We start from the raw sequence: 70,790 nt of genomic DNA, 5'->3' as shown, positions 1-70,790 counted from the left end.
CAAACTCGCTCATCAAGTCGAGAGCCAAATGGGAGGGTAGAAGTGCCCCTGTGAGTTTCAGAGACTGTCACTGACACAGGGAATCATAGACAAAGAAATGCGCAGGTAGGTTTCCACAAAATTACCAGGCAACTCCTTCGAGCCGGAGTCGAACCAGCGACCTAAGGATGTCTACCAGCAGTTTGTCTACAGTCCTCCGCTCTACCAGCTGAGCTATCGAAGGGCCCATAACATGAATACATGGGGATAATTCTTTCAATACAGTCACCCATCCGCTTTAGTTCCCACATGCTTTTCGCGTGTTTAGAATACACCTTTGAAGAAATTCCTGCATTTACCGTGAGTGTAGAATTTCACGAAAATACTCTATAAGTGGTCTTCTGTACGTTATATTTTATATATCCTGTCAGGAGGCACACCAGAGTCTAGTCTTCAATTTTACTATTAATCAATGTGTTCATATGGGGTACTTTGATCTCTACATGGTAAAATCCCTAACATTACATGACTATTGTTTTATCCACTATATGACCACTGGAATAAACTTGTAGGACTTGCTAAATTGTCTCTAATTTTATATTTCACTCATGGCTTCAGAGAGGGTTTACTCACCAACTGATGTTGTCTGATTATCCTAAAATAGAATTTATACATGACAGTTAGGGAGAATGTTTGCTTCTTAGGCATTAAATGTAGTTGTTGTCCGGGTTCTGACCTATTATAAATGTTTCTTTCTCCATTAAAAAGTGATTACTTACAATGATATTCGACATTTCTATCAGTTGCTGTCTTTCATTTCATTATATTGATAATCCCCTTATTCCATTTCTGAGCAATGGAAACATTTGTTCATTTGTTTGTTTAATCATTTTATTAGGGGCTCATACAACTCTTATCACAATCCATACATACATCAATTGTGTAAAGCAAATTTGTACATTCATTGCCCCCTTCATTCTCAAAACATTTGCTCTCCACCTAAGCCCCTGGCATCAGCTGCTCATTTTGCTCCCTAGCTCCCTGCTTCCCGCTCCCTGCTACCTCAGAAACCCTTGATAATTTATAATTATTTTGGCATAACTTGTACTGTCTCATGTCTCCCTTCACCCACTTTTCTTTTGTCCACCCCCCAGGGTGGAGGTTATATGTAGATCCTTATAATTGGTTCCCTCTTACCAACCCACCATCCCTTCGCCCTCCCAATACTGCCACTCACAACACTGGTCCTGAAGGGATCATCTTCCTAGGATTCCCTGTATTTCCAGTTCCTATCTGTACCAATGTACATCCTCTGGTCTAGCCAGATTTGTAAGGTACAATTGGGAACAAGCTCATGGGTAGGGAGGAAGCATTTAGTAACTAGAAGAAAGTTGTATGTTTCATCATTGCTACATTGCACACTGACTGGCTCTTCTCCTCCATGAGACCCTTCTGTAAGGGGATGTCCAGTGACCTACAAAATGAGCTTTGGGTTTCCACTCTGCCTACAAAATGAGCTTTGGGTTTCCACTCTGCCTTCCCCCCCTTTTTCACAATGATATGATTTTTTGGTTCTGATAATGCCTGACACCTGATCCCTTCGACATCTCGTGATCGCACAGTCTGGTGTGCTTGTTCCATGTGGGCTTTGTTGTTTCTCAGCTAGTTGGCTGTTTATTTACCTTGAAGCCCCAGATGCTATATTTTTTGATAGCCGGGCACCATCAGCTTTCTTCACCACATTTGCTTATGCACCCATTTGTCTTCAGCAATCCTATCGGGGAGGTGAGCACACACTGATAAGATATTTTGTTGTGGGTATGTGATGCCTGATAACTGATCCCTTCGGCACCGTGTAATCACACAGGCTGGTGTGCTTCTTCCATGTGGGTGTTGTTGCTTCTGTGCAAGATGGCCGCTTGTTTACCTTGAAGTATTTAAGACCCCAGACGCTGTATCTTTTGATAACCGGCCTCCATCAGCTTTCTTCACCACTTTTGCTTGTGCATCTGCTTGGTCTTCAGTGACCGTGTTTGGAAGGTGAGCATCCTGGAATGCCAGTTTAATAGAAGAAAGTATTCTTACACTGAGGGAGTCTTGAGTGGAGGCCCAATGTCTATCTGCTACCTTAATACTAAACCTATAAATATATGCACATAGATCTATTTCCCCATACTCATATATAAATAGATTTACATATGTACATGCTTTTATTTAGACCTCTATAATAGTCCTTTGCCTCCTAGCTCTTTATTTCCTTTTACTTTCCTCTTGCCCCACCATCATGCTCAGCCTTCATTTAGTTACAGTGATTCCTGTCGGTTACATTACCCTTCATCACACCCTACCAGGTCTCCTCACCACAGATTTGGATCACTTTTTGTTCCCTTGTCCCTGGGTTTGTTAACATCACTTCCTTTCCCCCCACTTTCCCCTCTCCCATGTCCCCCTGGAACTGTTGGTCCCATTGTTTCTATTAGGGATTGTTCATTCAGCCTATCTTATGTAGACAGACCTGCGGAGATAATAACATGTACAATAACAAGACAGAGAAAAACCAAGCAACAAACAAAAAGAAAAACGTCAACACCAAAAAGCCAATGACCAAAAAACCCAACTACAACAACAACAACAAAAAAGAAAAGCATGTAGTTATTTCAAGGACTGTTTACTAGCCTTTAGGAGTGTTTTCCTGTCGAGTCTGATGGGGTGCCAAGCCCTGGCCACCAAACCTATTTTTGCTATTCCCTGGGGACTGCGTTGCTCTGCTCCCCTTGCTTTTCTGTTGCATGCCCTAAGTGTTTTACCTCTGTGTGGTGGGATCAGATCGGGCACAATTCACACAGTGTGTCTCCAGAGTTGTCCCCTGTATGGCTATGGGTAAATGAAGGATTTCCTGTCTCAAATGGGGCGGCCATATGGTCTTCTCTGTGGATTGGCTTCTCTGTGCAGAATCTCATCATCAAGGCTTGGTGGGCCAGGATGTGCTCCACTCTGTCTTCCTCCCCCTTCATGTGCTCCTGGGTGCTCCGATCAGACAAGTCCTTCTCCCTGAGCTGCAGTTTCAGTGCTGTCCTCTGAAATAAATTTTCTAGGGGGAGGCCGTGTACTACCTCCTGAAAGGGTTGATTTGACTACTTTATGGTATAGTGACTGTATTCTTTCCATCTTCTTTTATTAAAAATTTTATTTTATTGGGGTTCTTATGGCTCTTATGCCAATCTATACATGTATTCATGGTGTCAATCACATTCATACTTGTGTTGTCATCATCTATTTCAAAACATTTTATTTCTGCTTGAGTCCTTGGTATTCTCCTAATTTTTTCCTTCCTCTCCCAACCTCCTTCCCCCATGTCCTTTTGATAAGTTAGAATTTTTTTCCTGTCTTACACTGACCGCTGTCTCCTTTCATCCACTTTTCTGCTGTCTGTCCCTCTGGGAGGGGGTCCATATGTCAATTATTGTGCTTGCTTCCCTCTTACTCCCCCTACCTTTCCTTACCCTCCTTGTGACCTGTTCCTTTTATTGGTTCTGAGGGTTTATGTGTTCTGGATCCCTGTGTTTAGAGCTCTTGTCTATACCAATACACATGTTCTGGTTTAGCCAGATTTGTAAGATAGAATTGGGGCCATGATATTGTGGTGGGGAGGGAGAGGAAACATTCAAGAACTAGAGGAGGTTTGTGTGTTTTCTCAATGCTATACTGCACCCTGATTCATCTTTTTCCTGTGGCCCTTCTGAGAGGCGGTGTTCAATAGACTACTGGTGGGTTTTCGGTCTCCACTCTGCCTCCCCCCTCCCTCCCACTGATATGATATTGTTTGTTTGTCTGTTGTGGGTCTTTGTTTCCATCTTCTTTTGGTGTTTCCTGCGTCGTTCCATACTGTCCCTATAGAATCTTTCAAGATTGCAATTCTGCCACTTGGGATTGAATTTTTTCTTGAGTGCTTTCCGTTTAAGGTATGCTCAGCATGTTTTTCCATTTAGTTTTTTAATTCTAGGTCTTTGACTTTTTCCTTATACTACTTTACTTTGTCTTTTCTAGCAGTCCTTTGAAATTTTCTGTTAATCTCTTTGACTTCATTTCTTCCATGTGTCTTAGCTACTCTACAATTAGGAGCAAGTTTCAGAGTCTCTTCTGACATCCACTTGGATATTTTCTTTCTTTCCTGCCTTTTCAATGGCCTCTTACTTTCTTCATGAATGATGTTCTTTATGGCATCCCACAACTGATCAAGTCTTCTGCCATTTGTGTTCAATACAGCAAATCTGTTTGTGAGATGTTCCCAATCTTCAGGCGGTATATATGCAAGATCATATTTTGGCTTACAGGGACTAGTTTTGATTTTCTTTCACTTAAACTTAAACTGATATATGAACATTAATGATCTGTTCCATAGTCGGCCCCTCACCTGTTTGGAGATGTTGATATTGAGTTTCTCCATCAATTCTTCCCACAGAGGTAGTCAATTTGATTTCTGTGTGTTCTATCTGAAGAAGTCCAAAGTGTTGTTCAAAAAAAGGCATTTGCGATGACAGTCCTTGGTCCTGCAAAATTCTATCACGAATTTTGATAGAATCCAAATTTTGACAGAATTGTTATCGATCTCCAGCTCTGTGTCTGTCACCAAGTTGTAGTTTCTAACTTTGTACCTCTTTTTTTCCCACCTTTATGTCCAATTGCCAATAATCATCAATGCATTTTCAGTGCATGTACGATTGCTACCACAATCCATTTCCAAACATTCTTTTTGTACATGGACTCCTTGGCATCATCTCCTCTTTATTCCACCTCCCCACCAAAACCCCTTATTCTACTTGCTGCCTCTATAAGTTTATCAATCCTTGGTTTCATATACCGAGAAACAGAAGGGCATACAGCTGAACTTAGAGAGGGTGACCCCAATGACATAATACCGCTGAGATACTCCCTCATATGAACAAAAAAATACAAACAGCATGATCTAGTTTCTTATAACATAATCTTGTGTGCCTCTTTTATTGTTCTTATTTATGTATTAACTATGAAGTAATAAAGTAACTTTCAGTATATCTTTTTCCTACACTTAAAACGGTCATTGAATATTGAACCCCTTGCTAAGTTATTTGAATCGCACCACTGGGCATAAGGTAATTCTATTGATTGTGTCATTAATTTAGCCAGTGGTATAAAATTTTAAACACATGGGAAAATGAAATTATGCAAACTACAAACCACAATACATTAACTGTTGACTTGTATCGATTAAACTCTGAAGTGACTGGACACTATTTACACAAGTAATGGGAGTTGATGATAGGACAAATTTTCAATAGTATTCACTCAGAACATCAGAGCCACGTTTGTCAGATTAATTCTTGTCATAATAAAACAAGGAGTGCATTAAAATAAGCAAGTATATCAGACCTGCCTGTTACCTCCGAACTTACAGATGGAAATCGTTCTCTAAGGCCACCCATTGCTGGCTTCCAACTGCAGGAGAAGGTGGAAGGGCACAGGCAGTTGGTAGGTGGGTGTGTTCTGTGAGGGTGAGGCACAGAGGGGAAACCATTAGTAGTGAACTGAACGTTTGGAAGGTGATAAATAAGGTACTACAAAAACGTCCACCCCTTTATATGTGATTCCTTGTTTTCCCTACCTGTTCCCATGATTTTCTCCTTTTCCTCAAAGTTGGATACTTTATTATGTGCCTTGAGGACTTCTTCTTGGGATTTAGTCTTGCTGTTATTCTTTCAGCCTCCTCAATGGTTGCCTGGTTTTCAGTCACTAAGCTGGGGAAGTTTTCCTCCAAGAATTTTCTCACAATAGTTGCAGATGACTTCTTTGTTGTGTATTCCTCCAGTAAGCCAATAATTCTAATGTTGTTCCACTTCATAGCATCAGACATAGCTCTTAAGTTTTCATCAGTTTCTCTGATGCTCTTATTAGATTTTGTTTGCATTTGTTATTCTGCTTGGCTGTCCTCCAAGTCACTGATAAGATTCTCTGTTTCCTCCGGTCGCTTCTCGAGGTTCGTGAGTCTGCTACTGGTTTTTGTTATCTCCTCCCTAAGCTCCTGTATTTCCCTTTGGTTTATGCCTTTTACCTGTTCTATCATTTCATCCTTTTTATGTATTGTTTCCCTCATATCCTCTATGACGCCAAGTAGCATTCTGAAAATGTCTTTCTGTGGCAGCTCAATGTCTGCTTTCTCTGTGCATGTCATTATGTTCAGGACATCTTCTGGCATTGCATTTTGTTTCTCCCATTTTTTCGTTCAGATCATTGGGGCTAATGGCTGTTTGTGTTGAGTTGTTTTAGATGAGCCAGGTGCCATTTTCCAGGGACTCAAAGAGCACCGGCTCTCTCTGGGAGACTTGTAGGAGTGCTTCTTTGAACTGTCTATAGTTTATTTCACTATTGAATTAACCTACCACTTTCTCCTCCTGTGGCTTCCCTCTCAGGGGAGTGACCCAGAAGGGTTGCCTGCTTTGGTGTTGCGGAGGTTGGGCAGAGGTTCCTGCCGCAGCATTGAGGAGTGTTGGCCCAACTGCCTTATGCCCCCAGGAACACAGGCAGGAATTACCCAGTAAGAAGTTGAGCAGACCGGGAGATGGACATATCTGATCAGAGCACACGGGAGCAGATGAAGGGGCAGGAGGAGACAGTGGAACACAGCCTGGCACATGAGGCCGTGAGGATGATGTTCCTGAGTAGAGCAGCCAGTCCACAGAGAGAACAACATGGCTGGCCCCACTATGAGACATGATGCCCCTCAGTGACTAAGGGCGATACAGGGGACAGCACCGGAGACACAGAGTGGGAATTGCACCTGACCTGATCCCACCACACCGAGGCAAAGCACTGGGGGAGTGCAGTGGAACAGCAAGGGAATGGAGTGGCAAGGTCCCCAGGGAATGCTGAAAGTGGACTTTGGGGCCAGGGCGTGGTGCCCCAACAGACTGGACTGGAAAACGCTCCTAAGGGCCAGCAAACGATCCTTGAACGAACTACAAGCCTTTCTTTTGTGAAGTGTTTTGTTTTGTTCTTTGTCAGTGGTTTGTTTTTGTTGTTTATTGTCTGGTTGTATACTGTTGCTTTGTTTTCCTCTGTCTTGTTTTCGTGCATGTTAGTGTCTCCACAGGTCTGTCTGAATAGGACAGGCTGGATGAACTATCTGGAGGAAAAACAATAGGACAGACAGTTCCGGGGGGACAGACAGATCCGGGTGGGGGGGGGGGGAGGAGGGTAAGGAAGTGGTGTTAATAAACACAGGGACAAGGGAACAACATGGGACCCAAAATGGTAATGAGGGGGGAGTGACAGGCCTGATGGGGAATGATCAAGGGTAAGGTTGCGTAGAGAAGAGGTATAGCTGTAGCCCAGGTGGGGACGAAGCATGGTGGTGGGGCAGGAGGAAAGTCAAGGGACAGGGAGGAAGGAGCTGGGAGTCAAGGGACATTTATGGAGGTCTAGACAAAGATGTGTACATGCAAACATATATATGAGGATGGGGAAATAGATCTAATTGTCTACATTTATAGGTTTAATATTAAGGTGGCGGAAGGACCTTGGGCCTCTACTCAAGCACTCCCTCAATGCATGAATACTTTGGTTTATTAAATTGGTACTCTATGATGCTCACTCTCCCGACACAACTGCTGAAGCCAAAGTGGGTGAACAAGTAAATGTGGTGAAGAAAGCTGATGGTGCCCGGCTATCAAAAGAGATAGTGACTGGGGTCTTAAAGGCTTGAAGATAAACAAGCGGCCATCTAGCTCAGAAGCAACAAAGCCCACATGGAAGAACACACCAGCCTGAGTGAGCGAGTGATACCAAAGGGATCAGTTATCAGGCATCAAAGAACAAAAAATCATCATATCATTGGCTGCACACCTCCATGATAGGATCGCTGAAGACAAATGGGTGCATAAGAAAATGTGGCGAAGAAAGCTGATGGTGCCCGGCTATCAAAAGAGATAGTGTCTGGGGTCTTAAAGGCTTGAAGATAAACAAGCGGCCATCTAGCTCAGAAGCAAAAAATCCACATGGAAGAAGCACACCAGCCAGTGCGATCACGAGGTGCCCAAGGGACCAGGTATAAGGCATCATGCAAAAAAAAAAAAAAGAATATGTGTGTGTGTGTATATATATATATTTATATATATACCACATTGAATGAAGGGGGAAGTGCAGAGTGGAGACCCAAGGCCCAAGTGTCGGCCACTGGAGATCCCCTCATAGAGGGGTTTAGGAGAGGAGATGGGTTAATTAGGGTGTGAGGTAGTATCGACGAAGAGCACAGCTTTCCCCCAGATCCTGGATGCTTCCTCCCCCCAACTACCATGATCCGAATTCTACCTTGCAGGGCTGGATAGGGCAGAGGTTGTACACTGGTACATATGAGGGCTGGAGGCACAGGGAATCCAGGGTGGATGATACATTCAGGACCAAGGGTGTGAAGGGCGATGCTGGGAGAGTGTAGGGTGAGTGGGTTGGAAAGGGGGAACTGATTACAGGGATCCACATGCAACCTCCTCCCTGGGAGAGGGACGGCAGAGAAGGGGGGGAAGGGAGACTCCGGATAGAGCAAGTTATGACAAAATAACGATGTATAAATTACAAAGGGCACATGAGGGAGGGGGGATCGGGGAGGGAGGGGAAAAAAAGAGGACCTGATGCAAAGGGCTTAAGTGGAGAGCAAATGCTTTGAGAATGATTGGGGCGGGGAATGTATGGGTGTGCTTTATACAATTGATGTATGTATATGTATGGATTGTGATAAGAGTTGTATGACTCCCTAATAAAATATAAAAAAAGAAAAGGGAAAAGAAAGAAAGAAAAGAAAATGATTAGGGCAAAGAATGTACAGATGTGCTTTATACAATTGATGTATGTATATGTATGGACTGTGATAAGAGTTGTATGAGCCCCTAATAAAACGTTTAAAAAAAAAAAAAAGAAGTTGAGCAGAGTATCCCCTGGTGGGGGTCAACAGGGCTTTCCCCAGCCTCACTAGCTGTACAGTGTGGAGCTCACCTGGCTGGGTGTGGCACAGGCATAAATGTCCTAGGCTAAGGGGAGTGGTCTGGAGGTTAGCAGTAGAGTGTGAGAGACCAAGAAAGAGGCAAAGAGGAGGGAAAAAAATTTAAAAGCCTTTGGGGGTGGGGGAAGGGGGATATAGTGAAAAGATGGAAACAAAGCAAGAATGTAGCTGAGTCACATCACTGCCAGTGGAGCTGCAAGGGTTTAGTCCGTGCTCCGAGGCGGCAGCAACAAGCTGTGGCTATGTTGAGAAAAGGCCCCTGTATAACCCTCTAAGACTGAAGCGGGGCACAGAGAGAAGCAAGTGTCTAGTCTCTGCCCCGAGGTGGGTGGTGGCAAACTGTGGCTGTGTTTAGACCAAGCCACCCTACAGGTTCCAAATGGTCCTGGGTCAGGCAGAGGCAGTGGCGGGACCAAGGTCAAGCCCCAGCCGGCCTCCACTGAGGTAAGCCAAAAGCCCCCAGCCCCTCAACAACCCGTGGGTCTGTGCCTACTTATCTTTATGATGCTCCTCCTGCATTCCAGCAGTGTGGAATTTCCCTCTAAGCAACACTCCTGTGCTGAATTCTGTGAAGTCCCTCTGGTAAGTATTACTCCATTGCCATGTTGCCGGAAGGCTCCCAAATAAGAATATGCTCAGACGTATCAGCAGAAACTATGAAGAAGAGGAGAGAGTGGAGTAACATATTCAAAAAAATTGAAGGAAAACAATGCAAACCCGAGAATACTCTACCCAGCCAAATTATTGATCAAGATAGATAGAGAAGTAAGAGTCTTCCCAGACAAGGAAAAACTCAAAGACTACGTTAGAAGAAACCCAGCCCTACAAAAGATCCTTGCCGACCCAGTATGGGCAGAAGAACACCACTCACCAAGCATAAATAAGAGACCACCACATAGAACAACCTCACCCACAGGACAAAAAAGAGAAAACAGACCTCAAGATAGCATTGACTTAAATATAGAAAGACTTGAAAGGGTGATGAGGTAAGCTTTAAAAAAAAAAAGGCAAATGGGCCATAGGGAAAAAGCTACAATATACAAATATTCCTGGGGTGAGGACCAGGTAATATGGCAGGGACCAGACCAAATACAGGGATACACATGGTAGACAACTAAAAAGGAGGTGGAGAAGGAAAAAATAATAATAAAGAAAAGGGTAGCGGAGGCATAGGGCACTAACCCACCCAAGGGGAGGGAATTGTTTGTGTCTCCACAGGGTAAGAGGGACCAGACTTCAACCCAATGCTCCAAGATGTGAATGCAACATACCAGTGTGGAGTAGGTAACCAGTGGAGAGGTCTGGGGGGGCCGGACGCAACCCCAACTACTAAGGGGACATCTGCCCCTCCCCTCAGTAGAATTTATTTCAAAGGACGGCACTGGATCTACAGCTCCGGAAGAGGGACATATCTGATAGGAGCACAGGGAAGCAGATGAAGGGGGAGGAGGAGAGAGTAGAGCACATCATGGCCCACCAGGCCAGGAGGTTGATGTTCCCAATTAGAACAGCCAGCCAACAGAGAGGACCACATGGCCAGCCCCACTATGAGACATGACATCCCTCACTGACCCATAGCCCTACAGGCGACACCATCGGAGACACAGTGAGGGAACTGAACCCGATCAGATCTCGCCACACCGAGGCAAAACATTAAGGGGGTGCAACAGAACAGCAAGGGAATGGAGCAGTGAGGTCCCCAGGGAATGCTGAAGGTGAACTTTGGGGCCAGGGTGTGGTGCCCCAACAGACTGGACTAGAAAACACTCCTAAAGGCCAACAATCCTTGAACTAACTCCAAGCTTTTCTTTCTTGTTGTGTTTTGTTTTTTGTCATTGATTTGTTGTATATTGTTGCTTGGTTATGCTCTGTCTTGTTTTGTGCATGTTATTATCTCTGCAGGTCTGTCTAAATAAGATAGGCTGGATAAACAATTGGAGGAGAAAACAATGGGAAAGATAGTTCCATGGGGACATGGGAGACGGAGAGGTGGGAAGGGGAGGGAGTGATGTTAATAAACCCAGGGACAAGGGAACAACAAGTGATCCAAATCGGTGGTGAGGAGGGTGTGGGAGACCTGGTTGGGCATGATCAAGGGTAATATAACTAAGAGGAATGGCTGAAACCCTGGTGGGGACTGAGCATGAAGGTAGGACAGAAGGGAAGTCAAAGGAAATAGAGGAAAGATCTGGGAGGCAGAAGACATTTATAGAGGTCTAGATAAAGACATGTACATATGCAAATATATTTATACACAAGGGTGGGAAAATAGATCTATATGCATATATTTATAAAGTTAGTATTAAGGTAGCAGAGGGACATTGGACATCCACACAAGTACTCCCTCAATGCAAGAATACCTTCTTCTATTAAATTGGCATTCTATGATGCTCACCTTCCTGGCACAACCACTGAAGACAAAGTGGGTGAACAACTAAATGTGGTGAAGAAAGCTGATGGTGCCCGGCTATCAATAGAGATCGTGCCTGGGGTCTTAAAGGCTTGAAGGTAAACAAGCGGCCATCTGGCTCAGAAGCAATAAAGCCCACATGTAAGAAGCACACCAGCCTGTGTGACCACGAGGCGCTGAAGGGATCAGTTATCAGGCATCAAAGAACAGAAAGATCATATCATTTTGTGCTCACCTCCCTCATACAACCGCTGAAGACAAATGGGTGCATAAGCAAATGTGGCAGAGAAAGCTCATGGTGCCCGGCTATCAAAAGATATAGCATCTGGGGTCTTAAAAGCTTCAAGTTAAATAAGCAGCTATCTACCTCAGAAGCATCAAAGCCTACGTGGAGGAAGCACAGCAGCCTGTGCGATCACAAAGTGTCAAGGAATCAAGTATCAGACATCATCAGAACCAAAAACCTTACCACAGTGAATGAGCAGGGGAGTGCGGAGTTGAGACCCAAAGCCCATTTGTAGGCCACTGGACAACCCCTTACAGAAAGGCTTGGGGAGGAGATGAGACAGTCAGGGTGCGATGTAGCAATGATGAAAAATACAACTTTCCTCTAGTTCCTAAATGCTTCTTCTCCCCCATCCCCCATCCCACTGTCGTGATCCAAATTCTACCTTGCAAGTCTGACTAGACCAGAGGATGTACACTGATGCAGATGGGAACTGGAAACACAGGGAAGCCAGGGCAGATGATTCCCTCAGGACCAGTGGTGTGAGTGATGATACTGGGAGGGGACAGGGAGGGTGGGTTGGAAAGGGCAACCTATTTCAAGGATCAACAAGTGACCTCCTCTCTAGGGGACATACAACAGAAAAGTGGGGGAAGGAGATGTGGGACAGAGCAAGATATGACAAAATAATAATTTTTAAATTATCAAGGGTTCATGAGGGAGGAGGTAGCGGGAGGAAATGAGGACCTGATGCCAGGAGCTTGGGTGAAGAGCAAATGTTTTGAGAATGATGAGGGCAATGAGTGTACAAATGTTCTTTACACAACTGATGTATGTATAGATTGTGATAAGAGTTGTATGAGCCCCTAATAAAATGATTTTTAAAAAAGTCCACACAACAAAGCACCCATCCCCAGAATTTTAATGTTCTTCCCCGGGGCCTTTTAGATGTACCCCTAGAGAGGTGGGAGGGTGCGCAAGAGGGACTATGGGGAAAAGGAAAGATTGGCCACTAGATGAGCAGCTGCCAACCAAATCCGAGTGGTCCAGACAACTCTGATCACAGTGACCCTGTAGGAAAGAGTAGAACTGCCCCATAGGATTTCCAAGACGGTGGAATTTGCGGAAGCAAGTAATAGGCCGGTTAGTTCCAACATCACACCTTTCGGTTAGCAGCTGAGCCACTTAGCCCTGAAATAAAACAGCCACTCTATCAAGTCGACTTAAACCGAGTGGTCCCATGTAGAGTTCCTGAGGATGTAATCTTCATCAGATCAGAAAGCCTCACCTTTCCCCTGTAAGAGGATAGTGGGGAAGAACCATACATCTTGTGGTCAGCTGTCCAGCATGTATCAGATACCACAAGCAGGGGTTCTTCTAGGGACCTTTGCATTAAGAAACTCACTGCCATCAGTGTTGACTAATGGAGAACGCATCAGATACAGTAGAATTGCCCTTTGAGTTTCCAGGACTTAATTTTTTTAGGGGAGCAGACAGCTGGAATGATTAAGCAGGTAAAGAAAGACGCTGTGTGCCCTATGCCACATGGAAGCTGGCACATATGCCATACTTCAATGGCACCCAAACCTTGGACAACCCCCCACCTATTCATAACCCCTAACACTTGGAGCACCTCTGTCCACACATTTGCAATCCTCCATTCTCCTCCTCTCCCTCTCTGGTAGCACTCACCACCGGGAGTTAAGGGACAATCATTTCTGCTGCTTTGCCCCTGAGAAATCATTGTTCTTCCAACAAAAGACACAACTCCCCAGCACAGGCACCTCTGAGGGGAGTCTATACCTGCACCTTCACGCTGACAGGCAACTTGAGTGAGGCATTGGGTGTCCTTTGCAAGACCATCAAGGCCAGCTGATAACCCTCCTGACGAAAGTTGTAGTGCAGGTGTGGAATTGGCAGACAGCTGGAGGTTCTCAGTGTAGGTGATAGATCTGTGGCTGAGTAGGTGAACCCTAGGGATGATGGCAGTTTTCTGGGTGTTGATAGACATATATTAGCATGGGAGGGACAGAGGGTAAGAGGATGGGAGACAGAGAAAGAAAAACTAAACGAGTCTCCTATCATCAAGTCTATTCCAATGTCTAGTGACCCTAAATACAAGGTTTCCCAAATGGTAAAACTTTCCAGGTCGACAGCCTCATCTGTCTTCCACTATATGGTTGGTGGGTTTGAACCACCATACTTGCGGTTAGTAGGGCAATGGTTATTTGTCAGTGCCAGGTAGGCATACGAGATACTTACCAAAAAGAAAGAAAGCAAAAGACACATATGAAAGCATAGACATAAGAGACAGGGAGACAGATATAGAGGGTGGAAAGGAGAGGAGAGAAAGAGATTGGGAGGGCAGGAGAGGGGTAGAGATCCAGAAAGCTGTAGAGGGAGAAGGAGGAGAGAGAAATGGTTTGGCTAAGGGTGCCATACCGACCAGTATGCCTTCCAGGTGCCGGAATTATGCCTTAAGTAGCTAGTTTGCCCACGTGGCTGTACAAGAGTTTGTGGCTAAAGTGCAGGTGGCCAGTTTGGTGAGCTGCTCTGAGAATCACAGCAGAAAGTCATTGGTTGTTGGATGATAGGTTTGCAGAGCAAGAACAGGTGTTTCCTGAGGTCAACAACACAGCTCTCTTTTCCTGGAAGGCAGACAGCAGCATGACGGTGTGTGCAAAGGTGTAAAAGAGCACAACTCCTTCGAGCCGGAATCGAACCAGCGACCTAAGGATGTCCATCTTGTGTAGCCTACAGTCCTCCGCTCTACCAGCTGAGCTATCGAAGGACGCCTGTTTCTCCCTTAGTGGAGGTGTCTCTCAAGACAGGTGGTAGTGGAGGTCAAGTGAACATTTCGATCCCGTTGATGTCTCCGATTGGCTGCAGCCCACCTCTGGACAGACGGCTCGGTGGCCCTGGGGTTGGGTGCTCGCGGTTACTGGTGAAGCCATTTGCAACAGGGCTTAGGGCGCTTCCCTGTGGCCGCACCCACCTCACCCCCACCAGTACTTGTTGCATGGCAGCCCCAGGACGGTCAAAATGAGGCGGACGAGTGGCAAGATGAGTGTAGAAGGTGTGTTACAGGCAAGGGCAGAAGCAAACCAAACGAAACCGCCATCTGACAGACGCCAGCCAATTGCCGGGTCCTGTAGACAGACCCCTCCCTCGCCCCAAACACTACCTTCCCAACATTAGGCGACGTCGCTCCGTCAGGAAAAATCCCCACGTTGTAGGGCAGCTGACGGGGTCCCCAGACAACTGTGAGGGGAGGTCTACCAGACAACAACTGCACCCTGTCAGTGACAAGAACTTGGGGGAACCATTCAAGCTCCTCGGTGACTGTCAAGGTGTTGTCCTCGGCCCCCCCCCCCCCGCGGGCCTCAGTGGGGGTGCAGACTCAGCAGACTTGGGGCTTCTCCGAGAGGCAGATCTGAAGGAAGACTAGATGTATTTCCTGGCAACGGCGGCAGGGATGTTGGTGGTCAGGTAAATCCGGACTGACCGACTCTACTTTGAAGTAAGGTAGCTAGATGAGAGTGGACTTGCACCAAGGCCTGACTGAAATATGCAGCCCACCCAAAAGAATGTGCATAGCAACTCCTTCGAGCCGGAGTCGAACCAGCGACCTAAGGATGTCTACTAACAGTTTGTCTACAGTCCTCCGCTCTACCAGCTGAGCTATCGAAGGGTGCACTTTGGGGTAAGCTGGGGATATCTATTTCAAGATAGGTCGAAGGCCAAGTCACTCCACAGCTTTCTGCACTTGCAATTGCGCGAGTCTCCTGCCTGATAGCCTGCCTTGGGTTTCCGCTGGCGTTTGCTCACAGCCAGGATGGCGACTGCAAAGATCTCTGGGGTTCTTCCCTCGGACCCTCACCGTTGCCACTTCTACCCGTCCTCGCTCACAAGAAACACCGTCCTCCAGGCTTGGAAAGCGGCTGGGAGCGTTCTGGCAAGTAGTGGGGCGGGGTGTGGGCAGGGGTGATGAAGGCAAGAACGAATGGACCCGGGGACGCCCCCAAACCTGCACAGCTCTCTGATGGTTGCTTCTCCAGAGGCTGGGCCTGGCTCCTCCCTCTCTAGCCCAGTGGGCTCAGTAGTCCCCAATGGGGAATGGAAACCGGGACCCACCTCCGGCGGCTGGCCTCCCTCGTTTAGCTACCTGTGAATTCAAAATCCTGTCCTAGAAATGGTCTTTCTCCGGTAGTTGTTGCGCCGGCTTCCATGGAAAGAACCTTTTCTGTAGCAAGAGGCAGGCACCCAGAGGCTAGAGGAGGGGGGGAGAGATGTGGGTAGGAGAGCAAACACCGCTTCCTGGAAGGATGCCATGAGTTTCCCTGACCGGTATGCAGGTCTACTTTCAAACGTACCCCTTTGATAGCTGGTTTGTCCATCTAGATTATTTGATTCGGCGGCTGCTCATGGGAGGATACAGTGCTGTATGAGCTATTCCAGAATATCAATAAAGACAAATCCAAACCCATCCTTGCTCATTAAGTCGAGACCCACATGGGAGGTTAGAACTGCCCCTTGTTAGTTTACGAGACTCTAACTGACTCGGGGAGTAGCGGATTAAGTAGTGTGCAGGTAGGTTTGCACAAAATTATGAAGCATGTCCTTCGGGCTGGAATGGAAGCTGCAACCTAAAGATGGCTAAAGGTACCCCATCTACAGTCCTCCGCTCTACCAGCTGAGCTATCAAAGGGCCCATAACAGGAACACCTGGGAATATTTCTTTCAATACAGTGACCCAACTGTTTTAGTTCCCACATGCTTTTCACTTGTTTAGAATACACCTTTGAAGAAATTCCTGTATTTACCGTGAGTGTAGAATTTCACGAAAATACTCTATAAAGTGGTCTTCTGCACGTTATATTTTATGTATCCACTCAGGAGGCACACCATAGTCTAGTCTTTGATATTACTCTTAATCAGTGGGTTCGTATGGGGCAGTTTGATCTAGTCATGGTAAAATCCCTAACATTACGTGACTATTGTTTCATCCACTATATCACAAATTGAATATACTTGTAGGACTTGCTAAGTTATTTCTCATTTCATATTTCTGTCATGTTTTGAAGATACTTCTTCAGAGAGGGTTTACCCAGCAACTGAAGTCTGATTATCCTAAAATAGAATTTATACATGGCAATTAGGGCGAATGTTTGCTTCATAGACATTAAATGTAGTTGTTGTCCGGGGTTTCCCCACCGGTGACCAATTATAAATGTTTCTTTCTCCATTAAAAAGTGGCTACCTACAATGTTATTCAACGTTTCTATCAGTTGCCATCTTTCATTTCGTTATTTTGATAATCCGTTTATTCCATTTCTGAGCAATGGAAACACACTATACTACAGTATAGTTTCAACATAGCTTTATTATTATCATTTTTGTAAATAATTTTATTTGGGCTCATACAACTCTTATTACAATCCATACATACATCAATTGGATAAATCACCCTTATACATTCATTGCCTCATCATTCTCAAAATTCGCCTTCCACTTGGGTTCCTGGAATTAGCTCATTTTTCTTTTTTGGCTCCCCCTCCCTCCCCGCTGCCTCCTCCCTCATGAACCCTTTATAATTTATAAATTATTATTTTATCTTATTTTATACTGGCTGGTCTCCCTTCACTAACTTTCCTGTTGCCCATCCCCCAGTCAGGAAGTTATATGCAGATCCCCAAGATGGGTTCTGCCTGCCTTACTACACCCCCTTCCCTCCCCGTATCGCCACTCTCACCTTAGGTCCTGACAGGTTCATGTGTCCTAGATTCCCTGTGTTTCCAGATTCCAACTGTACCTGGTCTAACCAGGTTTGCAAGGTAGAATTGGGATCATGACAGTTGGAGGGGTGGAAGCGTTTAAGAACTAGAGGAAGGTTAGGAGTTTCATTATCGCTACACTGAACCCTGAGTGACTCATCTCCTCCCCACAACCCCTCTGCAAGGGATGTCCAGTTGCCTACAGGTGGGCATTGTGTTCCCATCACACAGTCCCCTCATTCACGATGATATGATTTTCCCCCCTGCCTTTGTTGCCTGAAACCTGGTCCCCTCGGCACTTCATGATCACACATATTGGTGTGCTGCTTCCATGTGGGCTTTGTTGCTTCTGGGCTAGAGGGCCGCTTGTTTACTTTCAAGCCTTTAAGTCCCCAGACACTATATCTCTCAATAGCCAGGCACCATCAACCTTCTTCACCACGTTTATTTATGCACACATGGAAACTTTTCATTTGTTTGTTTAATCATTTTATTAGGGGTTCATACAGCTCTTATCACAATCCATACATACATCAATTGTGTAAAGCACATTTATATTTTCATTGCCCTCATCATTCTCAAAACATTTGCTCTCCACCTTAGCCTCTGGGATCAGCTCCTCATTTTCCCCTCCCTCCTCGCTCCCTACTCCCTCATGAACCCTTGATAATTTATAAATTATTATTTTGTCATATCTTGCCCTGTCCAATGTCTCCCTTCACCCACTTCTCTGTTGTCCATGCCCCATGGAGGAGGTCACATGTCGGTCCTAATAATCAGTTCCCCCTTTCCAAGCCACCCTCCATCTAAACTCCCAGTATCACCCCTCACACCACTGGTCCTGAAGAGATCATCTGCCCTGAATTCCCTGTGTTTCTGGGTCCTATCTGTACCAGTGTATATCCTCTGGTCTAGCCAGATCTGTAAGGTAGACTTGATATCATGATAGTGGGGAGGAAGCATTTAGGAAGTAGAGGAAAATTCTATGTTTCATTGTTGCTACATCACACCCTGACTGGCTCATCTCCTCCCTGAGACCCTTCTGGAAGGGATGTCCAGTGGACTACAAATGGACTTTGGATCTCCACTTCCAACTCCCCTCCTCATTCACAATAATATGATTTTTTCCCTACTAATGCCTGATACATGATCCCTTTGAAACCTTATGATCACACAATCTGGTGTGCTTCTTCCATGTGGCCTTTGTTGATTCTCAGCTAGTTGGCTGCTTGTTTACCTTCAATCTTTTAAGATCCCAGACGCTATAACTTTTGATAGCCAGGCACCATCAACTTTCTTCACATTTGCTTATGCATCCATTTGTTTTCAGTGATCATATCAGGGAGGTGAGTGTACATTGATAAGATTTTTTGAAAATGTTTATTAGGGGCTCATACAACTCTTATCACAATCCATACATGCATCAATTGTGTAAAGCACACCTGTACATTCATTGACTTATCATTTTCTTTTTTTAAAAAAACATTTTATTAGGGGCTCATAGAACTCTTATTATAATCCATACATATACATACATCAATTGTATAAAGCACATCTGTACATTCTTTTCCCTAATCATTTTCAAAGCATTTGCTCTCCACTTAAGCCCTTTGCATCAGGTCCTCTTTTTTTCCCCCTCCCTCCCCGCTCTCCCCTCCCTCATGAGCCCTTGATAATTTATAGATTATTATTTTGTCATATCTTGCTCTATCCGGTGTCTCCCTTCACCCCCCTTCTCTGTTGTCCGTCCCCCAGGGAGGAGGTCACATGTAGATCCTTGTAATGGGTTCCCCCTTTCCAACCCATTCACCCTCTACTCTCCCAGTATTGCCCCTCACACCCCTGGTCCTGAAGGTATCATCCACCCTGGATTCCCTGTGCCTCCAGCTCCTATATGCACTAGTGTACAACCTCTGCTCTATCCAGACTTGCAAGATAGAATTCATATCATGATAGTGTGTGGGGGGGTGTGGGGAGGGGGAGGAAGCATTTAGGAACTGGAGGAAAGCTGTATTTTTCATCAGTGCTACGTCGCACCCTGAATGACTCATCTCCTCCCCTAGACCCCTCTGTGAGGGGATCTCCAGTGGCAGATAAATGGGCTTTGGGTCTCCACTCTGCACTTCCCCCTTCATTCACTATGGTAAGATTTTTTTTTTATGATGCCTTGGACCTGATCCCTTTGTTACCTCGTGATCGCACAGGCTGGTGTGCTTCTTCCATATGGGCTTTGTTGATTCTCAGCTAGTTGGCTGCTTGTTTACCTTCAGTCTTTTAAGATCCCAGATGCTATAACTTTTGATAGCCGGGCACCATCAGCTTTCTTCACCACATTTGCTTATGCACCATTTGTCATCAGCGATCCTATCAGGGAGGTGAGTGTACATTGATAAGATTTTTTGTTGTGGGTCTTTGATGATAACTGATCCCTTCAGCACCGTGTAATCACACAAGCTGGTGTACTCCTTCCATGTGGATGTTGTTGCTTCTGAGCTAGATGGCCGCTTATTTACCTTCAAGTCTTTAAGACCCTAGACGCTATATCTTTTGATAGCTGGCCTCCATCAGCTTTCTTCACTTTTGCTTGTACACCTGCTTTGTCTTCAGTGATCATGTTCGGAAGGTGAGCATCATGGAATACCAGTTTAATAGAACAAAATATTCTTGCGTTGAGGGGGTCTTAAGTGGAGACCCAGTGTATATCTGCTCCCTTAATAATAAACCTATAAATATGTGCACATAGATCTATTTCCCCATCCTCATATATATGTAAATATGTAGATCCTTTTATTTATACCTCTTTAAATACCCTTTGCCTCCTAGCTATTTCCTCTATTTAATTTTACTTTCCTCTTGTCCCACTATCATGCTCAGCCTTCATTTGGGTTACAGTAATTCTTCTCGCTTACGTTACACTTGATCACGCCCTATAAGGCCTCCTACACCCTCCTCACCACCGATTTGGATCACTTGTTGTTCCCTTGTCCCTGGGATTGCTAACACCACTTCTTTTCCCCCCACCTCCTTCTCTCCCTTGTCCCCTTGAATCTGTCGCTGCCATTGTTTGCTTCCCCAGATTGTTCATCCAGCCTATCTTATTTAGACAAATCTATGGAGATAATAATATGCACAAAAACAAGACAGAGAAAGCCAAGTGATAAACAAAAACAAAACAACAACACCAAAAAGACAATTACAAAAAAAAACCAACTACAACATCAAAAAAGAAAAGTATGCAGTTAGTTTAAGGACTGTTTATTGGCTTTTAAGAGTGTTTTCCGGTTGAGTCTTAGGGGTTGCCAAGCCCTGGCCCCAAAGTCTATTTTTGGTATTCTCTGGGGACTTCCTTGCTCTGTTCCCCTTGCTTTTCTGTTGCACGCTCTTAGTAATTTGCCTCTATGTGGTGGGATCAGATCAGGCACAATTAACACACAATTCATGTCTCCAGAGTTGTCCCCTGTAGGGCTATGGGTAAGTGAGGGATGTCCTGTTTCAAGTGGGGCAGCCATATGGCCTTCTCTTTGGATTGGCTGCTCTGTGCTGGAATCTCGTCCTCAAGGCTTCCTCCCCCGTCATCTGCTGCCATGTACTCTGATCAGAAATGTCCCTCTCCCAGAGCTGCAGCTTCAGTGCTGTCCTCTGAAATATATTCTTCTGGGGGAGGGCATATACTAACTCCTTAAAGGGTTTATTTGACTACTTTTTATGGTACAGTGACTCTGTATTCTTTCCATCTTCTTTTTTAAAAAAAATATTTTATTGGGGCTTTATGGCTCATCACAGTCCATACATATATCCATTGTGTCAAACACATCTGTATTTGTGTTGTCATCTTTTCCAAAACATTTTATTTCTGCTTGAACCCTTCATATCAGCTCCTCATTTTTTTCCTTCTTCCCCCACACTCCCTTACCCATGTGCCCTTGATAATTTATCATTTTTTCCTATCTTACACCGACCACTGTCTCCTTTCATCCACTTTTCTTCTGTGCATCCCCCTGGGAGGGGGTCCATATTATCAATTATTGTGCTTGGTTCCCCCTTATTATCCCCACCTTCCCTTACCCTCCTAGTATCGCTGCTCCTTTTATTGGTTCTGAGAAGTTTATCTGTTCTGGATCCCTGTGTTGTAAGCTCTTCTCTATACTACTATACATGTTCTGGTTTAGCCAGATTTGTAAGATAGAATTAGAGTCATGATAGTGGTGGGGGGAGAGAAAGCATTCAAGAACTAGAGGAACGTTGTGTGTTTTCTCAGTGCTATACTGCACCCTGATTCATCTTTTTCTTGTGTCCAGTTGACTATTGGTGGACTTTCGGTCTCCACTCTGCCTCCCCCCTCCCTCTCATTTATATGATTTTGTTCACTTGTCTGTTTTGGGTCTTTGTTCCCATTTTCTTTTGATGCTTCCTGTATCGTTCAATACTGTCCCTATAGAATCTTTCAAGATTGCAATTCTGCAATTTGGGATTGAATTTTTTCTTGAGTGCTTTCAGTTAAGATACACTCAGCATGCTTTTCCATTTTAGTTTTTTAATTCTAGGTCTTTGACTTTTTCCTTATACTACTTTACTTTGCCTTTTCTCACAGTCCTTTGAAATTTTCTGTTTATCTCTTTGACTTCATTTCTTCCATGTGTCTTAGCTACTCTACAATTAGGAGCAAGTTTCAGAGTCTCTTCTGACATCCACTTGGATATTTTCTTTCTTTCCTGCCTTTTCAATGGCCTCTTACTTTCTTCATGAATGATGTTCTTTATGGCATCCCACAACTCATCAGGTCTTCTTCCATTTGTGTTCAATAGAGCAATCTGTTTATGAGATGTTCTTCAAATTCAGGTGATATATATTCAAGATCATATTTTGGCTTACAGGAACTAGTTTTGATTTTCTTTCACTTCAACTTAAACTGATATGTGAACATTAGTGGTCTGTTCCATAGTCAGCCCCTGACCTGTTTGGAGCTGCTGATAATGAGTTTCTCCATCATTTCTTCCCACAAAGGTAGTCAATTTGATTTCTGTGTGTTCCATCTGAAAAAGTCCACGTGTTGTTTGAAAAAAAGGCATTTGCGATGACAAAGTCCTTGGTCTTGCAAAGTTCTATCATGAATTTTGATAGAATCCAAAATTTGGCATAATTTTGATAGATCTCCAGCTCCGTGTCTCTCACCAAGTTCATATTTTCTAACTTTGATCCTCTTTGTTTTCCACTTTTATTTCCAATTCCCAATAATTATCAATGCATATTGAGTTCATGTTTGATCAATTTCAGACTCGAAACCTAGTGCTCAGAATTTAATCTCTAATACACTACCTGTTCTTACAAGGTGCTGGGTAAAATGCTGATGATACCAAAATGAGTCCCAGACCTCAAAGAGTTCACTGCTTGTGATGATTTTACAGCATAATATAAATATAGCACGATAGAAAGAAGCATGAAAATCATCAGGGGTGACTGTTTGGAGTTGGGTGTTTTCGAGAAAGAAAATCAGTGATACATATGTATACATGACATATATCAAGGAAGCTATTTATATTAAACAGTCATAGAGCTGCAGATCCAGTTTCCAGCCCAAGTCCATAGGTCAGAAGCGAAGCTTTCACCCCTTCCTGCTTAACGAAGGTGCCAGCACTGTGGAACGAGGAGGAAGGCAGAGGAAGCAGGAGGCAGGAAACCCACAATCCAGTGGAGGTGGAGTTGAGTGGATCCAAGGCGTGAAACATGATAGGACATTAGCCTCCATTCCAAGGAACCAGATGCAGAATCCAGGCCAGCAAGAAGAAGAAGAAAAGGAACCAGTTCTACACAGCATCTATTTATAGATGTGGACTAGGCACCCGCCCAAGGAGATGTAATCAGGCTGTGACCTGCACCATACAGGAGAGATCCTACTGCCAAACGACGGAGCATCCTGGACCAATCAAGTTGATACAAAACCTAACTCTTACAGTCAACAAAGAGACAAAGAAGAGGAGAAGCAAATGAAGCCTTGGAGAATTCGTCTTTACCTTCTAGTAAAAATGATCTTGACATGAGCAACTTCGAATGAGAGGAATTTCGCAAGAGAAGAAGCAGACAGATCAGAGTAGAAGAAGCACTTCGTTACTGACTGTGTTTATGAGCTCATAAAATGTGGTGTATTTTGGGTGTATTCCCTTGTGTGTTTATAAGCTTGTAAAATGGAGTGTAGTTTGACTGAATCAGTGTCAGGTGGGCTGGGAATTCAGCAAAATTAAGCCAACTGCTACATTGTACCATCATTTTTTTCATCTCTGGGTTGAAGTCTGCTCTGACCAAAGAACTTCACAATACCTGATAAGGAGCAAAGAATTTTTGGATTGAAATATAGTCATACTGCCTTATTTTTTAAGCTCATAGTAACTGTATAGGACTGAGACTGTAACTCTTTATGAGAGTCGAAAGTCCCATCTTCCTCCTGAGGAGCAGCTGGTGCTTTGGACCCATTATCTTGTGATTAGCAGCCAAACAAGTAACCGCTATGCCACCAGTGCTAATAGGTGTTTGGGTCCGGTGCAGACTAGGCAGCCCTCCATTTCCTCTCCAGCTCCTCAAGAAGATAGATCTTCAAGGCCCCCATTTCTAGCCTCTCAGGAAGATAAATGACCTATTGAAGTATGTATCTTCTGCCCCGACATTCCAAGGGGGCTTATCTCTCCAGACCAAGTTTGTGCAGCCCCTGTCCCAGCGCTCCAGGGAGCAGGTTGGCAAACAACAAAGGCACTTCCCACGGATCACATCCTGACTCAAGATCCTGCACCTGCAAGCAACACATCTCCCTTGTCAACATCTACCTCCCTAGCTTGAGCCCTGTATCTCTCCCACCACCTCACCAACAAGCTGCAATTTCCCTGACCCAACTCATTGGGTCTCAGAACCACCCAAGAGCTCAAGATGCTCTGCTCTCCCTTCCCTCCTTGGAGCTCTTTCCCTACCCTAAAAAGGCCGCTCTTAACCTCACATTCTTTGTCTCAATCCTATCTCCATCCATGTCGCAATGTTGACCTCTCAGTAGGTCACTATGAATCAGAATCACCTTGGCAGTGACTTGTTAGAGGATATCTTAAATGATTAAACTGATCACTTCAACTGTGACACTTTCTGGGTTTTCATTAAACACATCAAGGAGAGGAAGACAAGCTACACCTGTAAAAAGCAGAGTAGTTCTCATCTTCCCGGTAGTGTGGATCTCCCCTTGAAGGTGGGGTTGTGCGACTAGACATAGAGACAAGTACTCACTTGCCCTTTTTGAGACTTAGGCCCCTGCCCTGTCCTCTGAAGTATAGCGAGTCTTTATTGCTACCATGGGAAATGTATATGAGGAGACAAAGTAATATGCGTAATAAAAACTGCTGGTCCTTTATGTTTTTATCCCAGGCGTGGTTCTTGGATGCTGCTCTCCCTTGTAAAAAGGGGTGCTTTCTGATCTGGAAGGGCCTGAGTCATACTGGCATTCTTTGTGGCAGGTTAATGTCCATGGTTCCACCTTCTCCTGTTTTAGGTCGTGGTTGTCTGCAATGTTTGTCCGCTCAGTGGTTTTCACCTAAGAGGCTCTGGTACCTAAATGAATGGTCTTTGCTTCAAAATGTTCCAAGTTATTTGATCTGCCTAAAATAAGGGACTGGAAGACAAAAGGTTGACCTGAAAGGATTTTAATTCTCATCCACCAAATGAAAAAAATCTCTGCCTCCACTTGATTCTGACTCATAGGACATGGTAGAACTGCCCCGGTGGCTTTCTGAGACTATAACTCTTTACTGGAGTAGAAAGCCTTGTCTTTCTTTCCTGGAGCAGCTGCTGGGTTTGAATCACTGTGTAACCACTGTACCACTGGGGCTCACTCTGTATTGACTACTGACTACTGAAAATCTACATGATTCACGTCTCTGTTGCAGGGGATGGGGTGGGGACAAAGGGAAAGGGCTCTCCTGTCATTGTTTCAGCTGAAGACAGAGACCAGGTTGACTGGCCAGTTGATAAACTCCTAAGTGTATTCTCGAAAGCACTAGACAGGAGACCGTGGGTCTTGCTACCTCCAAACTGCTTCAAAGATTTCAGTGAAAATCAAACAAATTATATACCTTAAACAGGCAGGTTCTGGAAATAGGAAACAGGTTTTCGAAATGAGCAGGCTTCACAGAAAAGCAATTTACATTTTCCCAGGGGATTTTCAGACCATCAGTTGACATCTACATTCCCCCAGGGGTTGTCACACAGCCAACGCCCCGAGGTCTCTGCCCCCATTGCCTATATGAATGGCCCTGCTAACCTACTTCTCCAGTTAGAACGTCTTTACTGATTAAGTTTAACATGATTTTCTTTCATTGCAAGGCAGGGGGCTGTTACATTTTGGACTTTAACAAACTAAATATTAAATGATATATTTCTAGTATTTTGATTAACAACGAGCTATTTCACTCCCTCTACCCTCTCTAGTCTTGGATGACATATTTTGCATACCTGGTATTAGCCAGGGTGCAGGGATGAAGGAGCGTGAGAAAATACTTTGTTTGTAGTTAATCCTGTATTTTAAAGGTACAAAAACCTCAGAACATCCTTTGTGAGCTCAGTTACCGCTGGGGATGACCCACAGAGAGGACAAACCAGCAGTAGTAAGTTTCCATGAAAAATCGCCAGTTGATGAAGAGATAAGCTCGCGAAGGTTCAGTGAAAAAGAAAATATTTGAAGATACTCAATGGAAATTTCCCAATCCCCATTCTTGTCAACTATTAAAAGGACAGAGCTCCTTTATTAAATATAGTTTTAGTCTGCGATGGACTTCTTTTATACGCACTGATAGACAGTTATGTATAGACAAGAAGGAACAGACCCAAGAGAGAAGAGTTTTCAGGATGGCTGACATGGCCTCGCAGATCATAATTATTCCTAACAGTTTTATTGGCATATGGTTCACAAATCATACAATTCAATAGTTCAATCACATTTAAAAGAGCATTTCCTTCTTTCTTGGGCTCATTGTTATTAGTTTCCTATTTCGTCCAACCTCCCCTGCCAATAATCCCAAGGAACCAGCTATTGTTTACATGGATTTACCTATCCTGGATTTCATATTTGGAAAAACAAAGCACAAAAACAAATCGTCAACAATAGCAAATGAAAACAAGGGGAACCCAACTCACAACAGAAATTATTAAAAGCTAGAACAAATTGTAAATGGGTAAAAGAGGAGCTCTAATGATAAGCTGTTAAACTTTAACCATAACTGCATCCGCAATAATCCACTTTCCAATACAACTTGCATGACAGCAGGGCTATGGACATCCCTGAGCAGAGGGGATTCGCCACAGGTTTAATTCATTTGCACTTTTAATACCAATCTCCCCCTGTTTTATTTGAAGAAAACAAGTTCAAGTTGGTCAACGGGAGAGCAAATGATAAGTATTACATTTTAAACTACCTATATCCACATGATCGTTATTACAATGCTCTCTGTCTGACAATAGGTTCATCACATCCCACCTGGGGCCAGAAGGGAGTTCACTGGAAGCTTAATCCATATGTAGACCCTGCAAGTGGATTTCTGGCTTCCACTCTCATTCAGAGCCTTCTGCACACTAGGTGCTCACATGTAAGCCCTGATACCATGCCCTCGTTCAGGTGTGAATTTCATTTACAATCCGTGGATCACACAGGCTAGTGTGTTTCTTCCATGTGGATTTAGTTTATGTCTACCAAATGGCTGCTTGTTTGAAGATAAACCTTTAAGACCCAAGACACTAGTCTTTCTGACAGCTGGACACTATCTTGTTTCTTTACCACACTTTGCATTGGGACTCATATCTTCCGCGATCACTTCATGAAGTCTAGCAGAAGCAGGAATATGTCCTAAGAAGTAGCTGTTCTTATATTGGGACTACAATCCCGAATCCATTAATATATTTGTGGTATACATGGCAGTTAAATAATCTGTCAACTTGTGAAGGGGTGGAGTCTAGCCTGTCAATGAGGCCGCTGTGTGGGCATGGTCTTTTCCTGGGGATTCTGGGAATCCTCTCGTCCTCCTTGAAGGCAGGACACATTCTCTCTGCTTGTCTCCCTGTGGAACATTCCTGTTAACAAGCCCCATGGAGCCACACTGGTGAAGCTAGAGCGCTGGAGTTTGAGGAGCCACATGGAGACCCCTGCCAGCACTGTGATGCTTCCACTGCCACTGGATCCACGAGACTTTCCCCCCACTGGCCTGTGAGCTTCCTGCATTCAGTGTTATTGCATGTGTTGTATGAGTCTGAAGAGGAATTTACAGACAGGCATCAGACATATGGGTTAATATCGGACTTATGGACTTGATCTGAACTGGGATGTTTTCTTAATATATAATTGCTCTTTTATATAAAGCTCTTTCTTATACACATGAGTGTCTATGGATTTGATTCTCTACTCTACCCAGACTAACACAGTATGTACATGATTCACCTTAGAGATATTGTCATTGTATGTTAGAGAACATTATCAATTATGTCCCCATTGGGCATAAACAATGATAGAATTCAGCCATTTCTTACCGGTTTGGCAGAACCGATACCTAATTTTTTGTTGAGTTCAAGAACTACCTGTAAAAATGGCACTTGTGATCAGGGTTCGCTCTAAGGTGGTACCTGGGCAGTCACCCAACATGGAAATCGCAAATTTACATTCCTTACTCTTTTTCACTTTTTAAACGTTCATCTGCCCAACAGTGCATTCTAAGCACCCATAGTAATGTTCATTTCTTCCACAGATACAAAAACTTAGAACTATGCTGTTAATATTTATTCATTTCATAAAACTTGTTATATACAATAAAATGAAATACTACATGTTTACTCTCTTGTGTCTGTTACTTCAGTAAAAAAAACAAACATATAATGTAAAGAGAAAAAATACCAAACAACCAAAGGGCGACACTGTTGTTCATCTGAGCTTGATGTAGCACCACAAATTCCCACAAGATTGTATGAGTGCATTGTGAAAGTCCTGAAAGTGCTCAAAGAGCTAAAAGTATTGTCAGAGCAATTGTTGTAAATTCAGTAAAAGCGGAAAGGGTTTTTTTCAGAGAAAAAGATAATATATTCAGAGGAGAGAACTAGTCTAGCATTTTTAAAGTAATCAAATCCAAAGACTATTGTTTAATTGGCCTCCTTTAAAGAAGTGGGATCTTACTCCTGCAGTGAAAAGATGGTCAGAGGTCAATCCCAGCCAAAGCTGCTCATCTAAAAGAGAGACCTATTGCAAGTGAGGGTGTCAGATCAAGAAGCATAACGAAGATATCTTCGATAACAGTTTGGTTGGTTTTTGTGAGGGACTTTTTAGTATTTTTCATTGGTATTGTAAAACTCTTTTTCTATTAACTGGGAATTAATACGTATCTCATATCATTCCATAGTTCAATCACTTCTCACAAACTTTCACAATTGCTACCACAACCTGTTTCCAACCATTCTTTTCCTACACGGACTCCTTGACATCACCTCCCCTTTATTCCGCCCTACCCTCCTCCCCCAAACCCTTATTCTATTTGATGGCTCTATAAGTTCATCAATCCTGGGTTTCATATACTGAGAAACAGAAAAAACATATAGCTGAACTTTGAGACGGTGGCCCCTATGACAATACTTCTGAGATATACCCTCCTATGAACAAAAACAATACAAACAGCAAAATCTACTTTCTTCTAATATAAACTTGTGTGCCTCTTTTATTGCTCTTCTTTATGTATTACTATGAAGGGATAAAGTAACTTTCAGAATATCCTTTTTCTATACTTAAAACGGTCATTGAGTATTGAACCACTTGTTAAATTACTTGACCCGCACCACTGGACATAGGGTAATTCTATTGATCATGTCATTAATGCAGTCAGTGGTATCGAATTTAATACTTGAGAAAATGAAATTATGTAAGCTCCAAACCACAATACATTAATTGTTTACTTGTATCAATTAAAATCTTAAGTGATTGGACACTATTTAGACAAATAGTGGGGGCCGATGATAGGACAAATTTTCAATAATATTCACTCACAACGTCAGAGCCACGTTTGCCAGATTAATCCTTGTCATAATAAATCAAGTACATTAAAATGACAATTATTTCAGACCTGCCTGTCACCCTCCAGGCTTACAGATGGAAAAAGTTCTCAGTGGCCACCCACGGGCTGCTTCCAACTGAAGAAGGAGGTAGAAGGGCACAGGCAGTTGGAAGGTGGGTGCGTTCTGTGAGGATGAGGCAGAGGGGAAACCATTAGTAGTGACCAGAATGTTTGGAAGGTGAAAAAGAAGATGCTACAAAACATCCACACACCTCCTTCGAGCCAGAATCAAACCAACAACCTAAGGATGTCTGGACAACTGTCAACTACAGTCCTCCACTCTACCAGCTGCACTATCTAAGGGTGCACATCGTTGAACCTGTGGATAGGTTATTCAAGAAAGGAGCGGAGACCAAATCCCCTGACCATTTTGCATCCCAGATTCCTTCCTTCGGCGGGTGGGAACCACCTTTGAAGGGAGAATGTCCACAACTTATATTCTGCGCTCGGCTTCTGTAGGCTTTGGGTAAAGCAAGGCACCCGTCCCCAGAGTTTTAACGCTCTTCCCTAGATCCACCCCAAGGGAGGTGAGAACAGGGAAAGCCGGCGGGAGGGTGCGCGAGAGTGGCTCGGTGATGGAAGCGTGGGGGCGGAAAAAGAATGGAATGCCCACTAAATGAGTGGCTGCCAACCAAATCTGACTGGTCCTGCCACCTCTGCATGACAACGACCCTGTAGGACAGAGGAGGGCTGCCCCAAGGATGTCCAAGGCGGTGGTATTTGGGAAAGCAAATAATCGGCTGATGATTTCAAATTGCACACTTTTTGGTTAGCAGCTGAGCCACTTAGCTGCAAAATAGCAACAGCTACACTACTGCCATCAAGTCGACTTCAACCGAGTGGTCCCTTGGAGGGGTCCTGAAGATGTAATCTTCATCAGATCAGAAAGCCTCATCTTTCCCCTGTAGAGAGGTTAGTGGGTTCGAACCATAGATCTTCTGGTCAGCAGTCCAGCATGTATCAGATACCACCAGCAGAGATTCTTCTAGGGACCTTTGCATTAAAAAACTCACTGCCATCGTTGTTGACTAATAGCGACCCAATAAGATAGAGTAGAATTGCCCTCTGAGTTTCCAAGACTTAATTTTTTTTTAAGGGGACCAGGGAGCTGCCATGGTTAAGCAGGTGAAGAAGCTGTGTGCCCTTTGCCACGTGGGAACTGGCACCCATGCCACACTACAATGGCACCCAAATCTTGGAGGCCCCTCCCCGCACCACTTCATAACCCCTAACACTTGGAGCACCTCTGTCCACACTTTTGCAATCCTTCATTCTCCTCCTCTCCCTCTCTGGTAGCAATCGCCCCCGAGAGTTAAGGGATAATCATTTCTGCTGCTTTGCCCCTGAGAAATCATCGTTCTTCCAACAAAAGACACAACTCCCCAGCACAGGCACCTCTGAGGGGCGTCCTTACCTACACCCTCACGCTGACAGGCAACTTGAGTGAGGCATTGGGTGTCCTTTGCAAGACCATCAAGGCCAACTGATAACCCTCCTGACATGAAAGCTGTAGTGCAGGTGTGGAATTGGCAGACAGCTGTAGGTTCTCAGTGTAGGTGATAGATCTGTGGCTGAGTAGGTGAGCCCTAGGGATGATGGCAGTTTTCTGGGTGTGGTCATAGTCATATATTAGCATGGGAGGGACAGAGGGCAAGAGTTTGGGAGGCAGAGAAAGAAAAAGAAAACAAGCCTTCTATCATCAAGTCCATCCCGATGTCTAGTGACCCTAGATACAGGGTTTCCAAAACTGTAAATCTTTCCAGGTCAAAAGCCTCGTCTGTTTTCCACTGTATGGCTGGTGGGTTTGAACCGCCAGATTTGCGGTTAGCAGGGAAATGGTTATTTGTCAGTGCCAGGTAGACATAGGAGATACATATCAAAAAGTACAGCAAAAGACATATGAAAGAGACAGGGAGACAGATATAGAGCGTAGAAAGGAGAGGAGAGGAGAGAAAGAGATTGGGAGGGCAGGAGAGGGGCAGAGATAGAGAAAGCTGTAGAGGGAGAAAGAGGAGAGAGAATCGTTTTGGCTAAGGGTGCCATACCGACCAGTATGCCTTCGGGGTGCCGCAATTATGCCTTAAGTAGCTAGTTTGCGCACGTGGCTGTACAAGAGTTTGTGGCTAAAGCGCGGGTGGCCAGGTTGGTGAGCTGCTCTATGAGAATCACAGCAGGAAGTCATCGGTTGTTGGACGGTAGGTTTGCAGAGCAAGAACAGGTGTTTCCTGAGGTCAACAACACAGCTCTCTTTTCCTGGAAGGCAGACACCAGCATGACGGTGTGTGCAAAGGTGTAAAAGAATACAACTCCTGCGAGCCGGAATCGAACCAGCGACCTAAGGATGTCCATCTTGTGCAACCTACAGTCCTCCGCTCTACCAGCTGAGCTATCAAAGGGTGTCCGCTATTGATAAGGTAGAGATTTCTTTCAAGACAGGGATATAGTCGAGGTCAACTGACCATTTCGAGCCCCTTGATGCCTCCGATTGGCTGCAGCCCACCTCTGGACAGACGCCCGCACTCGTTGCCACAGCAAGCTTTTCCTGTGGCAGCAAATCATTGGCTCGGTGGCCCTGGGGTTGGGAGTTCGCGGTTACTGGAGAAGCCATTTTCAGCAGGGCTTAGGGCCCTTCCCGGGGGCCGCACCCACCTCGCCCCCACCCGTACTTGTTGCATGGCAGCCCCAGGACGGCCCAAATGAGGCGGACCAGTGGCAAGATGAGTGCAGAAGGTGTGCTACAGGCAAGGGAAGAACCAAACCGAACCAAAGCGCCACGTGACAGACGCCAGCCAACTGCTGGGTCCTGTAGACACGCCCCTCCCCCGCCCCAAACACCACCTTCCGGGCATTAAGACGACCTCATCCTTCAGCAAAAGTTCCCACGTTGTAGGGCAGCTGACGGGGTCCCCCCAGACAACTGTCAGGGGAGGTCTGTCAGACAACAACTGCACCCTGTCAGTGACAAGAACTTGGGGGAACCATTCAAGCTCCTCGGTGACCGTCAAGGTGTTGTCCTCTGCCGCCCCCCCCCCCAGCGGGCCTCAGTGGGGGTGCAGACTCAGCAGACTTGGGGCTTCTCCGCGTGGCAGATCTGTGGCTTAACCATTGGAGGGCAGGTGTTTGCTCCCTGTGTGGCTAGATGTGTAAGACGTTTAGAGATCTGAAGGAGAGACACACGGGGAGGCAGAGATCCAGATGGAAGGAGAAACTTTTCAGGAAGCGATGCTTGTTCCTGGCAGGCATGCCTGTGAGCGCCCAGCATTTCACTGTGAAGCACACAACGCTGGTGCCTGATTGGTGGATCCAATGCTATTGAGAATAGAACCAAACACAGGTAAATTGCAGGTGTGTTTGAAGGAGGACCAGATGTATTTCCTGGGACCCGTGGCTCAGATATTGGCGGTCCCGCCGGTGAAAGCTGGGCTGAGTCTCTACTTTGAAGTAAGGTAGCTAGGTGAGAGTCAACGTGCACTAAGGCGTGCCTATGATATGCAACCCACCCAAAAGAATGTGCATAGCAACTCCTTCGAGCCGGAGTCGAACCAGCGACCTAAGGATGTCTAGCGGCAGTTTTTCTACAGTCCTCCGCTCTACCAGCTGAGCTATCGAAGGGTGCACCTTAGGAAAAGCTGGGGATATCTATTTCAAGAAAGGTGGGAGGCCAAGGTACTCAACAGCTTTCTGCCCCAGCAATTGCATGAGTCTCCTGCCTGATAGCCTGCCTTGGGTTTCCGCTGGCATTTGCTCACAGCCAGGAGGGCGACTGCAAAGATCTCTGGGGTTCTTCCCTGGGACCCTCACCGTTGCCACTTCCACCCGTCCTCCCTCACAAGAACCACCGTCCTCCAGGCCTGGAAAGCAGCTGGGAGCGTTCTGGCAAGTGGTGGGGTGGGGCGTGGGGAGGAGTGATGGAGGCAAGAACGAATGGACGGTGGGGGGAGTGGGCGACCCATAACCTGCACAGCTTCCTGATGGTTGCTTCTCCCCAGGTCGGACCTGACTCCTCCTTCTCTAGTCCCGGTGGACTCTATAGTCCCCAATGAGGAATGGAAACGGGGACCCACCTCCAGCTGCTGGCCTCCCTCGTTTAGCTACCTGTGAATTCAAAATCCTGTCCTAGAAACGGTCTTTCTCCTGCAGTTCTAGTTGCTCCGGCTTCCATGGAAAGGGCCTTTTCTGTAGCAAGAGGCAGGGACCCAGAGGCTAGAGGAGGGGAGAGATGGGGGTAGGAGAGCAAACTCGGGTTCCTGGAAGGATGCCATGAGGTTTCCTGATCGAAATGGCGGTCAACTTTAAAAGGTTGCATAGCTGGTTTGTCCACCTAGATCATTCTAGTCATCGTGTGCCTGTGGGAGCATACAGTGCTGTATGAGCTGTTCCAGTATATTAATGTAATGTGTAGGTAGGTTTCCACAAAATTACCAGGCAACTCCTTCGAGCCGGAGTCGAACCAGCGACCTAAGGATGTCTAGCAGCAGTTTGTCTACAGTCCTCCGCTCTACCAGCTGAGCTATCGAAGGGCCCATAACATGAATGCCTGGGGATATTTCTTTCAATATACACATCCAACCACTTTAGTTCCCACATGCTTTTCGCTTGTTTAGAATACACCTTTGAAGAAATTCCTGCATTTACCATGAGTGTAGAATTTCATGAAAATACTCTATAAGTGGTCTTCTGCACGTTATATTTTATGTATCACATCAGGAGGCACACCATAATCTAGTCTTTGATATTACTATTAATCAATGAGTTCATATGGGGTACTTTACTCTCTTCATGGTGAAATCCCTAATATTACATGAGTATTGTTTCATCCACTATATCACAACTGGAATAAACTTGTTAGGACTTGTTAAATTGTTTCTATTTTCATATTTGTCTCATGGTTTTTGAAGATACTTCTTCAGAGAGGGTTTACTCACCAACTGAAGTTGTCTGATTATCCTAAAATAGAATTTATACATGACCGTTAGGGAGAGTGTTTGCTTCTTAGGCATTAAATGTAGTTGTTGTCCAGGTTCTCACCACCGGTGACCAATTATAAATGTTTCTTTCTTCATTAAAAAGTGATTACTTACAATGATATTCGACATTTCTACCATTTGCCGTCTTTCAATTCATTATTTTGATAATCCCCTTATTCCATTGCTGAGCAATGGAAACATTTGTTCATTTGTATGTTTAATCATTTTATTAGTGGCTCATACAACTCTTATCAAAATCCATACATACATCACTTGTGTAAAGCAAATTTGTACATTCATTGCCCACTTCATTCTCAAAACATTTGCTCTCCACCTAAACCCCTGGCATCAGCTCCTCACTTTCCCCCCTCCCTTCTTGCTTCCCGCTCCCTCAGGTAACTTTGATAATTTAGAAATTATTATTTTGTCATAACTTGTACTCTCTGATGTCTCCCTTCAACCACTTTTCTTTTGTCCTTCCTCCAAGGGAGGAGGTTTTATGTAGATCCTTATGATTGGTTCCTCCTTACCAGCCCACCATGCCTTCACCCTCCCAGTACTGCCACTCACAACACTGGTCCTGAAGGGATCATCCTCCCTGGATTCCCTGTGTTTCCAGTTCCTATCTGTACCAATGTTCATCCTCTGGTCTAGCCAGATTTGTAAGGTACAATTGGGAACAGGATCGTGGATAGGGAGGAAGCATTTAGGAACTAGAGGAAAGTTGTGTTTCATCGTTGCTACATCGCACCCTGATTGGCTCATCTCCTCCACAAGACCCTTCTGTAAGGGGTTGTCCAGTGACCTACAAAATGAGCTTTGGGTCTCCACTCTGCACTGGCCCCACCCTCTTTCACAGTTATATGATTTTTTGGTTCTGATAATGCCTGACACCTGATCCCTTCAACATCTCGTGATCACACAGTCTAGTGTGCTTCTTCAATGTGCCCTTTGTTGTTTCTCAGCTAGTTGGCCGCTTGTTTACCTTCAAGCCTTTAAGAACCCACATGCTATATCTTTTGATAGCCGGGCACCATCAGCTTTCTTCACCATATTTGCTTATGCACCCATTTGTCTTCAGTGATCCTATCGGGGAGGTGAGCACACACTGATAAGATATTTTATTGCGGGTTTTGATGCCTGATAACTGATCCCTTTTGCACCGTGTAATCACACAGGCTGGTGTTCTTCTTCCTTGTGGGCATGGTTGCTTCTGAGCTAGATAGCTGCTTGCTTACCTTCAAGTCTTTAAGACCCCAGACGCTATATCTTTTGATAGCCGGCACCATCAGCTTTCTTCACGACTTTTGCTTGTGCACCTGCTTTGTCTTCAGTGACTGTGTTTGGAAGGTGAGCATTCTGGAATTCCAGTTTAATAGAAAAACGTATTCTTGCATTGAGGGCATCTTGTGTGGAGGCCCAATGTCTACCTGCTACCTTAATACTGAACCTATAAATATATGCACATAGATCTATTTCCCCATCCTCATGTATAAATAGATTTCCATATGTACATGCTTTTATTTAGGCCTCTATAATAGCCCTTTGCCTCCTAGCTCTTTACTCTATTTCCTTTTACTTTCCTCTTGCCCCACCATCATACTCAGCCTTCATTTAGTCAGAGTAAATCTTCTCGGTTACATTAACCTTGATCAAACCCTACCAGGCCTCCTACACCCTCCTCACCACCGATTTGGATCACTTGTTGTTCCCTTGTCCCTGGGTTTGTTAACACCACTTCCTTTCCCCCCACTTTCCCCTCTCCCATGTTCCCCTGCAACTGTTGGTCCCATTGTTTTCTCCTCTGGATTGTTCATCCAGCCTATCCTATTTAGACAGACCTGTGGAGATAATAACATGTACAAAAACAAGACAGGGAAAAACCAAGCAACAAACGAAAAGAAAAACAACGACAACACTGAAACGCGAATGACCAACAAAATCCAACAACAACAACAACAACAACAAAAAAGAAAAGCATGTAGTTATTTCAAGGACTGTTTACTGGCCTTTAGGAGTGTTTTCTCGTAGAGTCTGATGGGGTACCAAGCCCTGGCCCCCAAATCTATTTTTGCTATTCCCTGGGGACTTCGTTGCTCTGTTCCCTTGCCTTTCTGTTGTACGCTCTAAGTGTTTTACCTCTGTGTGGTGGGATCAGATGGGCACAATTCACACAGTGTTGTCCCCTGTAGGGCTATGGTAAGTGAAGGATTTCCTGTCTCAAGTGGGGCGGCCATATGGTCTTCTCTGTGGATTGATTCTCTGTGCAGAATCTTGTCATCAAGGCTTGGTGGCCCAGAATGCACTCCACTCTCTCTTCCTCCTCCTTCATGTGCTCCCGGGTGCTCTGATCAGACAAGTCCTTCTCCTTGAGCTACAGCTTCAGTGCTGTCCTCTGAAATAAATTCTTCTGGGGGGAGGCCGTGTACTACCTCTTGAAAGGGTTGATTTGCCTACTTCTTTTTTTTTTTGTAAGCCGTGCAAGGCCTCAAAAAATTAGTTTATGACTCAGAATTGTTCCTCTCCACGGAAACCTTTAGTAAAAGGCAAAAGATGTATACGATCTGAAGAGAAACCAGAGTATTTGCCTACTTCTTTATGGTACAGTGACTGTATTCTTTCCATCTTCTTTTTTAAATTTTATTTTATTGGGGTTCTTACGGCTCTTATCACAATCCATACACACATTAATGTGTCAATCACATTCATACTTGTGTTGTCATCATCTATTTCAAAACATTTTATTTCTGCTTGAGTCCTTGGTATTCTCATTTTTTCCTTCCTCCCCCAACCTTCCTCCATGTGCCCTTGATAATTTAGAATTTTTACCGTCTTACCTTGACCGCTCTCTCCTCTCATCCACTTTTCTGCTGTCTGTCCCTCTGGGAGGGGGTCTATATGTCAATTATTGTGCTTGCTTCCCTCTTACTCCCCCTACCTTTCCTTACCCCCCTGGTGCCCTGTTCCTTTTATTGGTTCTGAGGGTTTATGTGTTCTGGATCCCTGTGTTTAGAGCTCTTGTCTATACCAATACACATGTTCTGGTTTAGCCAGATTTGTAAGATAGAATTGGGGCCATGATATTGGGGTGGGCGGTGAGGATGCATTCAAGAACTAGAGGAAGTTTGTGTGTGTGTTTTTAAAAACATTTTATTAGGGGCTCATACAACTCTTATCACAGTCCATACATATACATACATCAATTGTATAAAGCACATCTGTACATTCCTTGCCCTAATCATTTTCTTTTTTTTCTCCTCTTTTCTTTTTTTACATTTTATTAGGGACTCATACAACTCTTATCACAATCCATACATATACATACATCAATTGTATAAACACATCCATACATTCCCTGCCCCAATCATTCTCATAGCATTTGCTCTCCACTTAAGCCCTTTGCATCAGGTCCTCTTTTTTTTCCCCTCCCTCCCCGCTCCCCCCTCCCTCATGTGCCCTTGGTAATTTATACATCGTTATTTTGTCATATCTTGCCCTGTCCGGACTCTCCCTTCTCCCCCTTCCCTGCCGTCCGTCTGCCATGGAGGAGGTCACATGTGGATCCTTGTAATCAGTTCCTCCTTTCCAACCCACTCACCCTCCACTCTCCCAGCATCACCCCTCAAGTTTGTGTGTTTTGTCGGTACTATACTGCACCCTGATTCGTCTTTTTCCTGTGGCCCTTCTGAGAGGCGGTGTTCAGTAGACTACTGATGGGCGTTGAGTCTCCACTCTGCCTCCCCCTCCCTCCCACTGATATGATATTGTTTGTTTGTCTGTTGTGGGTCTTTGTTTCCATTTTCTTTTGATGCTTCCTGCATTGTTCCATACTGTCCCTATAGAATCTTTCAAGATTGCAATTCTGCCACTTGGGATTGAATTTTTTCTTGAGTGCTTTCCGTTTAAGGTATGCTCAGCATGTTTTTCCATTTAGTTTTTTAATTCTAGGTCTTTGACTTTTTCCTTATACTACTTTACTTTGTCTTTTCTAGCAGTCCTTTGAAATTTTCTGTTAATCTCTTTGACTTCATTTCTTCCATGTGTCTTAGCTACTCTACAATTAGGAGCAAGTTTCAGAGTCTCTTCTGACATCCACTTGGCTATTTTCTTTCTTTCCTGCCTTTTCAATGACCTTTTACTTTCTTCATGAATGATGTTCTTTATGGCATCCCACAACTGATCAAGTCTTCTGCCATTTGTGTTCAATACAGCAAATCTGTTTGTGAGATGTTCTCAATCTTCAGGCGGTATATATGCAAGATCATATTTTGGCTTACAGGAACTAGTTTTGATTTTCTTTCACTTCAACTTAAACTGATATGTGAACCTTAATGGTCTGTTCCATAGTTGGCCCCTGACCTGTTTGGAGCTGCTGATATTGACTTTCTCCATCATTTCTTTCCACAGAGGTAGTCAATTTGATATCTGTATTTTCTCTCTGAAAAAGTCCACAGGTTTGTTTTTTTTATAAAAAGCATTTGCGATGACAAAGTCCTTGGTCCTGCAAAGTCCTATCATGAATTTTGATAGAATTCAAACCTTGATAGAATTTTGATAGATTTCCAACTCTGTGTATATCACCATATTTTCTAACTTTGTACCTCTTTGTTTCCCACCTTTATTTCCAATTGCCAATAATTATCAATGTGTCTTGAGTTCATGTATGATTGCTACCATAATCCGTTTCCAAACATTCATTTTGTACATGGACTCCTTAACATCATCTCGCCTTTATTTTGGTCCCCCCTTAAAAAAAACCCTAATTCTACTTGCTGCCTCTGTAAGTTCGTCACTCCTGTTTTTCGTATGCCAAGAAACAGAAAGACATATAGCTCGACTTAGAGAGGGTGACCCCCTGTGACATAATACCTCTGAGATACACCCTCCTATGAGCACAAACAATACAAACAGCAAAACCTACTTTCTTATAACATAATCTTGTGTGCCTCTGTTATTGTTCTTCTTTAGGTATTAACTATGAAGTAATAAAGTAACTTTCGGTATGTCTTTTCCCTATACTTAAAACAGTCATTGCGTATTGAACCCCTTGCTAAGTTATTTGAATCGCACCATGGGGCATAAGGTAATTCTATTGATCATGTCATTAATTTAGCCAGTGGTATCAAATTGAAAACACTTGGGAAAAAGAAATGCAAACTACGAACCGCAATACGTTAATTGTTGATTTGTATCGATTGAACTCTTAAGTGTCTGGACACTATTTACACAAGTAATGGGAGCTGATCATAAGACAAATTTTCAATAATATTGACTCACAACATCACAGCCACATATGTCAGATTAATACTTGTCATAATAAAACAAGGAGTACATTAAAATAGCAAGTATGTCAGAACTGCCTGTCACCCTCCAGGCTTACAGATGGAAAAAGTTCTCAATGGCCACCCAAGTGCTGGCTTCCAACTGAAGAAGGAGGTGGAAGGGCACAGGCAGTTGGTAGGTAGATGTGTTCTGTAAGGATGAGGCAGAGGGGAAACCCTTAGTAGTGAAGGGAACATTTTGAAAGTGAGAAAGAAGGTACTACAAATCGTTCAAACACCTCCTTCAAGTCAACTACAGTCCTCCACTCTACCAGCTGCGCTATCCAAGGGTGCACATCGTTGAACCTGTGGATAGGTTATTCAAGAAAGGAGCGGAGACCAAATCCCCTGACCGTTTTGCTTCCCAGATTCCTTCCTTTGGCTGGTGGGAACCGCCTCTGAAGGGAGAATGTCCGCAGCTTACATTCTGCGCTCAGTTTAAGTAGGCTTTGGGCCACAACAAGACACACATCCCCGCAATTTTAACGCTCTTGCCCTGGGCCTTTTAGATCCACCCCTAGAGAGGTAGGAAGAGGAAAAGCAGGTGAGAAGAGGAAAAGCCGGTGGGAGGAGGGAAAGCCGGTGGGAGGAGGGAAAGCCGGTGGGAGGGTGCGCGAGAGGGGCTAGAAGGGTGTGCGAAGGGTAGAGGCGGAAAAGGAATGGAGTGGCCACTAAATGAGTGGCTGCCAACCAAATCCGAGCGGTGCAGCCACTCCGGATCACAGCGACCCTGTAGGACAGAATAGAGCTGCCCCATAGGACCCCCAGGGCGGTGGAATTTGGGAAAGCAAATAGTCGGCTGGTGAGTTCGAAATTCACACTTTTCGGTTAACAGCTGAGCCACTTAGCTGCAAAATAACAACAACCACTCTACTTCCATCAAGTCAAATTAAACCGAGTGGTCCCATGGAGGGGCCCTGTAGATGTAATCTTCATCATATCGGAAAGTCTCACCTTTCCCATGTAGAGAGGTTAGTGGGTTCGAACCATAGATCTTCTGGTCAGCAGTCCAGCACTTACACATGGCACCAGCAGGGGTTCTTCTGGGGACCTTTGCATTAACAAACTCACTGCCATCGGTGTTGACTAACAGCAACCCCATAAGATAGAGTAGAATTGCCCTCTGAGTTTCCAAGACTTAATGTTTTTAAGGGGAGCAGACAGCTGGCATGGTTAAGCAGGTGAAGAAAGAAGCTGTGTGCTCTATGCCACATCGGAGCTGGAACACATGCCATACTCCATGGCACCCAAACTTTGGACGCCCCTCCCCGCACCTCTTCATAACCCCTAACACTTGGAGCACCTCTGTCCACACATTTGCAATCCTCCATTCTCCTCCTCTCCCTCTCTGGTAGCACTCGCCACCAGGAGTTAAGGGATAATCATTTCTGCTGCTTTGCCCCTGAGAAATCATCGTTCTTCCAACAAAAGACACAACTCCCCAGCACAGGCACCTCTGAAGGGAGTCCTTACCTGCACCCTCACGCTGACAGACAACTTGAGTGAGGCATTGGGTGTCCTTTGAAAGACCATCAAGGCCAGAGGATAACCCTCCTGACATGAAAGCTGTAGTGAAGGTGTGGAATTGGCAGACAGCTGAAGGTTCTCAGTGTAGGTGATAGATCTGTGGCCATGTAGGTGAACCGTAGGGATGATGGCAGTTTTCTGGGTGTGTTGATAGACATATATTGGCATGGGAGGGACAGAGGGCAAGAGGTTTAGAGACAGAGAAAGAAAAACTAAATGAGCCTCCTATCACCAAGTCCATTCTGATGTCTAGTGACCCTAGATACAGGGTTTCCAAAACTGTAAATCTTTCCAGGTCAAAAGCCTCATCTGCTTTCCACTGTATGGCTGGTGGTTAGTAGGGCATTGGTTATTTGTCAGTGCCAGGTAGACATAGGAGATACATATCAAAAAGAAAGCAAAAGACACATATGAAAGCATAAACATATGAAAGAGACAGGGAGACAGATATAGAGGGTGGAAAGGAGAGGAGAGAAAGAGATTGGGAGGGCAGGAGAGGAGCAGAGATACAGAAAGCTGTAGAGGGAGAAGGAGGAGAGAGAAATGGTTTGGCTAAGGGTGCCATACCGACCAGTATGCCTTCCGGGTGCCAGAATTATGCCTTAAGTAGCTAGTTTGCGCACTTGGCTGTACAAGAGTTTGTGGCTAAAGCGCGGCTGGCTAGGTTGGTGAGCTGCTCTGAGAATCACAGCAGAAAGTCATTGGTTGTTGGATGGTAGGTTTGCAGAGCAAGAACAGGTGTTTCCTGCAGTCAACAACACAGCTCTCTTATCCTGGAAGGCAGACACCAGCATGACCGTGTGCAAAGGTGTAAAAGAGCACAACTCCTTCGAGCCGGAATCGAACCAGCGACCTAAGGATGTCCATCTTGTGTAACCTACAGTCCTCCGCTCTACCAGCTGAGCTATCGAAGGGTGCCTTTCGATTCCTTAGTGGAGGTGTCTCTCAAGACAGGTGGTAGTGGAGGTCAATGGAACATTTCGATCCCGTTGATGTCTCCGATTGGCTGCAGCCCACCTCTGGACAGACGCCCGCACTCGTTGCCACAGCAAGCTTTTCCTGTGGCAGCAAATCATTGGCTCGGTGGCCCTGGGGTTGGGAGTTCGCGGTTACTGGAGAAGCCATTTTCAGCAGGGCTTAGGGCCCTTCCCGGGGGCCGCACCCACCTCACCCCCACCAGTACTTGTTGCATGGCAGCCCCAGGACGGCCCAAATGAGGCGGACCAGTGGCAAGATGAGTGCAGAAGGTGTGCTACAGGCAAGGGCAGAACCAAACCAAACCAAAGCGCCACGTGACAGACGCCAGTCAACTGCTGGGTCCTGTAGACACGCCCCTCCCCCGCCCCAAACACCGTCTTCCCAGCCTTAAGGCGACCTCATCCTTCAGCAAAAGTCCCCACATTGTAGGGCGGTGTCACGGGCCCCCAGACAACTGTCAGGGAGGTCTATCAGACAACAACTGCACCCTGTCAGTGACAAGAACTTGGGGGAAACATTCAAGCCCCTCGGTGACCGTCAAGGTGTTGCCCTCTGGGCCCCCCGCAGGCCTCAGTGGGGGTGCAGACTCAGCAGACTTGGGGCTTCTCCGCGTGGCAGATCTGTGGCTTAACCATTGGAGGGCAAGTGTTTGCTCCGTGTTGCTAGATGTGTAAGACGTTTACAGACCTGAAGGAGAGAGACACACGGGGAGGCAGAGATCCAGATGGAAGGAGAAACTTTTCAGGAAGCGGTGCTTGTTCCTGGCAGGCATGCCTGTGAGCCCCCAGCATTTCACTGTGAAGCACACAACGCTGGTGCCTGATTGGTGGATCCAATGCTATTGAGAATAGAACCAAACACAGGTAAATTGCAGGTGTGTTTGAAGGAGGACCAGATGTATTTCCTGGCAGCGGGTGCACAGGTGTTGGTGGTCCAGCAAAGCTGGGCTGGGTGATGCTACTTTGAAGTAAGGTAGCTAGGTGAGAGTGGACATGCACTAAGGTGTGCCTATGATATGCAACCCACCCAAAAGAATGTGCATAGCAACTCCTTCGAGCCGGAGTCGAACCAGCGACCTAAGGATGTCTAGCAGCAGTTTGTCTACAGTCCTCCGCTCTACCAGCTGAGCTATCGAAGGGTGCACTTTGGGATAAGCTGGGGATATCTATTTCAAGAAAGGTGGGAGGCCAAGGTACTCAACAGCTTTCTGCCCCTGCAATTGCGTGAATCTCCTGTCTAATAGCCTGCCTTGGGTTTCCGCTGGCGTTTGCTCACAGCCAGGAGGGCAACTGCAAAGATCTCTGGGGTTCTTCCCTGGGCCCCACCGTTGCCATTTCCACCCGTCCTCCCTCACGAGAACCACCGTCCTCCAGGCTTGGCAAGCGGCTGGGAGCGTTCTGGCAAGTGGTGGGGTGGGGCGTGGGGAGAGGTGATGAAGGCAAGAACGAATGGATGGTGGGGGGGAGGGGGCGACAGGAAACCTGCACAGCTCCCTGATGGTTGCTTCGCCCCAGGTCGGACCTGGCTCCTCATTCTCTAGCCCAGTGGGCTCAGTAGTCCTCAATGGGGAATGGAAACAGGGACCCACCTCCGGCGGCTGGTCTCCCTCAAGTAGCTACCTGTCCTAGAAATGGTCTTTCTCCCATAATTCTAGTTTACGCCGGCTTCCATAGAAAGGCCCTTTTGTATAGCAAGAGGCAGGGACCAAAAGCCTAGAGGAGGAGTGGGGTGATGGGGGTAGGAGAGCAAACACGGCTTCCTGGAAGATGCCATGAAGTTCCCTGACTGGTATGCAGGTCTACTTTCAAACGTACCCCTTGGATAGCTAGTTTGTCCACCTAGATCATCGGATTGGTGAAGATAGGGCAAAGTGCGGGTGCCCGTGCGAGCATACAGTGCGGAATGAGTTTTCCGGATTATTAATAAAGACAAATCCACACCCAAGCTCGCTCATCAAGTCGAGACCCGCCTGGGAGGGTAGAAGTGCCCCTGTGAGTTTCCGAGACTGTCACTGACTCACGGACTAAGTAGTGCGCAGATAGGTCTGCACAAAATTACCAGGAATATCCTTCAATCAGGAATCAAACCACTGACCTAAGACAGGTACCCCACCTACAGTCCTCCACTCTACCAGCTGAGCTATCAAAGTGCCTGTTACATGAATACTTGGGGATATTTCTTTCAATATACACACCCAACTGCTTTAGTTCCCACATTCTTTTCACTTGTTTAGAATACAACTTTGAAGAATTTTCTGCATTTACCGTGAGTGTAGAATTTCACGAAAATACTCTATAAGTGGTCATCTGCACGTTATATTTTATGTATCTACTCAGGAGGCACACCATAGTCTAGTCTTTGATGTTACTCTTAATCAATGGGTTCATTCAGGGTAGTTTACTGGCTTCATTGTGAAATCCCTAACATTACATGAGTATTGTTTCATCCACTATATCACAACTGGAATAAACTTGTAGGACTTGCTAAATTGTTTCTAATTTCATATTTCTCTCATGGTTTTTGAAGATACTTCTTCAGAGAGGGTTTACTCACCAACTGAAGTTGTCTGATTATCCTAAAATAGAATTTATACATGGCAGTTAGGGAGAATGTTTGCTTCTTAGGCATTAAATGTAGTTGTTGTCCGGGTTCTCCCCACCAGTGACCAATGATAAATGTTTCTTTCTCCATTAAAAAGTGGCTACCTACAATGTTATTCAACGTTTCTATCAGTTGCCATCTTTCATTTCGTTATTTTGATAATCCATTTATTCCATTTCTGAGCAATGGAAACATTTTTCCTTTCTTTTTTTTAATGTGACACACTATACTACAGTATAGTGTCAACATAACTTTATTATCATTTTTGTAAATAATTTTATTTGGGCTCATACAACTCTTATTACAATCCATACATACATCAGTTGAGTAAAGTACCCTTGTACATTCATTGCCCTCATCATTCTCAAAATTCGTCTTCCACTTGGGTTCCTAGAATCAGCTCATTTTCCTTTTCTCCCTCCCCCTAAATCCCCGCTCTGCCCTCCTTCATGGACCCTTAATAATTTATAAATTATTATTTTCTCTTATCTTATACTGCCCGGCATCTCCCTTCACCCACTTTCCTGTTGCCCATCTCCCAGAGAGGAGGTTATGTATAGATCCCCAACTCGGTTCCCCCTTTCTACACCCCCTTCCCTCCTGGTATCTCCAATTTCACCATTGGTCCTCAGCGGTTCATCTGTCCTAGATTCCCTGTATTTCCAGATCCCAACTGTATCGCTCTGCATCCTCTGGTCTAACCAGGTTGCAAGGTAGAATTGGGATCATGACAGTTGGAGGGGAGGAAGCATTTAAGAACTAGAGGAAGGTTAGGAGTTTCATTATTGCTACACTGAACCCTGAGTGACTCATCTCCTCCCCACTACCCCTCTGCAAGGGATGTCCAGTTGTCTACAGATGGGCATTGAGTCCCCATCACACACTCCCCTCATTCACAATGGTATTATTTTTTCCCCTGCCTTTGTTACTTGAAACCTGATCCCCTCGGCACTTCATGATCACACATGTTGGTGTGCTGCTTCCATGTGGGCTTTGTTGCTTCTGGGCTAGAGGGCCGCTTGTTTACTTTCAAGCCTTTAAATCCCCAGACACTATATCTCTCAATAGCCTGGCACCACCAGACTTCTTCACCACACTTACTTATGCACACATGGAAACATTTTTCATTTGTTTGTTTAATCATTTTATTAGGGGTTCATACAACTCTTATCACAATCCATACATATGTCAATTGTGTAAAGCACATTTGTACATTAATTGCCCTCATCATTCTCAAAACATTTGCTCTCCACCTTAGCCTCTGGCATCAGCTCCTCATTTTCCCCACCCTCCTTGCTCCCCACTCCCTCATGAACCCTTGATTATTTATAAATTATTATTTTGTCATATCTTGCCCTGTCCAACGTCTCCCTTCACCCACTTCTCTGTTGTCCATCCCGCAGGGAGGAGGTCACATGTCGATCCTAATAATCAGTTCCCCCTTTCCAAGCCACCCTCCATCTAAACTCCCAGTATCACCCCTCACACCACTGGTCCTTAAGAGATCATCTGCCCTGGACTCCCTGTGTTTCTGATTCCTATCTGTACCAGTGTACATCTTCTGGTCTAGCCAGATTTGTAAGGTAGTACTGATATCATGATAGTGGGGAGGGGGTGGGGAGGAAGCATTTAGGAACTAGAGGAAAGTTGTATGTTTCATCGTTGCTACATCACACCCTGACTGGCTCATCTCCTCCCCGAGACCCTTCTGGAAGGGATGTCCAGTGGATACAAATGGGCTTTGGGTCTCCACTTCCCACTCCCCTCCTCATTCACAATGATATGATTTTTTGTTCTGATAATGCCTGATACCTGATCCATTCGAAACCTTGTGATCGCACAGTCTGGTGTGTTCTTCTATGTGACCTTTGTTGATTCTCAGCTAGTTTGATTCTTGTTTACCTTCAAGCTTTTAGACCCCGGATGCTATATCTTTTTATAGCCGGGCAACATCAGCTTTCTTCACCACATTTGCTTATGCACCCATTTGTCTTCAGCGATCATATCAGTGAAGTGAGCGCACATTGATATTCTTTTTTTCCCCCTGTGGGTCTTTGATGCCTGATAACTGATCCCTTCAGCACCGTGTAATCACACAAGCTGGTGTGCTCCTTCCATGTGGCAATTGTTGCTTCTGAGATAGGTGGCCACTTGTTTACCTTCAATTCGTTAAGACCCTAGATGCTATATCTTTTGATAGCTGGCCTCCATCAGCTTTCTTCACCACTTTTGCTTGTGCACCTGCTTTGTAACCCTCCGAGTTTACATATGGAAAAAGTTCTCAATGGCCACCCAAGTGCTGGCTTCCAACTGAAGAAGGAGGTGGAAGGGCACAGGCAGTTGGTAGGTAGATGCGTTCTGTGAGGATGAGGCAGAGGGGGAACCATTAGTAGTGAGCAGAATGTTTGGAAGGTAGAAAAGAAGGTACAACAAAAACTTCACACACCTCTTTTGAGCTGGGATCAAACCAAAGACCTAAGGATGTCCAGACTACTCTTGGTTACAGGGTTTCACTCTACCAGCTGAGCTATCAAAGGGTGCACATTAGAAAACCTGTAGATAGGTTATTCAAGAAAGGAGCGGAGACCAAATCCCCTGACCGTTTTGCGTCCCAGACTCCTTCCTTCAGCTGGTGGGAACCACCTTTGAAAGGAGACCGTCTGCACCTGACATTCTGTGCTGGGCTTCTGTAGGCTTTAGGACACAGCAAGGCACCTGTCCCTGCAGTTTTAAGGATCTTCCCCGGGGCCTTTTAGATGTACCCCTAGAGAGGTGGGAGTAGTGAAGCCCGTGCGAGGATGCCTGAGAGTGGCTCGGAGAGGGAAGGGTAGAAGCGGAAAAGGAAAGATTTGCCACTCAATGAGTGGCTGCCATCCAAATCCGAGTGATCCAGCCACTTCAGATCACAGCGACCCTGTAGGACAGAGTAGAACTGCCCCATAGGATTTCCAAGGCGGTGGAATTTGCGAAAGCAAATAATTGGCTGATGACTTCGAATTGCACACCTTTCTGTTAGCAGCTGAGCCACATAGCCGCAAAATAACAACCACTCTATCAAGTCGACTTAAACCGAGTGGTCCCATGTAGAGCTCCTGAGGATGCAATCTTCATCAGATCAGGAAAAGTCTCAACTTTCCCCTGTAGAGAGCTTAGTGGGTTTGAACCATAGATCTTGTGTGTGGTCAGCAGTTGAGCATGTACCACAAGCAGGGATTCTTTTAGGGACCTTTGCATTAAAAACTCACTGCCATCAGTATTGACTAATAGCGACCCCATAAGAGAGAGTAGAATTGCCCTCTGAGTTTCCAAGACTAAATTTTTTTTTAGAGGAGCAGACAGCTGGTATGGTTAATGCAGGTGAAGAAGCTGTGTACCCTTTGCCACATGGGAGCTGGCACCAATGCCACACTTCAATGGCACCCAAACCTTGGACGCCCCTCCCCGCACCTCTTCATAACCCCTAACACTTGGAGCACCTCTGTCCACACATTTGCAATCCTCCATTCTCCTCCTCTCCCTCTCTGGTAGCACTCGCCACCAGGAGTTAAGGGATAATCATTTCTGCTGCTTTGCCCCTGAGAAATCATCATTCTTCCAACAAAAGACACAACTCCCCAGCACAGGCACCTCTGAGGGGAGTCTATACCTGTACCTTCACGCTGACAGACAACTTGAGTGAGGCATTGGGTGTCCTTTGCAAGACCATCAAGGCCAGCTGATAACCCTCCTGACGAAAGTTGTAGTGCAGGTGTGGAATTGGCAGACAGCTGAAGGTTCTCAATGAAGATGATAGATCTGTGGCCAAGTAGGTGAACCGTAGGGATGATGGCAGTTTTCTGGGTGTGTTGATAGACATATATTGGCATGGGAGGGACAGAGGGCAAGAGGATGGGAGATAGAGAAAGAAAAACAAAACGAGTCTCCTATCATCAAGTCCATTCCAATGTCTAGTGACCCTAAATACAAGGTTTCCCAAATGGTAAAACTTTCCAGGTCGACAGCCTCATCTGTCTTCCACTATATGGTTGGTGGGTTTGAACCACCATACTTGCGGTTAGTAGGGCAATGGTTATTTGTCAGTGCCAGGTAGACATAGGAGATACTTACCAAAAAGAAAGAAAGCAAAAGACACATATGAAAGCATAGACATATGAAAGAGACAGGGAGACGGATATAGAGGGTTGAAAGGAGAGGAGCGAAAGAGATTGGGAGGGCAGGAGAGGGGCAGAGATACAGAAAGCTGTAGAAGGAGGAGAGAGAAATGGTTTGTCTCAGGGTGCCATACCGACCAGTATGCCTTCCGGGTGCCGGAATTATGCCTTAAGTAGCTAGTTTGCGCACGTGGCTGTACAGGAGTTTGTGGCTAAAGCGCGGGTGGCCAGGTTGGTGAACTGCTCTATGAGAATCACAGCAGAAAGTCATTGGTTGTTGGAAGGTAGGTTTGCAGAGCAAGAACAGGTGTTTTCTGCGGTCAACAACACAGCTCTCTTTTCCTGGAAGGCAGACAGCAGCATGACGGTGTGTGCAAAGGTGTAAAAAGAACACAACTCCTTCGAGCCAGAATCGAACCAGCGACCTAAGGATGTCCATCTTGTGTAACCTACAGTCCTCCACTCTACCAGCTGAGCTATCAAAGGGTTCCTGTTACTCTCTTGGTGGAGGTGTCTCTCACGACAGGGGCTAGTGGAGGTCAATGGAACATTTCGAGTCCCTTCATGTCTCTGGGTGCAGCCCACCTCTGGACAGACGCCCGCACTCGTTGCCACAGCAAGCTTTTCCTGTGGCACCAAATCATTGGCTCGGTGGCGCTGGGGTTGGGAGTTCGCGGTTACTGGAGAAGTCATTTTCAACATGGTTTAGGGCCCTTCCCGGTGGCCGCACCCACCTCACCCCCACCAGTACTTGTTGCATGGCAGCCCCAGGACGGCCCAAATGAGGCGGATCAGTGGCAAGATGAGTGCAAAAGGTGTGTAACAGGCAAGGGCAGAACCAAACCAAAGGAAAGCGCCATCTGGCAGACACCAGCCAACTGCCGGGTCCTGTAGACACGCCCCTCCCCCGCCCCAAACATCACCTTCCCAGCATTAAGAGGACCTCGCTCCTTCAGCAAAAGTCCCCACGTTGTAGGGCAGCTGACGGAGTCCCCTAGACAACTGTCAGGGGAGGTCTATCAGACAATAACTGCACCCTGTCCGTGACAAGAATTGGGGGAACCATTCATTAGCTCCCCGGTGACCGGTATGCCGGTGAACTTTCAAACGTAGACCTTGGATAGCTGGTTTGTCCACCTAGATCATTGGATTCGGCGGGTGCCCGTGGGAGCATACAGTGCTGAATTAGTTATTCCAGAATATTAATAAAGGCAAATCCAAACCCATGCTCTCTCATTAAGGCGAGACCCTCATGGGAGGGTAGAAGTGCCCCTGTGAGTTTCCGAGACTGTCACTGATCCAGGGAGTTGCGGATTAAGTAATGAGTAGGTAGGTTTGCACAAAATTAGTGCGCAGATGGGTTTGCACAAAATGGGTAGGCACCTCCTTCAATGCCAGAATCAAACCCGCCAACTAAGGATAACTACAGGTACCCCCATCTACAGTCCTCAGCTCTAGCAGCTGAGCTATCAAAGGGCCCATGATGTTGGAACTGGGGATATCTCTTTCAATATAGACACCAAACTGCTTTAGTTCCCACACACTGCGCTTGTTTAAAATATGTCTGCATGTACCGTGCGTGTAGAATTTCACGAAAATACTCTATAAGTGGTCTTCTGCACGTTATATTTTATGTATCACGTCAGGAGGCACACCAGAGTCTAGTCTTTGATATTGCTATTCTTCAGTGGGTTCATATGGGGTACTTTGATCTCTTCATGGTAAAATCCCTGATATTACATGACTATTGTTTCATCCACTATGTCACAACTGGAATAAACTTGTAGGATTTGCTATATTGTTTCTAATTTCTTATTTCTGTCATTAAATATAATTGTTGCCCTAGTTCTCCCCACTGGTGATGAATTAAAAATGTTTCTTTCTTCATGACAAAATAATAATTTATAAATTATCAAGGATTCATGAGGAAGGGGGGAGTTGGGAGGGAGGGGGAAAATGAGGAGTTGATGCCAGGAGCTTAGGTAGAGAGCAAATGTTTTGAGAATGATGAGGGCAATGAATGTACAAACTTGCTTTACATAATTGCTGTATGTATGTATTGTGATAAGAGTTGTATTAGCCCCTAATAAAACGATTTTTTTAAATGCCACTGGGGGCACTTTTTCATACTCTTTTTCCTTGACTTTACTTCAACTGGAAAGTGTGACATGGTGAAGAATGCTGATTTTATCGTATTGCCACTGTTGAACCATTAGTGTGGTGAATTATTTATATTTTATCATGTTATTGGTTAAATAACTAAAAAAAAAACAAACCCAACTTACCGCCATGGAGTCGACTCCAAGTCATAGTGACCTCCAGGGCGGGGAGAACTGCCATGTAGACTCCAAGACTGAAACTCCTTATGACAGTAGAAAGCCTCATCTTTCTACTTTTGGTTAAATAAGGAGATTTAATTTCTATAAGAAATCTATTTCTCATTGGAAATTTGAACAGGAAGGATAAACTGTTCACCTTAAACACAATATCAGCTCTGCTCCACCATGAATGTAGGTCATTACTCTTGATGACTTCAACAACAACAACAACAAAACAATCTGAAATTGCCAGGCAACCTCCAGAAACCAGAGCAGCCCTTGTGGGTACACAAGGCCGTTGCCCCCTTCAAAGCATTTCCTCCATCTGGAAGCTGTGCTTCCAAATCCTGTCTTTTGCACATCCTTCATTTCTCCTCCACCCGCTGATGTTTTTCCCAGAGTTGGCGGCATCCATGTATGGAATGCTACCCTGGCTTGATTCATCGCTTACCTGCCCTGGGCCTGGCGAACGCGTGTCAGAAACCAAACAGGGGCGCCGTCTTTAGACAGGATTGTCCAGAAAGACTCCCCTTCTCTTTCTTCATTAAAAAATTACACAATGACATTCGACAAGTTTCTATCAATGGCCTTTTTCATTTCATTATTTTGATAATCCATTTATTCCATTTTTGAGCAATGGAAACATTTTTATGTTGCGTCTCGTGAACTTTTGACATGATCAGTTATATTACCCCCTTAAAAAAATCTCTTTCTTACCTGAATTATCCTGCATGTTTTCTGTTCCAAACCTGGAATCAGTCATTTTAAGAAGCTCTGGTTCTTCTTCTTTTATTAATATGTAAGTAAATTGATTTTTTAGTAATTGTGGTTGTGAGTGGGGGGGTGTACATTTCAGACCATCTCCTCTGCATTCCACAGTTCAAACTATCAATAGTTTGTAGAGAATACAGTATTTCAGAAAGTTATCGTGTGGAGCTGGGATTCTTTAGCCTGCTTACATTATAGAAAAGGATTAATGATATACGTCTTTCCATCAGATTCATGTACCTGGGTAAATTGTGAGCTATCAGTGGAGGGGAAATAATGAACTTCTTCCCGTTTAAAACTTTCAGCTATCTATCACAATTATTTGTGGATATTTTTAATGGAAGAAATTGAATTGGGGAGTTTATAGTGGCGTAAATAGGTAAGTAACTTATCCTTTTTAAAAAGGCTTTGGCAGCGGTGGGATTCGAACCCACGCCCCCGGAGAGACTGGAGCCTAAATCCAGCGCCTTAGACCGCTCGGCCACACTACCCACACTCAACAGGGTCCCCCAAGAGTTCTCACACTGTGTAAAGAAATGCGCCGGTCTTATAGATAGTCACTGTTTAAACAAGAACTGCTGAAGGACAATACCTGTGTCGTGTCCCAAAAGAGGGGAGAAATACAATGTCTGCTTTACACATCATCCTCACACCCAAACTACAACTCTTTCTAGGGTTCATTAACTCCCTTGGGGACCCAGAAGGAGCTGCGCGGAGGGAGCCTCCGGGAGCCCGCAGGGTAAAGAGTAACTTAAAAGTCCTGCGAAGGGGGAAAAGAAAAAAAAAATGTCCTGAGAAGTAGATGTTCTCCCTTCTTGCTCCTGAAGTGCGCGGTTTTTATTGGAAGAGGGCCCTCAGCAGCTTGTGCACTGATAGGAACGACCCAAGAGAAGACATAGGATAACGCGGTTGGCTAGTAAACCGGTATGGTCTTAGGATCGCGTACCAGGGGATACTCAGATCATAGAGATCTGTAGACGTTCTTTTGTGACAGGAAGCTGAGAAGGGGGCTATGTAAAAAAGTGTCGGTAGTTTGGAGGAGTTAAGACATGGGATGAAAGAGCAATCTTCAAGAACAAAGTCTCATGAATGGGTTGAGCAAAATGGTAAGATTATGGTGCAGACGCACTTGGGCTTAACCATGAGTGGTCAGTGAGCACTCCTGGTATTACTGTTTCTCTCCAGCCTAGGTCAGCCAGATAAATGCCGCTGACTGTGGCGTGTACATGAGGATTTCGATTTGGGTGGGTAAGCCCAAGCCCAAAGGTTCTCACAGGAGCAAACCAAAGATGGGAAGCTTCCTTTCCCTCCCTTTGAAGGGCACAGACCAGCTCTGTGCCTTCATCACTTTTTGAAATGAGCTTACCCCCTTTTCTCCTCAAAGTGTTCTCTCCTTTCCGACATCCCAGCAGAGACACAGAGCAAAGGACAACACTTGGATTTAATCCAGGTTCTTGTGGAGTGTTGAAATACCACACATTCACTTCACTCTCTGGGGTCCCCAAACCAGTGCGCACTGATGCACAAGGCCACTGTACTCTTGGTTTAACAAAAAGGGGTTCAGATTGTGGGTTAAATCACTCTGGTGCTCTTTGAGAGCGAGGTCCGGAGGGGGGCCGGGGGAGATCAAGCTTATTTTACAGGTTGACTGTGAGGGATCCTTGGCTCAAGTCTGCCCAAGTTGAATCACCACCTTGCCCCATGGGCATTGCCAACTTGCTGAGTGGCATCTCAGTACCAGATTGTCTTGCTCAACCCTTCTCTTCCCTTCATTTCCTGGTGGAGAAAGACCCTAGGGAAGAAAGACCCCTGCCTTCCCAATGAAGACCATGAACAGGTGGGGGTGGGAGATGGGAGGAAATGCATTCCACTGGAGAGCCAGGACCTCGAGGAAACCCCTCTGAAGCCACCATTATGCTCAGGTGATGTTAAACACCCACCTGCTCTTACCAATAGAGTTGCCTCTTTCGGCTTGCTCTAAGTCAGTTAACTTTCCCTGGAGGCTTCAAAGAGTATTTATGAGAAGAACAAATGGTGGTTTGAAAAAGGACCACTTCTTGTCCCTCCCCAGTGCTTACACCAATCCTTCAGCCCCAAGTAATAGTTGCTTCTTCGGGGATCATGTCCACCAGGTCTGAAAATTTGCATTTCTCCACCCTAATCCTCCCAGTAATCCTTGATTACTTGAATCCTCCCTTGATCTTTGAAGATTGCAAAATGTGACCACTGCAAACACTTCCCCCACGATCTATGTCTAACCAGGTGAACACAGGTGCTCACTGGGCTTGAATGGGTTGTCAACCCAGCAAGCAGGAGGGCTTACTCTTGGCCAGGAAACTAAAGGACAAACTTTTCCCCAGAAGGAATTATTCACACAGGAAATGAAGCTGTGGGGATCTAGCTGGTCACTTCTCAGAAAGGAGGGGACTCACATGGCTTCTGCCAAGCTCAAGCTCAGGGGCTGGAGCAGTAAGCACTCATAAGCTTTAATAAATGAAGCATAAACTTCTTAATCTAGAGTTCTTGATAAACGAGGGATAGTGGTGGTGGTGATGGGCATGGATAAACACTGGCTGCTCTTGTCACCTCCGGACCAGAATATAAAAGACTTTCCTAGTCTTTGAGTTTGAGCTTTCCAGCTTCGAGGAAGTCAAGGTTGAGCATTAACTCTCTCTTTCACTGCCATCAAGTCAATTCTGACTCATAGTGACCTTATAGGACAGGGTAGAACTGCCCCTGTGAGTTTCAGAGGTTATAACACTTCATGGGAGTAGAAGGCCAATCACTCTGCCCCACGCTCTGGCTCCCAGTTCTGCTGCTGCTCCTCAGATGCCATAGCTATCTTTTGGTTCCAGAAGGCTCACTGCACAGGGATGGTGGGTTCAAAGAACAGCCCTCCACTCCTGGCTCTTGCTGATAATGAGATCCCTCCTCCTCCTCCTCAGGAAGCTCATTTTATATACAGCAGGATGGCATTTCAGGGAATCCTATTCACAATTACAGAGGAATCCTCGTACTATCTTCCCCCACCTTCTTGCCAGACTCAAGCAGGGAAAGGTAGTTTGGTGGGAGTTAGAGACTGGCTGGAAGAGAGAGCCATATTAAATAATGTACTGCCCTTGCAGTTTAGAACTACTAACCTCTCAGTTAGCAGCCCAACCACTGCTCCATCACACACACACACACACACACACACACACACACACACACACACACACAAGCTTGCCTCCTACTTCTCTTTGTTGCTATTCAATGAATGGATAGCCTACTCAATCAGTGCCCACTCCCTACTACTCAACATGAGTAGTCTTTGAGGAACTTTTGTCCCGAATTCTGATTGTATGAAGCCTATCTCCTGCTGCTGGGGAAGCCTCTGACTCCTTTCCTCACCTGCAAGCCAGAGTGGACCCCTGTTTCCTGGCAGCTATTTTGACAAGTATCTGGGGGACAGGAGATCACTAAAGATGCCCTTCTTTAAGGACTGAGCCTGGGTCTGAGTCCAGCATGGTGTTTTGTTGTTGCTTTCACTGCTGCTGGAGTTGTGTCCCCCCCTTGTGTGGTCTTGAGCTACCCAGGGTTTCAGAGAAGGCTGAGAACTCTTTTTGATTGATGTGAGAATGTCTAGCTCCCACACAGATAACAGCCTTTCACTCAGTTCACTGCCATCAAGTCCATTCCGGTGATGTTAGAAATCTCCAACTTCTTACGCCAGAGGGAGGAGATGACTGATGGGTAGGTACTTGACATGTTTGCTCTATCAAAATCAAAGTGCTGAGCCAAAGGAAGGAAGCTGAAAGTCATATTTGACTGAGCACCTACTATGTGCCTGGAGTTATGCTATGTGTTTTATACCCAATCAGTGAGACTCAGCATATCACCGCAATCAATGTCTAGCACAATATCAGGTCACAACTCGTGTCCAGTTTAGCACATAAAACATATCACATATATTGGAAACACATAGCAACACACTTGAAATCAACCTTCAGCACTTATTACATGTAAGCAAATCTATCACACATACACATACCACCTATACCAATTACATGACACATTCTGCACACATCACACATAAATACCAGACATTTTAGCTGTGTTTAGGGAAAGGAAGTTTATGAGACTTGGGTATTGTGGTGAAGTGAAATGACTTGATATGACTCTTCCTTCCAGGTCTTCTCAATGTCAACCAAATTGAACGAGAGCATGTAAATAGGGTGTGTGAAGCACTGATAGGGAAGACTGGTCAAGTTTGCCACTCCACTGGGTGTATAAGTGAGCCATTTCAGAAACAAGAAGAGAAAGAATCCCATGACCGTTAAGAAAGAAGAGCCACCATCAGCGCGTGTGCAAGATGCCTGTCTGCGCGGCAAAAGCTCCAGAGGCACCTGAAACCACAGCAGGGAGATGCTGAGCTAGAGCAGGGGAGCACCAAGACCATGAGGCAGAGTGGCAGCCTTTCTGGCCCATAGAAGAACACGAGCCAAGGGATCATGTGGTCGAGGGGCTGAGGACTGGAGAAGGACAATACCTCAGAGCGTGGCTGAGAAGAGGCGTTGTGGTCAAAAGAATTGTATGCTTACCATTTTGTAAACTGATAACGTCACTAATGAGCCATCGTAATCACGAGTGTCTGTGAGCTCTGCCTGGCCGTTGCAGCAGCTTATGGGACCCATCAATGAAACAGAGTGTCATGGCAGGAATGGTTGGTGTCAAAATAGGGTAAAAAAAAAAAAGGGGGTGGAGAATAGAGGTTTGTCTGATCTCTGCTTCATAGGAATCTTCCCGGACTGATGCGGAGCTAGATTCTCCCCCTGCTGTGGTCCACGAGGTGTCAGCTGCAGTCCTCCTGCCATTTCCTTGGTCGGCAGGGGGTGGGTGAGTCCATATTAGAAAAAACCCTGGGTGAGTCAGGAAACAGAAGCCACTAGAGTTTAATCTTTTTTTCTTTAAATATCATTTTATTGGGACTCATACATGGAGTTTAATCTTGGGGGGAAATCTAGAAATAAATAATGCCAATGAGCACAGGGGCTAGGGGTGTTTCAGGCAGAGAAGAGTCTAGATAAAGTTATGGAATCTAGAAACAATGTATGATGTTGTGTGTCTAACTAGTTTGAAAATAGCAACACATGAAGTGTACAGGAGGGAGGGGTGAGGCCTGGTGGTGTCAGCAGACCCTGCCCCTTGGGAAGCACTGGACAATATAGTGAGTACCTAGGGACGGGAGGAGCCTTTCTAGGTGTGGATGATATTTAAAATGTTACATCTTCCATTGCATCCACATACCCGTCCATGTCACAGTGGAACTGAAGGTAAGTGTACATCCTTCTCTCTATGTAGGCAGGCTTTGAACTCCTCTTAAAACAGAGGAGCACTTTGAAAGGTTGATCCTTCCGCACGTTCACATTGATGTACCGTTCCGTGTAAGTCTTCCTGCACACACTGTCGATCTGGTGCCATCCGGTATAGATGAACATGAAGACCTCCATGTCTTTCAGACCCTCTCTCTCCTTCATAAGGGCATCGCATGTGTACAGCTTGAATTCCTTCGACGTGCTCAGGTAGTGCTGTTTCATGAACAGACGAGAGGAGGCGCACTGGCCTTGTGTAAGTTGTTCCCATAAGGAGAACAGTAGGACCAAGGCAGGGCCCAGGTGTTTCAGAAAAGATGCCATCCCCGTCAGCAGGAACACCTGCAGGTCCACAAGGAAGAGAGAAATGAAAGCGTGACCCAACACTCCCCGAAGCTCAGCTCTGCCCGGAGATTGCTTTCCCTGCTAATGGAGACCCTTGGGCTTAATTTCACTATTTGTTCCCAAACTAGAACATGGAAAGTCTCACTAGATAATAAACATTTCTTCTTTTTAAATTATTATTATTCTTTTAAATCATTTTATGGGGGACTCGTACAACTCTGATCACAATCCACCCATCCATTGTGTCAAGCACGTGTATACATTTCTTGCCATCATCATTCTCAAAACATTTTCTTTCCACTTGAGCCCTTGGTATCAGCTCATTTTCCACTCTGCCTCCCCGCTCCTCCTCCCTCATGAACAATGAACATTTTTTAAGAACTGGAAATACCACTTAATATTAAAAACTCCCTGAAGATTATTTTGAGAATCACAGATATTCATTCACGCCCTGTCCTATGCTCACTCAGCCAATTGCCTACCAGCCACTCTCAGAAGAATACACATATGTGCTCAAAAGAGAGTGGTATGGAAGCTCCGTGTCTATGAAGAATCCCTGGTGGTGCTGTGCGGTAGGTCTTGGGCTGCTACCAGCAAAGTTGGCAGGTTTAAATCCCACCAGCCCCTGGGGCTCCAATAGACATATTGCAGCCTCAGAAACCCTAAATAGGGCTTGCAATCAAGTAGATGGCAGTGAGTTTGGTGCTTTGGGTGGGCGTGGGAAGCAGAAAAGCTAGCCACCTCTTAAGGGGACTAGAAGATGATTAGTCCCATTAAATATTTGGGAGATATTTCTGGACAGGAAGAATGTCAGTTTCCTGAAATCACAGCCCGGGGCTGCAATTGCATTGCCTGCACAAATGTGCTTACCCCGTTCCAACTCCTCGGTAGCACTTCCTCAAAGCATGCGTGAAACACTGTCTCCCTTCTAAGTCCTCGCATCCCTTTTGGGGCTCATTTCCTTAATTATCAACATTAGAAAAGAGCTGCCTTTGTCTGAGTTATCCGTTGAGAATGCCATCATCCAAGATTTTAGTTTGGAAACATCCCTCTGACCCATCAAGTAACAGCCCTGAGACTGTCCTCACAGGAGCAACTCTAGTCAAAGTATGAGCTGTACATGTGTTTCAAAATCCCCCCCCCTCTTAAATCAACTCCTCTGTGCTCCCCCAACCCTTACATCTACTCCTCTGTGCTCATCTCCTAGGTGGAAATACACTGGCTCTAAGGCACCTCTAACCTGATTCTCAACTCTGAGTATCAGGGTCCTCCAATGGGCCTCCTCACAGTTCCCCCAGGGACCCGTGAAAAATATATTGAGGTGCATGTATGTGAGAGAATTTTTGAGGGCAACAAATATGACATCCGACACAGAACCCACAGTAGGAACTTTGTCTTGACAGAACCTGGTCCCAGACGAGACTAGGGGCTTCCCTGGTGGGAGGGGTACAAGTGAGGGTGGGAAGGCTGTGTCTGTGGGATGAAGGATGCCTTAAGTTCAGGCATCTCCTGCCTAGCAGTTGGATCATTTCCCATTCTTAAGTTGACCATCTAGAAGTTCAATCAAGGCCTGGGTCTCTTCCAGTGTCCCCTTTCCCCAAGAAGCTTTAACAGGAATCCTTGTAACTCACCGTATCCAGACTCAATGTCCCAGTCACTGGTGGTGTGGGGAGAGATACAAGGGTCTGAAGACCAGAATCTATTTAGTTCCTCTTCTCGGAGCTGAAGCGATTTGAAGCAGCGAAGAAAGGAATAACAGTGAGAGAGGCACAGAGCTCCAGCTAACAGGTAGTGGGGATGGGGTCAGGCAGCAGCCTGCTTATAAAAACCCATTTCTATATCTGCTCATCTGAAAATTAGGTTCGCTCTGAGATTAGCCCTGAGTCAGGCTCTGACCTTAAAGACTGACTCCTGAGCGCAATGGCCCTGGGGAGAGGTTATTTGGACTTATCAAGACAGAACTACAGAGCTGGCTTCTAAATTCACTTCCTTATAAAGTTCTCGGGAAATGTCCTAACATGGCTAAGTTCTATGAGAACATTAAGGAAGAAAACCACTTTCGGAGTTGTGACTCTCATTGCAGGGGTGAAAGAGCAGCTAGTCAAAGGTTGTAGTTGCAGTACATTTTCCTCTCTGCTAAGTCGCCATGTAAGCCCTGGGGGCACAGTGGGTTAAGTGGATTAGGTGGTGGCCTGCTGCCTGCAAGATCGGTGATCTGAACCCATCAGCGGCTTTCTGGGGGACAGATGAAGCGGTCTCCTCTCCTTTGTAAGAATTTAGTTTAGTAAATAGGTGCATAAGCAAATGGGGTGAAGAAAGCCGATGGTGCCCAGCTATCAAAAGATACAGTGTCTGGGGTCGTAAAGGCTTGAAAGTAAACAAGCAGCCATCTAGCTCAGAAGCAACAAAGCCCACATGGAAGAAGCACACAAGACTGTGTGATCACAAGGTGCCGAAGGGATCAGGTATCAGGCATCAAAGAAAAAAATAATAATATCATTGTGAATGAGGGGGAGTGCAGATTAGGGACCCAAAGCCTATCTGTAGGCAACTGGACATTTCCTTACAGAAGAATCACGGGGAGGAGTTGAGCTAGTCAGAGTGCAGTGGAGTAATGATGAAACATACAACTTTCCTCTAGCTCTTAAATGCTTCTTCTTCCTGCCTCCCTCCCTCCTCCACTATCATAATCCCAATTCTACCTTACAAATCTGGTTAGACCAGAGGATGTACACTGCTACAGATAGGAACTGTAAACACAGGGAATCCAGGACAGATGATCCCTTCAGGACCATCGGTGAGAGTGGCGATACCAGGAGGGTGGAGGAAAGGTGGGGTAGAAAGAGGGAACAGATTACAAGGATCTACATATAATCTCCTCCCTGGGGACAGAAAACAGAAAAGTGGGTGAAGGGAGATGTCGGACAGTGTAAGATATGACAAAACCACAATAATTTATAAATTATCAAGGGTTCATGAGGGAGGGTGGAGCAGAGAGGGAGAAGGAAAAAATGAAGAGCTGATATTAAGGGCTCAAGTAGAAAGCAAATACTTTGAGAATGACAATGGCAACAAATGTACAAATGTGCTTGACACTATGGATGGATGGATTGTGATGGGTTGTATGAGCCCCCAATAAAATCATTTAAAAAATACGAATAAATGTTTTAAAATTTTTAGACTTATAAAGATAATGTTGAATCTTCAGAAACTTGTTTAGTACAACTTTCACAATACATTTTTTGCCTAATCAAAAAAAAAAAGAATTGAGTCTAGAAAGTTCTAAGGAGCAGTTCTACTCTGCACTAAAGGGCCACTAAGATTTGGAGTCGACTTAGTAGCAGTGGGTTTGCTTTATGTTTTGTTTAAACTTTGTTGATTTTCTCATGGGGCCATCTTTTCAAAGAAGTTGTTTCCATTGTAATAGAGCTTAAATTCAGAATACTAGTTTTGTGGTTTACATTGGGAGCCCTAAACCCACTTTGAGTCTCCACATGCGATCAGCCTTCATTCTGACCATAGACTGAGCTGTAAAAGGCTTTGCCTTCAGGCAGTGGTCCAAAGTGGATTGTTGCAATGCCCTTACCCAGCTTAGGAAGGACAGCCTCCCAGGAAGAGACCTGCTCTTGATGGCAGTCGGGGCATGAAGACTTCATGATGCTGAATCAGAGTGGTCAAGGCGGCTGGAGGGTCCACTCCTGAGTTTTTCTGATCTGCAGAAGTGCACGTAGCCCATCATGGTCCCTTTTCTGCTTCTGTTGTCTCTCTTGGGACTGATGAGTGGATCCCCTGACAATCATGAATTTATGATTAATTTCTTTTGTGTTCCACTAGCTATGTCATCATGGATACCATTTGGTCTCTGGTGATTGATCAGTAAATTCTTCTCATCTCTGGTTCTTTGGGTATCAGAGAAGATTAAAAAGGAAGGAATTCTGATGACCTGGGTTTGGATGAATTGAGAGATGACGTTGAGAAAATATGAAAAAGGTCAAAATGTAACTACCTGAACATTCAGACCAGGGATCAATTCCCAGCTCCTGTAATGCATCGGTCAGTGGAGACTTGTGCATTTCTATGATGCTGAACAGGTTTCAGCGTCATCCTCAAACCGTTGTCTGGCTTGAGTCCTTTGTTGCAGCCACTGTCTATCTTCTTCTTTCCCATTGACCCGCTATTTGACCAAACATGATGTCCTTCTCCAGGGACTGGTCCCTTGTGATAACATATTCAAAATACTTGAATGAAGTCTTGCCATCCTTGGTTTTGAAGGAGTATTCTAGTTTAGGATAGTGAAGGAAAATTCATTTTGATCAAATGATTGAATTAACTAGGTACTTAATGAGCCAAGCAATTCCTTCTTGATCTACTTGCCTGGGAAACTTTGCAGCTGCAGACATTTCCTTCACAGGCTCCTGTTATCTGGCTCTGTTAATTCCTGGAAACCCTCAAACTGAGAAGCAATTTATCTCTCTGGTTAAGTAGGAATGTGAATAAAATACATGCTCATAGGGAATGGAATCTTAACATAATTGTCTTTTATATAAAGTGGACCAAATAAATATATATTTTATGACAGGGATGCAGTGAAAGAGAATTGTTTGAAAAGGTCTTGGGACCGGTCTTTTCTGAAATGTCCCAGATCATTGAAAAGGTTTTGATTCACAAGATGTTTGAGGGCAATGAGATCCAGGTACCAAGTTGAATTTTTACATACTCTTGAGATACCTGGCTAAAAATATAAACTTCCACCAGTGAGGTTTTATGACTCCATCTGAAAGCTATGAAATTGTGATGGAGAAATCCTGTAATTTCTGAAACCAATCACTGTAACTTCTAGATGGTCATATGGAATTATCTAATAGAAGCCTGTACTCTATCCCTAATCCAACTTTTTTAGTGAACTCAACCAGAAGAGAAGCAACCACATGGCTGTATATAATTTATTTGCTTCATGAACTAAGTATGTCTCTGGGTGAGAACATTTTTGTTGGGTCAGTTCTCACTTGCATAGCCTGGTGTTTTTCTGCATCTGGATGTAATCTTCCCTCTCCCCTTATTTTCTGAATAAATTCTCTTAAATTCAATTTTCACCACTGAAGGAATTCTTGATGACAGCTTTACTCGAATACTTAGGAACACTTGATGGCCTTGAGAGTTGTGATAAAATTGTATATTTTTCTTATTAATAATGTTATAGTCAACTGGTCCTTAACTATTTTAACCAGAGATAAGCGGGACATACAAATCCCCAAATAAATTAAACTAAAAACAGATAGGAGACAATATGGTTTCCATTAGGCTTTGGGTAAATTTCTGAATTTCCAGGAGAAATACACTTATACCTTTAAATGTTTTTCCATCCCCCAAGTCTAGCACCCCTTCTCCCCATTTGTCCCCCACCTCACTCTGGCTTGCTCAGGTCAAATATTTAGGAAAGTAAGAAAACAGTATGACTACAGATTTTTTCATGAAATAAACTATGGAAAGAAGACTCCCGAATGACCTTGGAGGTCATTCAAAAATACCACTATCAAACTTAATTAAAAAACTAAACTAAACTTGTTAGACCTGTGTATGTTCATTTGTATAATTAAGAGAGTTTGATACATGAGATCCAAGATAGATAAAACCTTCAGAAACAGTAATGGGAGTAACAATTCCCTGAAGGTACAGGAAGCAGGGTTGAGGAAGGGGGAAAGAGGAGGGGAAGGGAAATTGATAACAATGATGACCCCACTCAAGGGGAACGACTAACAGAATTGTAGATGAATGGATACATTGATGGTGTAAGATACCAAAAAAAATAATAAAAATATATAATATAATAAGAGTTCCTGGGGGAAGAGTGAGGGAGGGAGGGGATAAAGGGATCTGATATCAAAAAGCTCAAGAAGACTAAGTGTGCTTTACACAATTGATGTATGTGTGGATTGTGATAAGAGTTGTATCAACCCAATAAAATGATTTATTTTTAAAAAGTTCAAGGAGAATGAAAATGTTCTGAAAATGATGATAACAGCAATAGTACAATTATGCTTGATCTAAATACTAATGGGTTGTTGTAATATCTGTAAGAGTTCCCAATCAAATGATTTTTTAAAAAAGGACCTGAGCTTAAAGTATTTCAGTTATATGATCTAGATTACGAAAGGAAGATGAGGAACAGTAAGCTTACCAAAATAGACCTGGTACATTAAGCACATTTGGATTTGATCTATCAGGAACCATACAGGAGAACTTGCAGTACCCAGTGGAAATGTTCAAATATCGATTTCAGATTCAATCAAGAAACAATCTTGAAGTCTGGGCTATATTGCAATGAAAGCGGAAAGGACAATTTATTGAAAAGGAAGACAATGCAGAGGCCTGGGACACAAGTCAGCCAGTATGCGTGGAGAGCATAGGGACAGGAGGAGAAGAGAAATCCCATCATGAGTGGAAGTTTGTGTTGGTAGCTGCCTCTTTTCTAGTCGTTGGATCATTATGCTGGTGCATTAAGACAGTTAAAAATAAGCACATATTTAACACAGGTTTGAACCAAACCAAACCACTGCCATGTGGTTTCAAAACATTAATTTGGGGCTTTCTACTCCCCGAAAGAATTAACAGTCTCAGAAACCCACACCTGACCTGTAGGGTGGCTATGAGTCACCATCAACTCAGTGGTAGGGAGTTTGGTTTTGTTTATTTTTTTGGTTGACTGATTGAAAAAAGGCATTCATTCCCATCTGATTCCACAGCTTGTTCTTATTCCATCATGTTTTACTGCCTTCCTCATCCTACTTCCCTAATACTCAGTATATCCCAGATGTTTATCTCAGAATTGGTCCTTTCTGCATAAGAGGTGTGGGGAGCGGGGGAGAGCTCCCTAGCAGCCCTGACTAGCTAGATACTGCCATCTGGCTGTCACTCCTGGGATTGATATAAAGTGTGAATCCACTTGCCCCTTGGCAGTATTTCAGGGATGACTCTGTAGAGCCAAGAGAAACTATCCCTTACTCAATAAGCAGTGAGCAAACCAAAACAGCTAGGGCACATTTTCAAGTCTGATACACTCCTCTCTGCACGTGCGGTTTAAACCCTGGTCCTCTGAAGGATCGCAGATGGACACTACTGTCCTTTTTTTTGTTTTTGTTTTATTTATTTATTTAATTTTAACAATTTATTGGGGCTCATACAATTCTTTTCACAGTTCATATATATACATACATCAATTGTATAAAGCACATCTGTACAGTCTTTGCCCTAATCATTTTTTTCTCTTTTCTTCTTTTACATTTTATTAGGGACTCATACAACTCTTACCACAATCCATACATATACATACATCAATTGTATAAAGCACATCCATACATTCCCTGCCCCAATCATTCTCAAGGCATTTGCTCTCCACTTAAGCCCCTTGCATCAGGTCCTCTTTTTTTCCCCTCCTCCCTCCCCATTCCCCCCTCCCTCATATGCCCTTGGTAATTTATACATCGTTGTTTTGTCATATCTTGCCCTATCCGAAGTCTCCCTTCACCCCTTCTCTGCTGTCCCTCTCCCAGGGAAGAGGTCACATGTGGATCCTTGTAATCAGTTCCCCCTTTCCAACCCACTCACCCTCCACTCTCCCAGCATCGTCCCTCACACCCTTGGTCCTGAAGGTATCATCCACCCTGGATTCCCTGTACCTCCAACCCTCATATGCACCAGTGTACAGCCTCTGTCCTATCCAACCCTGCAAGGTAGAATTCGGATCATGGTAGTTGGGGGGAGGAAGCATCCAGGATCTGGGGGAAAGCTGTGTTCTTCATCGATACTACCTCACACCCTAATTAACCCATCTCCTCTCCTAAACCCCTCTATGAGGGGATCTCCATTGGTCGACACTTGGGCCTTGGGTCTCCACTCTGCACTTCCCCCTTCATTTAATATGATATATATATACATATATATACATACATATATACATATACACATATATACACATACATACACACACTTATATCTTTTTTTTTTTGCATGATGCCTTATACCTGGTCCCTTGGGCACCTCGTGATCGCACTGGCCGGTGTGCTTCTTCCATGTGGGCTTATTTGCTTCTGAGCTAGATGGCCGCTTGTTCACCTTCAAGCCTTTAAGACCCCAGACACTATCTCTTTTGATAGCCGGGCACCATCAGCTTTCTTCACCACATTTGCTTATGCACCCATTTGTCTTCAGCGATCCTATCATGGAGGTGTGCAGTCAATGATATGATTTTTTGTTCTTTGATGCCTGGTAACTGATCCCTTTGGGACCACTCGCTCACTCAGGCTGGTGTGTTCTTCCATGTGGACTTTGTTGCTTCTGAGCTAGATGTCCGCTTGTTTATCTTCAAGCCTTTAAGACCCCAGTCACTATCTCTTTTGATAGCCAGGCACCATCAGCTTTCTTCACCACATTTACTTGTTCACACACTTTGGCTCCAGCCGTTGTGTCGGGAGAGTGAGCATCATAGAGTTCCAATTTAATAAAAGAAGGTATTCATGCATTGAGGGAGTGTTTGAGTAGAGGCCCAAGGTCCTTCCGCCACCTTAATACTTGACCTATAAATATAGACACATAGATCTATTTCCCCATCCTCCTATATATATTTGCATGTACATGTCTTTGTCTAGACCTCCATGAATGACCTTTGACTCCTAGCTCTTTCCTCCATCTCCCTTGACTTTCCTCCTGCCCTACTACCATGCTTCATCGCCACCTGGGCTAGAGTATACCTCTTCTCTAAGCAACCTTACCCTTGATCATTTCCCACCAGGCCTGCCACTCCCACTTCTCTACCATTTGGGGTCCCATGTTTTTCCCTTGTCCCTGGGTTTGTTAACACCACTTCCTTACCTCCCCTACCCCCCCACCCCAAGTCCCCCCAAAACTGTCGGTCCCGTTGTTTTTCCTCCAGATAGTTCATCCAGCCTGTCCTATTCAGACAGACCTGTGGAGTCACTAACATGCATGAAAACTAGACAGAGGAAAACAAAGCAGCAGTATACAACCAGACAACAAAACAACAAAAACAAACCACTGACAAAGAACAGAATAAAACAGTTCACAAGAGAACAGCTTGTAGTTAGTTCAGGGATCGTTTGCTGGCCCTTAGGAGTGTTTTCCAGTCCAGTCTGTTGGGGCACCACGCCCTGGCCCCGAAGTCCACTTTCAGCATTCCCTGGGGACCTTGCCACTCCATTCCCTTGCTGTTCCGCTGCACTCCCCCAGTGATTTGCCTCGGTGTGGTGGGATCAGGTCAGGTGCAATTCCCACACTGTGTCTCCGGTGCTGTCCCCTGTATCGCCCTTAGTCACTGAGGGGCATCATGTCTCATAGTGGGGCCAGCCATGTTGTTCTCTCTGTGGACTGGCTGCTCTACTCAGGAACATCATCATCACGGCCTGGTGGGCCAGGCTGTGCTCCACTCTCTCCTCCTGCCCCTTCATCTGCTCCCGTGTGCTCTGATCAAATATGTCCATCTCCCAGAGCTGCAGAGTCAATGTCGTCCTTTGGAAAAAATTCTTTTCGGGGGAGGGGCAGGAATCCACTTAATAGAGTTGTTGCGTCATAATGGTGGACCACACTGTGAGAGGTCAGGGCTTTGAACCTGTTTCACCCCGTTCAGTTGACTGTTGAAGTGAAACTAGAAACCACTCAAATTTGTATAACATGAGTGGCCGGCCCAATAAGTGCAGTGGGGAAAATTTCAGGTTGACCACCTGACAGAAGCTTAATGGTACTTTTAGAAAATGACAGTAGCCTGCGTGTAGCATAAAAACCAAGTTTCTTGATTGGCAGAGTCTGAAATAATGGTGCCCAGCAGCCAACTTCTGTGCTGCTCTCCACCATCCTGGCAACATCCAGTTTCTCCACATCAGGCTTCAGAAAGGACTCACGGTACTTCTTCCGACCCTCCCATTTCAGGGCTCTAATCCCTAATGTTTTCCATTCCAGTTGCGGTAGATAGAACCGAAATGACGAATGAGGCACCTGCAATGGATCCCACCCAAAGCCTGACCTTTGGTAATGAACACTCTCAAACATAGCTATCACTTTTCTTCTAACTGGGGTAAAACATATGTAGGGGAAACATCTCCAATGCCAACCACGTGTATGTGTATAATTCAATGACATTCATTATATTCACCATGCTTTACAGCCATTACCGCTAACCAGTCACAGATTTGTTTGTTCTTCTTAAAAGAAAGTTGTGCTAATCTGGATACTTTAGAGAAATAAATCCACAGAAACTCATGTATGAGAGAGTTTTATATAAAGGGTAAGTGCACATCAAGAAAACATCTCAACCCAGTGCTGCCCAAGCCTACAAGTCTAACATTAGCCCATATGTCCAACACCAATCCACAAAGTCCTCCTCCATCTCATAAAACACACGCAATGATGTCGACTGCAGTAGGAAAGCTGAGTCAGTGAATGTTTAAGCATCTCAGTGCTGGCAGGAGTGTCCAGCTCTGGCTGGGGTTTCCACACGGCTGCTCCAGTACCCAGGGCTGCATTGGGGGTAGGTCCATGCGGCTTCTCCGTGGAGATGTTTTGCAGGAAGTGAGGCTTGCTAGCTGAAGCAGGAACTGGCTAAGGCAGCTGCACTCTGGTCTGACCATCACAAAGCAAGAGACCCGAGAACTCGAAAGGCCAGATTGGCACAATAAACTTTAGCTAACTCAAAAGTCATAAGTTAGCAATACCTCCTGTGAAATAAATCAAGTTCAGCTTAAAATCTAATGGGTTCGAGAGGGATACACTCTGCAATGTTTGAGAAGGGTGCACTCTGCAATGAGAAAACTTATAGATAAGAGATACAGAGGGATAGCCAAAGTTGGAGCACAGGGGTCCCTGAAGCATAGACACTTTAGGACCTGGGACTTTATTCAAGGCAAATTGATCTACACTCCCTGCTGGTAGCCTACACCTCATGACAGGTTTACACAAATTATTTGAGGGCATACAAAGAAGCACTACCACATCAGCCAAGCTGCCAAGCTGTTCACAGACAGGAGAAGAGGATGAAGGACCAGGGTCTTGAACCGTGGGAGGTGCTGGTCCTGTCCCATTTGTCTAAGGAGCAAACTACTTGGCCCCACAATTTCCCAGTGTTCTTTTCCCAACTAGCCCTGCTAACCACGCATAGACTTTTGTCTGTAAGCACTTGCATGCTGGAGTTATTTCATGCAAGTGGATCACAGTATCTGTTCTTTTGTGACTGTCTTATCTCCTCCCGCATAGTTTTCAAAGTTCATTCACGTTGTTGCATGCATATGAATACCATGATTTTTCACAATATCATATTCCATGGTATTATAAAATTAAATGTGAATTCTCTTTTGACAATCTTTTACATTAGATGAAGAATTGGGAAGAGAACAGGGCAGATTGATAATCTTATAGTTGATTAAATAGATGTACAAAAGTGTGGTGTTGAATGAGTAATGTCAGTGTGGGTGGGTTTGGCACCTTCCATTTCAAGCCGTTAGGTTTAGGACACACTCTAAACAGAGGGGGTCTCATTAATAGAGCAAAGAAAATCATATTCCCAAAGGGGATCACAGTCAATTCAAACTTATAGCAGCCCCATGTGTGCAGTGTAGAACTGCTCCTGTGACCTCTCAGGAAGTAGATCACCAGGCCTCACTTCTGGGGTGCCTCTGAGTTTGAGGCTCCAACTGTTTGGCCAGCAGTCAAGACTTAACTGCTTTCACTATTCAGGGACTTCCAGTCACAAGCATGCTGTCGTTGGGGGCCATCAAGTTGATTCTGGCTAACAGTGACCCTGTGCACAACAGAACAGAATGAAACACTGCTGGGTCCCCTGCCAGCCTCACAATTGTTATGGTTGAGCTCACTGTTGAAGCCACTGTGTCAATCCATCTTCTTGGCGGTCTTCCTCTTTTTCTCTGATGCTCCAATTCACGAAGCATGATGTCCTTTTCCAGGAACTGGTCTCTCCTGATTACCCGTACAAGTATGAATAAACAAAGGCTGATCATTGTCTCTTCCAAGGAGCCCTCTAACTGCACTTTCAGTATTTCAATACTGAAATTTTCAATATTCTTCGACAGTACTATAATTCAGATGCATCCCTTCTTCTTCAGGCTTCCTTATTGACTATCCAACATTCACATGCACATAAGGTGACTGAAAATACCATGACTCAAGTCAGGTGCACCTTACTCTTCAAAGTGCCATCCTTTCCCTTCAACACATTAAAGAGGTCTTACGCAGCAGATTTGCCCAAACAATATGCTGTTTGATTTCTTGGCTGCTGCTTCTATGAGCATTGATTGTAGATCCATGTAAGACGACATCTTTGAAAACTCCAATGTTTTCTCCATTTATCATAATGTTATCTATTGGTCCAGTTGTGAGAACTGGGGTTTTCTTTACATGGGGTTGCAATCCATAATGAAGGCTGTAGACTTTGATCTTCACTAGCCAGTGCTTCAAGTCCTCCGCACTTTCAGAAAGAAAGGCTGTGTTTCCTGCATATTGAAAGTTGTGATTAAGCCTTCTTCCAATCCTGATTCCATTTTCTCCTTTATAGAGTCCACCTTTTTGGATTGTTTGCTTAGCATGGAGATTACATAAGTACGGTGAAAGATACAACCCTGATGCATACTTTACTTGATTTTAAACCACATCATATTTCCTTATTCTGTTTGAATGACTGCCTCTTGGTCCATGCACAGGTTCCACATAAACACAACAGTGTTCTGTAACTCCCATTCTTCTTGATACTATCCACGGTCTGTTATCATCCACACAGTTCAATGCTTTGTGCAGAGTCAATAAATTACAAGTAAACCTCTTTCTGGTATTCTCAGCTTTGACTCAAGACCCATTGAATGACAGCAATGATAACCCTTGTTTCACATCCTCTTCTGAATCTGGCATGGATTTCTAGCA

General features: G+C 44.9%; 1 protein-coding gene, 10 non-coding genes and 1 pseudogene across 11 annotated transcripts; all 12 read right to left on the bottom strand.

The window, feature by feature from the left end:
• Positions 1-133: 133 nt before the first annotated feature.
• On the bottom strand, positions 134-223 carry TRNAY-GUA (transfer RNA tyrosine (anticodon GUA)). The gene is given in 2 exon segments: positions 134-169; positions 187-223. It is a non-coding gene; the product is annotated as a tRNA-Tyr (tRNA).
• A 14,122-nt stretch (positions 224-14,345) lies between these two features.
• TRNAY-GUA (transfer RNA tyrosine (anticodon GUA)) lies at positions 14,346-14,434 on the bottom strand. The gene is given in 2 exon segments: positions 14,346-14,381; positions 14,398-14,434. It is a non-coding gene; the product is annotated as a tRNA-Tyr (tRNA).
• An 810-nt stretch (positions 14,435-15,244) lies between these two features.
• TRNAY-GUA (transfer RNA tyrosine (anticodon GUA)) lies at positions 15,245-15,334 on the bottom strand. Its single transcript is given in 2 exon segments — positions 15,245-15,280; positions 15,298-15,334. It is a non-coding gene; the product is annotated as a tRNA-Tyr (tRNA).
• Positions 15,335-31,834: 16,500 nt separating this feature from the next.
• Positions 31,835-31,923, bottom strand: TRNAY-GUA (transfer RNA tyrosine (anticodon GUA)). The gene is given in 2 exon segments: positions 31,835-31,870; positions 31,887-31,923. It is a non-coding gene; the product is annotated as a tRNA-Tyr (tRNA).
• A 1,126-nt stretch (positions 31,924-33,049) lies between these two features.
• Positions 33,050-33,139, bottom strand: TRNAY-GUA (transfer RNA tyrosine (anticodon GUA)). The gene is given in 2 exon segments: positions 33,050-33,085; positions 33,103-33,139. It is a non-coding gene; the product is annotated as a tRNA-Tyr (tRNA).
• An 818-nt stretch (positions 33,140-33,957) lies between these two features.
• On the bottom strand, positions 33,958-34,047 carry TRNAY-GUA (transfer RNA tyrosine (anticodon GUA)). The gene is given in 2 exon segments: positions 33,958-33,993; positions 34,011-34,047. It is a non-coding gene; the product is annotated as a tRNA-Tyr (tRNA).
• Positions 34,048-36,968: 2,921 nt separating this feature from the next.
• On the bottom strand, positions 36,969-37,078 carry LOC142426967 (U5 spliceosomal RNA; annotated as a pseudogene).
• Positions 37,079-42,167: 5,089 nt separating this feature from the next.
• TRNAY-GUA (transfer RNA tyrosine (anticodon GUA)) lies at positions 42,168-42,256 on the bottom strand. Its single transcript is given in 2 exon segments — positions 42,168-42,203; positions 42,220-42,256. It is a non-coding gene; the product is annotated as a tRNA-Tyr (tRNA).
• A 1,112-nt stretch (positions 42,257-43,368) lies between these two features.
• TRNAY-GUA (transfer RNA tyrosine (anticodon GUA)) lies at positions 43,369-43,458 on the bottom strand. Its single transcript is given in 2 exon segments — positions 43,369-43,404; positions 43,422-43,458. It is a non-coding gene; the product is annotated as a tRNA-Tyr (tRNA).
• Positions 43,459-49,469: 6,011 nt separating this feature from the next.
• TRNAY-GUA (transfer RNA tyrosine (anticodon GUA)) lies at positions 49,470-49,558 on the bottom strand. The gene is given in 2 exon segments: positions 49,470-49,505; positions 49,522-49,558. It is a non-coding gene; the product is annotated as a tRNA-Tyr (tRNA).
• A 3,009-nt stretch (positions 49,559-52,567) lies between these two features.
• On the bottom strand, positions 52,568-52,649 carry TRNAL-UAG (transfer RNA leucine (anticodon UAG)). The gene has a single exon. It is a non-coding gene; the product is annotated as a tRNA-Leu (tRNA).
• Positions 52,650-57,208: 4,559 nt separating this feature from the next.
• On the bottom strand, positions 57,209-57,833 carry LOC142426837 (epididymal secretory protein E3-beta-like). The gene has a single exon (XM_075532388.1). It carries the CDS (start codon positions 57,831-57,833, stop codon positions 57,411-57,413), a length of 423 nt encoding a protein of 140 aa, XP_075388503.1. The 3' UTR covers positions 57,209-57,410.
• Positions 57,834-70,790: the final 12,957 nt, after the last annotated feature.

This window comes from Tenrec ecaudatus, chromosome 14, assembly GCF_050624435.1.
Source record: "Tenrec ecaudatus isolate mTenEca1 chromosome 14, mTenEca1.hap1, whole genome shotgun sequence".
In the NCBI taxonomy this organism is placed as follows: Eukaryota; Metazoa; Chordata; class Mammalia; order Afrosoricida; family Tenrecidae; genus Tenrec; species Tenrec ecaudatus.
Note: the sequence above shows the minus strand (reverse complement) of the source record. Positions and strands in the feature narration are given on the sequence as shown.

What these genes read in the sequence shown, in the direction of transcription:
- LOC142426837 (XM_075532388.1), bottom strand. Translation starts at nt 57,833, where the DNA reads ATGGCATCTTTTCTGAAACACCTGGGCCCTGCCTTGGTCCTACTGTTC.